Source organism: Sturnus vulgaris, chromosome W (genome assembly GCF_052056855.1).
Source record: "Sturnus vulgaris isolate bStuVul1 chromosome W, bStuVul1.hap1, whole genome shotgun sequence".
NCBI lineage: Eukaryota > Metazoa > Chordata > Aves > Passeriformes > Sturnidae > Sturnus > Sturnus vulgaris.
Window position 1 is genome coordinate 46195664 of NC_142282.1, and position 71624 is coordinate 46267287.

General features: G+C 48.3%; 1 protein-coding gene, 1 long non-coding RNA gene, 1 other non-coding gene and 1 pseudogene across 3 annotated transcripts; 3 read left to right on the forward strand and 1 right to left on the reverse strand.

Moving 5' to 3' along the window:
• Positions 1–31040: 31040 nt before the first annotated feature.
• On the forward strand, positions 31041–31777 carry LOC148220244 (uncharacterized). The gene is made up of 2 exons (XR_015799086.1): positions 31041–31092; positions 31444–31777. It is a non-coding gene; the product is annotated as an uncharacterized LOC148220244 (long non-coding RNA).
• Positions 31229–31312, forward strand: LOC148220245 (small nucleolar RNA SNORD45). Its single transcript, XR_015799179.1, has one exon. It is a non-coding gene; the product is annotated as a small nucleolar RNA SNORD45 (small nucleolar RNA).
• Positions 31778–33785: 2008 nt separating the features above from the next.
• Positions 33786–38861, reverse strand: LOC148220246 (ficolin-1-like). Its single transcript, XM_088155802.1, has 4 exons — positions 38805–38861; positions 37833–37971; positions 34309–34404; positions 33786–33904 (listed from the first exon to the last, which is right to left on the reverse strand). Exons 1-4 carry the CDS (start codon positions 38859–38861, stop codon positions 33786–33788), a joined length of 411 nt encoding a protein of 136 aa, XP_088011928.1.
• A 21210-nt stretch (positions 38862–60071) lies between these two features.
• Positions 60072–61126, forward strand: LOC148220247 (28S ribosomal RNA; annotated as a pseudogene).
• Positions 61127–71624: the final 10498 nt, after the last annotated feature.

Here is a 71624-nt window from a genome sequence, read left to right on the forward strand (position 1 = left end):
AAAAAGGAAAACAAGGAAGGAATTATTCCAATAGTTGAAAACTTTTTGCAAACAGGGTTATTAAAAGAGTGTCCATCTGAGTTTAACACTCCCGTTATACTGGTCCAAAAACCTGATGGGTCATATCGGATACTACAGGATCTAAGGGCTGTTAACAAAATAACTGATGATCTGTATCCTGTGGTAACAAATCCATACACTTTGCTAACATGCCTAACACCAGAGCTAATTTGGTTTACCATTTTAGACTTGAAAGATGCGTTGTTTTGCCTCCCTCTCCATGAAGACAGCCAGAAAATTTTTGTATTTGAATGGGAATACCCTAAAAGTGGGCACAAATCTCAGCTCACATGGACGGTCTTGCCTCAGAGATTTAAAAACTCTCCTACTCGGTTTGGAGAACAACATGCAAAGATCTGGAATCCTGGGAGGCTCCCCCAGAAGAAGGAAAGCTACTGCAGTACATGGAATGATCTCCTCATAGCCACCCAGATGAAAGAGGCATGTGCAGCCTGGACAGTAAGCCTCCTAAACTTTCCAGGACTTGAGGGATACAGGATATCAAAGAAAAAGGCCCAGGTAGTGAAGCAAAAGGTAATTTATCTGGGTTATGAAATTAGTGTGGGACATTGGACTGTAGGGCAAGATCACAAAGAAGCAATCTGCAAAACTCCAAAACCTCAAACAGTGAAGGAACTGCGAACATTCTTAGGAATGACAGGGTGTCTTGGTTTGAAAGACAGGTATGGTCTAAGCAAAGGCAAGAGCCCCTTTCCTGCAATGCAGAGTGCAACCCCCCTCCCTTTTAATTATTTTAGGTCCAAATCAGAGGCCTTCAGGCAGGAGATGTGGGGATGAGAATAACAGTTCTTTACTGATATCTAACAAGGCAGAAAACAACAACAGCTATAAAAATTGACAACACAACAGAACAGTATAACTCAGTTCCAGTCCCTTTTGGCCACAGGCCGTCTCCCTGCGCTCAGTTACAGGTGCTGTGGGCAGGGCAGGTCCCCCGCAGTTGAAGAGGGCTGGGTGATGGTGGCAGCGGCCCAGGGGTGAGAGGAATGGGGAAAGTGACTCCCCCCTCACGGTGTCGGTCGTGGTGCGCGGCAGAGTGTCTGGAGGTAGGAGGGTGAGGTGGGAGAGCAGCAGAGCGATGTCCAATGGCAGGGAGCGTGGATCTCAGCCCTGGGGTGGCAGGGAAGATGCCAGATCCGAGCACGGGACGCCCTCTCCCTCCACGAGCCAAACGAGAGAGTTTCCAGCCTGCTCCCGACCCCCGTCCCACCTTTCCTTTTTCCGGTTCCCCCCCCCCCCCCCTCCCTCCACCCACCTCCCTGCGAGAGAACATTACCTTAAGGTGTTGCCACTTAGCATAACAATGGGAGAAATTCCACAGAAAGAAAAGGGAAGCATTCAACCCCCAACACAGGGTGGTGCCAATTATGGATTTTTAATTATGGTGTACTTGTGAAAACCCTGTATGTGCTCATTGCAAATGTAAACAGAGAACTCCTGGGGACAAAAGAGGCCACTCGGGCCTTTCACCATCTGAAGAATGCTCTAATGTCAGCTCTGGCTCTCAGACTCCCGGATGTGAGTAAACCATTCTTTCTGTTTTCCCCTGAGAAGCAGGGAATTGCCCTGGGGATACTGGCCCAGGACCTGGGTCCATACCAGAGAGCAGTTGCTTGCTTCTCCAAACAACTAGACACAACAGCCAAGGGGTGGCCGAGATACCTCAGAGCCCTTCCGGAAGTGGTGCTGAATATTCAAGAGGCACACAAATTCACCCTGGGCCAGAAAATGACTGTATTGGTGTCTCACACAGTGTCTGCAGTCCTGGAAGTAAAGGGTGGGCACTGGCTCTCCCCACAAAGGTTCCTGAAATACCAAGCCATCATGGTAGAACAAGACAATGTAGAGATAATTGTGACTAACATTATCAACACAGCTTCTTTTCTTAGTGGAAATCAAGAAAAGTGCTTTTTTTACACCATGACTGCCTGGAGACTATCGAAGCCTCCTACTCCAGCTGGCCAGCCCTGAAGGACACCCCTTTGCATGACACAGAAACCTAGTTCACTGATGGGAGCAGCTACGTTGTCAGTGGAAAGAGACATGGTGGGTATGCAGTTACCACCTGCAAAGAGGTAACAGAATCTGGACCCTTGCCAATATATACCTCTGCACAAAAAGTTGAGATAATCGCTCTAACCCGCACCTTCAAGATCATGAAAGGAAAGAAAATAAATATTTATAGAGACTCAAGATATGCATTTGGGGTTGTACACACACTTGGAACCATCTGTAAAGAAAGGGGACTGTTGCATTCACACGGGAAAAACATCAAACATGCACAGGAAATATTGTGGCTACTGGAAGCAGTTCAGCTACCTGATTATGCACATTAAGACACACTAGAAGCTGCGCTCAGAATTGGAGGAAGGAAAAGAGCTGGTGGTCGGAGAGGCAAGAGAGGCAGCTAAAGGTGAGATGACAATTGAGGGAGATTTGGTTTCAGATAGAAAGGTCTCCCTTGAAGGTAAGCCAGTATGTTTGTTATGCATTAAAACAGTGTAACTGATAATGGTTTAACTGCTTTAAAAGTCCTGGGGTTTTGCAATAAAATGTCCCTCCTCTGAACCTGCCTGGGGACTCTGTGTCACGACAGACCCTCACCTACCTTAGCCCAAGGCTCTACTTTGACCAAGTGGGGCCTCGTGGCACACAGGTGCCTCTGGGACATTGCCAGGCCTAGTGGGAACAAGGCTCCATTATTGCACAGCAGGGCCTCAGGGCACCCAGGAGAGCACTGTGACACAATGGGATCTCATGGAAGCAAGTGTCCATTGTGACACAGCAGGGCCTCTTGGCACCCAGGAGACCACTGTGACACAAGGCAGTGTGGGGAAACCAAGTGTCAACTGCAAACACAGTGGGGCCTCATGGAAGCCAGGTGCCACTTGGATATTGCCAGGGCATGTGGAACTCAGTGTCCACGGTGACACAGCACAGCCTCATGGAACTCAGCAGAACATTGGGATAACCTGGAATCACATGGATCCAAGGCTCTACTTTGACAAAGTGGAGCCTCATGAAAAACAGCTGCCACTGGGACACTGCCAGCTCTTGTGGAATCCAGTGTCCATTGTGACACAGCACAGCCACATGGAAACATGGGGACCATGGTGACACAATGGAATCTCATGGAAGCAAGTGTCAATTGTGAACACAGCACGGCCTTATGGAACCAAGGGGCAAGTGGGACCATGCCATGGCTCACGGAAGCAAGGAGCCATGAGACACAGCAGGGCCTCTTGGAACCCAGGAGAACATTGTGGGGCAATGGAATCTGATGGAGCCAAGTGTCAATTGTCAAAACAGCGAGGAGTCATGGAACCCAATGACCATTGTGACTCCATGGAATCTCATGGAATAAACTGTCAGGTGTAACACAGCAGGGTGTCATGGAACACAGGTGCCACTGGGACATGGCCACTGCTTATGGAACCAAGTGTCCATTGTGACACAACTGGACCTAATGGAACACAGGAGACCATTGTGACACAAGGGAATCTCAAGAAACCAAGGCTGCATTGTGACACAGAGGGGCCTCATGGAACCAAGGAGACCACTGCGAGGCAATGGAATGTCCTGGAACAACAGGTAAATTTTCAAGAGAGCGGGGCCTGATGGAACCCAGGTGCCAGTAGGACATTTCCAAGGCTCATGCAAGCAAGTGTCCATTGTGACAATTGAGGGTAAAAGGCTGTGCCGTGAAACTGTGGACACTTGGTTTCATGGGATTCCATGTTGTCACTGTCAGGAAAATCCATAAATGCCAGAGGTTTATGTCCAAAAAGGAGACAGAGCAGTCCTTCAACTTTATTTGGATAAAGCGAGAGAGTGCACCAGGACATACACCCGCGGGGTTTTATCTCTCTCGGTTTCAGAGGGCGCAGCCTCCTTTTATCCTGAACTCCCAGCTGCACATTGCCCTCTTCCTTTCCCCACTGACTGAGGCACTAGGAAGGTACAGCCTTCCTGAACATCCTGCCCCATATCCCCCCTTGAACCTGGCATTTCCCCCCAAAGTTCAGGAGTTCAGCCTTGTGCAGACCCTTGTCTGTTTCAGGAGCCAAACTGGCTGGGCCCGGTAACAAACCTGCTGCCCAAAGTCAGTAGAAATGTTACGACCCATTTCAAACACCTTAACACCCATCCCTTCACCCACCAAATGATTTGTAAAGACATGAGCACACATCTTTCCTCTCACATTGATGTTTCCTGTGCTGGTAACAGTCTTTGAAACTCAGCCTTCAGCCTGAGCTCTCTGCTGTTGTAGTTCCATGCACAGAGATTGTTGTCTCTCACCCCTTCCATGGGCCGGCCGGTGTTCAGCCATCTCCAGGACAGCAGGGCCCCAGCCCATATCACTGTGCCCTGGGGAGACAAAAACCATCACTCCAAATGTCCCCTTCTCCTCCTTCTTCCCAGGCATTTGGGCCTGCCAGTGGGGTTTGCTGCTGGGTGCAACAGGAAAAAAGAAATCCCTGTGACACTGTGGGGCCGCAGGGAACCAAACATCAATTCTGACACTGCAGAACCTCACAGGACCAAGAATCCATGGTGACACTACAAGACCTTAGGGAACCAAGGGAGTCCAAAGTTCTAAAACATTCCTTGCATATCTCTGCCTTAGGGAAGGGGAACCTCCTTGGTGGCAACTTGGGATAGCACACACTAAAGGGAGGTGTCTGTTTGTAATGGGGAAACTCAGGAGTTTTAGATCGCTTCAAAAAAAATAAAAATAAGAAAACACGTTTCCCTGAGTGCAGACAGTTTTCCATGCAAAGCAGGTCCCAGGTGAGTGAGGACAGACAGGATGGGGTTGGGGAATGTGGAGCAAGGTTGTCCACACTGGGTCAGATTTCAAGGCACAGCTTCTCTGAGCAGGCCAGACCTCCTGAGGAGAGACCCTGCATCAATATCAACCACAGAATGCAGCAATCACCTCTGCCATAAACAAAAGAGCTATAAAAGACACTTTAAAACAGGAATTCACAGTTCATAGAAGGTCTTTGAAATATTTCTCCATAACTGCAGTAGGAAACTTTGCTAATGAATGGCACCAGATCAGACGGAAATCGAGGCAGAGCCATGGTTTGTCAGGACTTGATCCCAGTGAGCCCCATGGTGCATTTGGTGCTGAGCCCTTGAACCTCAGGGCCTGAGAGGAGATTGCACAAACTTTTCCAGGAGACCAACTCAGAAGAAAAACCTAAAATGTCTCAAAGAATTAATGGGCCCCACTGAGGTCCATCCCCAACACAGGCTCCTCATAGACTACTTGGAGGAGAGAATGGGAGGCCAGGATTACCCAAAAATCTCTTCGAGAACAAAGGAAAAAGGAAAGTACCTTTAAAAAGTCAAGTACCTTGAAGCATTTATGAGCCCCACTGATTGTTGTTACTGAGAAAGACTCTCAAGAGACTAATTAAAGCAGATAATTGGAGGCCATGATTGCACAAAGTTCTCAGAGAACTCCAAGACAAAAGCAAAGTCCAAAGTCCTGTGAAAAACCTGCAGTCCCTGAGAGCATGAAGGAGCCCCCCAGGGCCATTCCTGACCAAGGCTCCCCAGGGACTCGTCCCGCAGATCCCTGAGGCCACTGCAATGTGGGGAGATGCTGAGGGCAGGACCAGGGGTCACAGTGCCCAGCCTTGCTGGGGCTGTGCCAGGAGGCCCCAGTGGCTCAGGACAAGGTGTCTCCTCACAGCCCTTGATGGCACAGACCCTGCTGTGCCCCAGGGCACTAAGACTTGGCTTCTCTTTGTCCCCACCTGTCATCTCTGCCTCCAATTTCCTGCTCTAACTGGAACCTGGGGACACTTTCTCAGTCATGTCCCTCAGTGGGTCCCATTAAAACTATAAGAACTTTGGAGTTTGATTCTGACTTGGAGTTCTTGAGATGTTTCTTCATCTCCCTCTCGGAGACTGATGTTCAGGGCCTCAGCACAAACCCCGAGAGGGTAATTAAAATCCTTGTGCTGTGTCTGTGCTGCTGAGCTGGGCCAGGCTCCTGGCACGGAGGGTGCTCCTGGCCACCAAGAAGAGCTTCAAAAACACATTTATCTTGATGAGCAGCTCTTCTCCCAGCCCAGCACGGCTGGGGCACTGCCTGCAACCACCCCAGGCACAGCACAGAGGCACAGAGAGCTTCAATCAGTCAGGGCTGGGAAGATGCTCAGAAGTGACTGGGGCAGAATCACTCTCAGCCCTTGACACAGGAAGCCTCTGGCTGCAGGACAATGCAGCTGCAGCTCCTGCAGTGATCTCCTAAAGCTGGAACATCCCAATGCCTGCAGACTGTGTGAGTACAACTCTGAGTATTTCTGGGAGAGAGGAGGTGAAATTCTCATGAAGCTCTGATATGTTGAGGGCTTCTGATAAATCATGGAATATTTCCAAAACAACTATTTTGATAAAAATGAGGAAATTTCCTAAGACTTTGTATTCAGATTCCTACTATTGGAGAATGGCAGGGAGAGGGGATACATATTAAAAATATTATAAACTTTGACAAATGCCTGAGACATCCGAAGTGTTACATTTAATGATCAATAGGTTCACAGGAAATTCCTGATGTGCTCCCAGCCTCTCTGCCCATGGACAGCACCAACATCCCCTTTGCTGGACCCATCAGGCTCAGTCTCACCTGTCCTTTCTCTGAGCTGCAAACTGAACCTGCCCCCAGCCAGTGCCCTGCTAACAGGCAGGGTTCTGTAGGGCCAAGGAGAGTGCACCGAGATTTGGGGTCTGTGAGTGCTGGCAGGGAGACATCAGGCACAGGGAAACACCTCCAGAAGGAAAATCCCCAGGACACAGAAAGTGTATCAGGCAATGAGACAAAACAAAACCCAGAAATGTTGTGGCAGGGAGAGTTTTGAGATTTCCATAGGATCCCCTGCAGTGCAGTCCCTCCCTCTGAACAAGCCCTCGCCCTCCTGTCTCCCAGCCAAGCCTCTGCCCTCAGGGCCGGGGGTCCAAGGTGTGGAGCCCCTCCTGTGCAGGCAGAGCTGCAGCAGAGCCGTGGGGCAGCTCTGCAGCCCCGGGCCCAGTTCCCTCTGCAGAGCACAGGGCTGGGAGCAGCTGCCCGGCACTGGGGTCTCCGGGAGGGGGCACAGCTGGCTCAGGGTGACGCTGTCCCCAGTGCCTGGCTGTGGGCAATGCTGTCAGTGCAGCCAGGGAAGGAGCTGGATCTGCCTTACTCCAATGCCATCATTGGGACACTTTGAAGTGTCTCTGAGATTTCAGTCCAAGCTGGGAGCTTCAATCCAGGATGCAAACCTGTCCTAGGGCATCGTCGTGTTATCTGAAAACCCACAGGGAAAGGCAGTAGTGTTTTGACATTGAAAATTCTGTTGGGGTGGTGAAATGAGCAATGTGAGTCCTTGAATACAAAAATGGTGCTGGGCTGTGGTGGATCTATCTGCTCTCACCAATATCTGGTGATCTTTAAGGAAAACAGAGGAGTGTGAACATCCTCCATTTGAGAAATATGAAAGCCCAGAGAAACTCCAAACACAGTGAAGTGACAGATCATTTTCCCTCATTCTCCATTGATCATCTTGCCTCAGGGAACTCACTGATCTACGAGAGGGTAGCAGAAATGCTGAGGGTTTCTGATATCCAAGAATACCAGGAGAGACATGGGGGGAGCTTAAAAAGAAAACCTCAGAACTCTGAAACACAAAGGTGTGTCTGTGTGTGTTACAAGGGAGGGTGTCTGGAAAATGGCTTTGATTTTGGCTACAGCTGTCTCCTCTAACACTTCACTGTCTTTTTCTCCATGAACAGATCCCCATGTCCAGAGACAGCAAATGTCCAACAGCAGCTCCATCAGCCACATCCTCCTGCTGGCATTGGCAGACACGCGGCAGCTGCAGCTCCTGCATTTCTGCCTCTTCCTGGCCATCTCCCTGGCTGCCCTCCTGGCCAACGGCCTCATCATCAGCGCAGTAGCCTGCGGCCACCACCTGCACACCCCCATGTTCTTCTTCCTGCTCAACGTGGCCCTCAGCGACCTGAGCTCCATCTGCACCACTGTCCCCAAAGCCATGCACAATTCCCTCTGGGACACCAGCAACATCTCCTATGCAGGATGTGCTGCACAGGTATTTCTGATATTCTTCTTCCTTGGATCAGAGCTTGCCCTCCTGACCATCATGTGATATGACCGCTACGTGTCCATCTGCAAACCCCTGCACTACGGGACCCTCCTGGGCAGCAGAGCTTGTGCCCTCATGGCAGCAGCTGCCTGGGCCAGTGCCTTTCTCAATGCTCTCATGCACACAGCCAATACATTTTCCCTGCCCTTGTGCCAGGGCAAAGCCTGGGGCCAGTTCTTCTGTGAAATCCCCTCTATCCTCAAGATCTCCTGTTCCAAATCCTACCTCAGGGAACTTGGGCTTCTTGCAGTTAGTGTCTGTGTAGTACTCGGGTGTTTTGTGTTCATTGTTTTCTCCTATGTGCAGATCTTCAGGGCTGTGCTGAGGATCCCCTCTGAGCAGGGACAGCACAAATCCTTTTCTACCTGCATCCCTCACCTTGTTACCGTATGGACTAGAAATCCTGAATATTAGAATATAAAGTGTATAAACCATAATAGTAGTAGTAATGCTAAGGCTTGGAGACTGCAGTTCCCAGAGTAGGCCCTGGGAAACTAACTTAGGAATGTGCTGTGCTGAGAGCATACAGAACCGTTAGTGATAAGGTTAAAGTATAATCATAAATAAAGTACTGGTGGTGGGCAGTGGCGTAAGAGAGAGATTAAGGGGGAGAACACTATAGTCCTAGGATAAGCAACCATGTAAGATTTATGACGTAAAATACTATCTACAAGGTGAATGTATCTATATTATTTAGAAGAATGTGTACTTCTGCATATAAACCATTTGTAAAAAGGGTATAAAAAACCCTCTAAAAAGGGAACCGGTGGGATCCTGACTTTGGACGCGAGTCCGCAGGTCCCCAGGCCCCGAATAAAGCACCGCATAAACTGACACTCTGTTAGTTTGTGTTTTACTTGGGGTTTCGGGCAGCAACCTGGCTGTGGTCTCCCTGTTCATCAGCACTGCAGTGTTTGCCTACCTGAAGCCCCCCTCCATCTCCTTCCCATCCCTGGATCTGGCACTGTCAGTTCTGTACTCAGTGGTGCCTCCAACCCTGAACTCTCTCATCTACAGCCTGAGGAACCAGGAGCTCAACGATGGCCTCTCACCCCAGAGCACAGAGGTTGTTCTTCTCTGGGTGGAGGGACATCAAGTGACGGGGTCAGGAGTCTGTGTTTGCAGTGCAGGGACATTTCACAGCCCTGAACATCCTGTGTGTGTGTGTGAGGGGACATAAACCCAGTGACACAAACACCTGTAGCTGTTCCTGGAGTTTCCAGAGAGTAACATCCCCTGGGAACCCCTGGATGCAGGGCTGGGATGAGCTCCTGTGCCCAGAGCTCCCTGTGTCCATCCCTCTGGCCATGGGGCACCTCGGGCAGGGGCAGGGCAGGGTGACACCCACAGGGCTGAGGTCCCTGCCAGGCTCTGGCAGTGGCAGCAGAGCCCAAGGAGCCCCTGCCCGTGCTACAATGAACTGTGTGTGTGTGTGCCAGGGAAGAACTCGTGTCCCTGGACACCCCTGGGGCTGTGAGCAGGATGTGAGCCCAGCTCAGGGCTGGGCACCTGACAGAGCCCTGACATTGCTGGGTGTACCCATAAGAGCAGAGTTGGGCAAGGTGACTGTGGTTAAATCCCTCTGGGGGATCAAGTGACAGCCAACTGTCTCTGTGACTGGCCCTCCTTACTCAGGAAACAGGAGAAACTAAGGTGAACATATTGTGGGTCACCTTAAGAAGAGATTAATGTTAGGGGGACTAAAAAGCAAAGGCCAGATGCAGAAGCAAGGAAAATCATGGAGAGACAAGAATTCAGCACATGTAGCGGTTGCTTTGGAAGACAAATGTATTAATACAGCAAATCCAGAGACCCTCTTGTCCCCCACATTTCCCTGCTGATCAGGACATCCCATGGAATGGAAGATCCCTTGGGTCAGTCCAGCCCGGCTGTCCCATCCCTGTGTCCCCAGGAACACTTGCCCATCCCCAGGACATTGGTTGGGGGGTTGCAGAGACACCTCATGTGGGGCCAGCCCTGCTCAGGAGCAGCCAAAGCCTCGGGCTGGGACCAAACCCACTCCAACCAAGAGAGCCAAGCACAGCAGGACAGAGTCTGCTCTGGGCAAAGGGAACTCCATCCCAGCCACACCCAGGCCAAGAGGGCTCAGGGGGCTCTTCCCACCTCTGCTATTCCACCATTCAATGAATCTTTTCCTTGGAGAGCTCTTTGAAGACAGAATTGACAGAGAGGCAGCAGCAGAGCTATCAAATGCACCAGTACAAACACAGCAGCTCCAGTGAGGAATGAACCCTCCCAGGGCAGTGCTGTGGCAGGAGAAGCAGCCAGGAGGAAGATGAGCTCAGTGCATGTGTGTGTGTCCCAAGGCACAGAGCATGAGGGTGGGCAGAGGTCAGGGCAGGGCTGGCAATGGCAGGGCAGAGGCAGGGGCAGCGAGATGGGAGTGTGCAGCCTGCAGGGACACAGCAGCAGCTGTGGGACAGCGCAGGACAAGCTGTGCTGGACATGGCCAAGGGCCCTGGCAGGGCTGGCAGTGCCCAGGAGAAGCCAAGTCTTGGTACCCTGAGGCACAGCAGAGTCTGTGCCACCAAGGGCTGGGAGGAGACACCTTGTCCTGAGCCACTGGGGCCTCCTGGCACAGCCCCAGCAAGGCTGGGCACTGTCACCCCTTGTCCTGCCCTCAGCATCTCCCCACATTGCAGTGGCCTCAGGGATCTGCGGGGACGAGTCCCTGGGGAGCTTTGGTCAGGAATGGCCCTGGGGGGCTCCTTCATGCTCTCAGGGACTGCAGGTTTTTCCGAGGACTTTGGGTTTTGCTTTTGCCTTGGAGTCTCTGAGAGCTTTGTGCAATCATGGCCTCCAATTCTCTCCTCCAAGGAGTCCAGGAGGAGCCTGTGTTGGTGATGGACCTCAGTGGGACTGACACCGAAACTGCATGAAAAACAGAAACTCCCCAACAACATCTTCTCAGTGTTAGAGAATTTAGGCATTACTTTCTTCTGGCCAGGATGTTATTGTGGTCAGCATGTCCAATAGAAATCATTCCACCCACACATGCTTGGCTTGTGCAGTGAAAATCATTCCATCACACCTGGTTCTTTACTAGGCTTTTCACATATTTATACAGACAAAACCTAAAGAAATTAATGTTTCATTTAAAAAATTAATTTATCTTAAATTGCACAGTTCTTAGTATTCAATCTCCTATTGGTTATTGATCCTTTTGCCTTTGATATGAATTAGGCCCTCATTCTTTGATTCTCTTACCAATCTTTTCCCAGACCAGGTTTCTCCAGCCACACTGGGAGTGATGTTCATTGATGTTTGTTTATCTCCTGTGTATCTTCTGACTACTCCCAATTTGTAGATTGAAGAGAATCTTCAATTCCCCTCCTGCTGGGCAAAGGCAAACAAACCCCTGACTGAAGTTACATTAAAAAAATTAAAATGTCTATCATTTGCAGAAATTCCTTTGTGTCCTGGAGCATCACAATGCTCTCCTTGGCTCCACAAGGTTAAGAAGTGTCACATCAACCTCTAGTTCCACAAAGTCCTGCAGTGTCACAGTTGACTTTTTGTTCCATGAGACCCTACAGTATCACAACTGCCCCTTCATTCCATGAAGCCCTGCAGTGTCACAAAGGTCTCTATAATACCATGAAGTCCCACAGTGTCACATGGGTCTCCTTGGTTCCATGATAATACAAAAGCTTTGCATAAACATTGAGCAACACCTGCTTAACACACCTAAGAACATCTGTCTGTATTCAGAAAATGGGATAAAGGTGAGAAAGGCACCAGCAGCTTCCATTTGCAACAGAGACCCAGGGAAGGGACAGGAACAGAGAATTCAGCTGAAAGACTTGGAGAATTCACAGAACGACTGATTCACAAAATCACTGGGTTGGAAGAGTCCTTCAAGATCATCAAGTCCAACCCCTGCCTTAACACCTCAACTAGACCATGGCACTGAGTGCCATATCCAGTCTGTTTTTAAACACATCCAGATGGTGACCCCATCAAACCCCTGGGCAGATCATTCCAGTAATCCATCACTCTTTCTGTAAAAAATACTTTCTTAATACCCAACCTATATTTCCCTTAGCGCAGCTTAAGACTGTGACCTCTCATTCTGTCATTGTTGCCTGAAGAATGAGACCAACTCCGACCTGACTAAAACCACTTTTCAGGGAGTTGTAGTCATAAGGTCACCTCAAGTCCTCCTTTTCTCCAAGATAAACATCCCCAGCTCCCTCAGCCACAACTCACAGGACTCGTGTTCCAGACCACTCACCAGCCTTGTTGCCCTTCTCTGGACACGCTCCAGCCCCTCCATGTCCTTCCTAAATTGAGGGGCCCAGAACTGGACACAGCACTCGAGGTGTGGCCTCACCAGTGCTGAGCACAGGGGAAGAATCACTACCCTGCTCCTGCTGGCCACACCATTCCTAATCCAGGCCAGGAGCCATTGGCCTTCTTGGCCACCTGGGCACACTGCTGGCTCATGTCCAGCCTGCTGTCCATCAGTGCCCCCAGGTCCCTTTCTGCCTGGCTGCTGTCCAGCCACTCTGTCCCCAGCCTGGAGCACTGCAGGGGTTGTTGTGGCCAAAGTTCAGGACCCAGCACTTGGTCTTGTTAAACCTCACCTTGTTGGACTTGGGCCCTGGATCCAGCCTGTCCAGGTCCCTCTGCAGAGCCCTCCTATCCTCCAGCACATCCACACTCACACCCAGCTTGGTGCCATATGCATATTTGCTGATGGTGGTCTCAGCACCCTCATCCAGATCATCAATGCAGATATTGAAATCCACGCTGGCTGGCTCTGATCCCTCAGCCATCCTGTAGATGCCCTGTGATGGCACTCAAGGTGATCTGTTCCATCACCTCACCAGGCACTCAGGTCAGGCTGACAGGCCTGCAGTTCCCCAGATCCTCCTTCCAGCCCTTCTTGGGGATGCACTCACATTGGCACCTCCAGTCCTCTGGCACCTCCCTGCTGAGCCAGCACTGATGAGAAATGATGGAGAGCAGCTTGGGGAGGTCATGCAGCAGCTCCCTCATCCCCCTAGGATGGATCCCATCTGGTCCCAGAGACACCAGTGAGCATCTGAGTGGCTCAGCAGGTTCCCAGCTGCTTCCTCCTGGATTACAGGGGGTCTGTTCTGTTCCCTGTCCCCATCTACCAGCTCAGGAGAACACTTGTCCTGAGGACAACCTGTCCTATTGTTGAAAACTGAGGCAGTGAATGGGTTAAGTATCTCAGCCGTTTCCTCATCTTTGGTAACCATATCCCCCCTAATAAATAATACAGGTTCTCCTTTTCCCTTCTTTTGACATTAATGTATTTCTAAAATAATTTTTGTTATCCATCACAGAAGCAACCAGGTTAAATCCTAATAGAGCTTTCACCTCTCTAGTTTTCTTTCTGCATGACTTATCGACATCCTGAAACACTTCTTGAGTTGCCTGTCCCCCTCTGTCCAACGGTGATTCACCTTCTTTGAACCCTGAGTTCCTGGAAAAGCTCCATGCCCAACCAGGCCAGTCATTTTCCTTTCTATCTGACTTTTTGGCACAGAGGGACAAGCAGTTCCTTCCAGATTTCTTTCTTGAATTTTCTCCATTGTTCCTGGGAAACCTTGCTTTTTAAAGGCTGTTTCCCTTAAAAAAAATCAGTACCTGATTTGGTACTCTCCAAAACTGCATCCTGAATAGGCCAAATCCTGCTCTCTCTAAGTCCAACGTAGAAGTTTTGTAGATGCCCCTCCTTCATTCACAGAATATTTAAAAACTCAATAATTTCATGGTCACTGTAGCCCAAACAGTCTCTGACCACCAAATCTCCCACCAGCCCTTCTCTGTTTGTGAACAGCTGGTGACAGAGCTTTCCTTGGGAGAAAGAAGAGAAGGAAACCTCCCCAAAGTGCAGGCTGGAAGGTTCAGCCTGGAGGTGAGCAAACACAAAAGTCCCTCCCAGGGCAGAATGTTGGTGTCCGAGGTGTCCCAGTGTGAGGCTGGGCCATGCCATGGCTCTGTGTGCCAGGAGCCGGCAGCGCTGGGTGCAGGGAGCCCAGGGAGGGCACAGCAATGCTGGGCTGAGAAATGCTGGGGGGGACAGCGAGATGGGCGTGTGCAGCCGGCCAGGGCACAGGAGCAGCACGCACAGGGGGCACAGCCTGCAGGAGAGATGGCCAAGGGCTCTGCAGGGCTGGCAGGGCCAGAGGCACCCAGGCCTTTGTGCCCTGGGCTCGGACAGGGCCTCTGCAGCCCCACAGAAGGAACTTTCCTGGCAGGGGCTGCACTTTGCTCCTGCCTCGGCCCTCCCTCAGGAGGCTGGCAGGGCTTGCAGCTTGATGACATTTGTCCTTGCTGCCCCTGCCATCCCACTGCCCCAGGAACAGCCCTGAGCCACCCATGAGGGACAGGCCCTGCTGGCCCAGGCCTGGGCTCAGGCCTTGGCCTTTCTGCTTCCTCCACCCAGCCCAGGCCTTGCTCAGCATCGCAGTTCCCTGCTCACAGCCTTGGGCTCCTGCAATCCTGCCCTCAAGGATCTGCTCTCACCAGTCCCTGGGGAGCCTTTGGCACTCCCTGCCCTCAGTGGGGCCAGTGATGCTCCAAGGGACTGGGAGTTTTGCTTCTGACTCCTGGAGCAGCTTCTTCAACTTTCTCTCAGTGCCTGAGGGTCCTGGACTCAGCCCCAAATCCACCATGAGGATCATAAAAATACATAAAGTCCTCAGGAGCTCCTTTTCTTCTTCCAGTTGTCTTCAAGTTATCAGGGGTTGTGCAGCTGCTTGGAGTCAATTTGGAGTTTTGTTAATCAGGAAGGATTTCAATGTGCACCTCATGACTTTTGTGTTTTTAATCACATGAGTATTGTCAGGAAAATTAATCCACAAATACCAGAGGTTTATGTCCAAAAAGGAGACAGAGGAGTCCTTTTTGCTTTATTCGAATAAAGGGAGAGGCCATGGGACATTCCCCTGGGATCTCTCAAATTTTTGGAGGATGCAGCCTCCTTTTTATCCTATTTTCCCGGCCACATTTCCCTCTCTCTTTCCCCATTGGCTGAGGTACTTGAGAGGCACAGACTTCCCGGAACGCCTGATACCTGAAATTCCCCTCTAATGTATAACCCTCCCTTTTAATTTTTAATTCTTATAGAATTCATAGTTTTCCCCCCGTTGCTTCTTTCATCTTTCGATATCCAATTTCATTTATCAGCAGCCCTACAGTTTGTTTGTAAAGGCAAATATCTCTTTCCATTCATCAATCAGTGGAATCCATCCCATTGTTTCTTTTATCTCTCAGTGCTAGCCTTATCTACAGGCTGATCCACAACTCATTTGTAAAGACAAATTCAACATTCCTCTCAGTATTTTTTTTTTTTTCATTTTAGAGGAGAGATGACTGAAGCATTCCCCAAATGGTCTTGATGCTGAATGTCTCCTTAGGAGGTCTGGGCACCCAGAAGTACGAGCCCCTTGAGGGATGACCCTGTTTGGACAACCTGCTCCTCACCCCCAACCTCAGCGTGTCTCACATCACCCACCTGGGACTGACATGCCAAAAAAAAGATTATTAATTTATATATTTTTTTTCATAATAATACTATTCTATATATTTATTGCCTTAATTTTCTATTTATATAAAAAATCCTTATATTTTTGGCAACGTAAAAATTTTTTTTGGTCATTGATTCTAAGTAACACAATTCCCTTCATTAATGAGTGACCACTATTGGCTATGGATTTCTCCAGCTTTATGATTATTATTCCTATTTTTCGTACCATTGTAATATTTTTAATCATTTTCTCAGTATAAAAGGGTCCCATTTGGGATTCATGGAGACATTTCTGGGGTACATTTGAGGCAGTTTTGTGTCTGGAGAGGGAATTTAGACAGAACTTTAGAGTCTGGAGGAAACTTGGGGGACCTGAGTGGGCACTAAGAGGGGCATTGAGAGACTGTGATGGACACTTCGGGGCCTGGGAAAGCTCTTGGGGATCCAGGAGAGCACTTGGGAGGTCAGGGAGGAGAATCTGGGGCCATTCGGGGTCCGGGAGGGCAGTTGGGGCCTTCTAACGGGGTTCTCTGGGGCGCAGGGGATGATGGGACTTGTAGGCACAGGTATAATACGGTTTAATAGGGCCGTGGAGCATCATGGGAGTTGTAGGTGCAGCTACAATGCCTCTCGGTGGGGCGTGGTGCATGATGGGAGATGAAGTCACAGCTGGAATAGCACTCTATGGGAACTGCGAAGCATCATGGGAGCTGTAGTCCCAAAAATGGCTCTGACGAAAAAAGAAAACTCCTCTTTGCCAGACCTCCTGAGGAGAGACCCTGGATCAACATCAAGCACAGAATGCTGCAATTACCTCTGCTCTAAAGAGAACAGTAATAAAATACAGCCTTGAAAATAGGAATGGATATTTCTAAGAAGATCTTTGAAATATTTCTCCATATCTGGAGTTGAAAACCTTCCTAATGAACTGCACCAGACCAGAGGGAAATCAAGGCAGAGCCATGGTTTGTCAGGACTTGCTTGATCCCAGTCAGCCCCGTGGTGCTTTTGGTGCTGCCAAGGAGCTCCAAATAATATTTTGGAAATATTGGCTCTCTCTCTGCAGTCCTGCCTTTGCCAGGAGCCTGGCCCAGCTCAGCAGCACAGACGCAGCACAAGGACTTTAATCACCCTCTCGGGGTTGGGGCTGAGTCCCTGAACGTCAGTCCCTGAGAGGGAGTTGAAGAAACCTCTCAAGAATTCAAAGTCAGATTCAAACTCCAAAGTTTCTCTTACTTTTAGTGAGTCCCACTGAGGTTTCCCAAGGGTTGAATTAGAGCAGAAATTTCTGAAAATGATGTCAGGTAGGCAAAAATAGGGTAAAGGAGGAAAAGAAACCTCTGAATAATTCAAAGTCAGATTCAAAGTCCAAAGTTTCCTCAAGTTCTAATGGGTCTCACTGAGGGACATGACAAAGAAAGTGTCCCCAGGTGCTGGTTTAGTGTTCTTACATTAAATTTTTAAAGTATCAGTTTTTTCTTTTTATGATATATTTTTTGAGTGGTCTTATTGTTTTTAAATCACCTTTTTTTGTCTGAATTTTTTCTTTTTCCAAATGAAACAGAGAGACAGGACTTCTGAGTTGCTTCAGAAAGCTTGATTTAATTTTTTTATTTTCTATACAGGCAGAAAGGATAAGTTTGTCTAACAGATGGTCACAGCATGGCGTAGAAGTCACAGGACTTATGGTTACAAGGTCTTTAAAGTATTTATTAAGCAATAAAACACTGTCATTACAGATGTTTAAATTTCTAATTCAATACTAAGTTATTTTGTCTTACTAACTCATACTAGAGTGTGAACTGCCTTAGCCAATTATATCACGACACACAAACTTACATTGCTGCACTCTAGAACTTCTTGTTCCCTTTGTAACTACCTTTCTTTTTTCTATATCTTAAATTCTAAAGCTAAACCTATCTTTACTTAACTATGCATAGTTCTAAGCTTCAGCTTACAGACCCAGTGTTCTGAGAATTCCTTGCATTTTGAATTTCAACAGGCAGGTTCCAGTTAGAGCAGAACACTCGAGGCACTGATGACAGGTGGGGACAAACAAGGGAAAGGTGTCTCTGATGCTGAGCACACCTGGATGTGTTTCAGGAATGCAAAGGACCAAGGGCTGAGCCCCAGCCCTGGGCAAGGCAGATCCTGTCCCTTCCTCATTGCTCAGGGCTCTTCCCGGGCCACTGGGCTCTGGGCATGTGCAATGCCAAGGGCAGCACCATGGGGCGGCCCCTGCCAGGCTGCAGAGCAGGGACAAGGAGGCAATGAGGCCCCAGCACAGCAAGGCTCACTTGTCCCCTGCTGGCCTCAGGCCCAGGGCCAGCCTGCATGGCCCAAGTGCTGCAGGAGTTGTCTCTGTCAGGGCCTTTCAGCTGCTGCCCATCCCTGTTCCCTCTGCAGCCCAGGCTGTCCTACGGTGTCCATGCCCTGCGCCTCTGTCCCTGCAGGCTGTCGTCATCCCCCGGCTGCCTCACCTCGCTGGCCCCTTCCTTTGCTGACAGGTCTGCGTCCTGCCTGCCTCTGCCTGCCCACACAGAGCCTTGGGCTGCTCCAGACTCCTTCTAGGGGATGTGCTGCACCCAGCCCTGCCCTGAGAGAGGAATTGCTTTATCTTTTTGTCCAGTCTGGGCCTCTTCATGTGCCCTTTACATTAATTCTTTCTCCAGCTGTCATCTGCTATGTCAAAAGGATTCACCAGCTCTGAAATCACCCTTCAATCCCTCCCAGAGCTCTCCTCTGCTGTCCTCAGTCTCCACTGCACTGAGCACAGAGCTCCTTTGTCCCTATATTGTCCTTTGCTGCCCCAAAGCCCCCCCTTGTCAAGGTGTTGTCAAATTAATACCTTGTCCTCATAGTCTTAAGAAACTCACCAGAGGGCTAAGCTAGCCAGTCCTGTCTGTCTTGGCTACTTTTCCCTGTAAGCAATCATTGTATATACAGAATTTGTGAGGTGGAGTCTCAGTTTTGGCCCATGGGCACATGGACAAGGACGCTTCTTTTCCATCGGAAGGGAAGCACAGAGCCCAGTGTTTTGGTGGTAGATGAGAGGCAGTGATGCCAAACCAGCCACATTTGTCTCTCCTGGAAGTTTCTGCTGGGAGCAATCCTTGTCTATACGGAGTTGTGGAACAAAATCATATTTTGGCCATGGGTGCCTGGATAAGAAGGATTGTTTTTTTGTATAGGAGAGAAAGTACAGTTTCCTCTTTTTTCAGGGACAGATGAGAGGTGTCCACCAGAGGCCAAGGCTGGCCAGAGCTGTCTGTCCTGGCAGCTATTGTTTGGGAGAAAGCCTTACATATTGGGAATTTTTAGGGGGATTGGCCCCACACACCTGGAGGAGAAGGATGGTTCTTTTCCACAGGAAGAAAAGGTCAGAGCCTGAGTGCTCCAGGGGCTGATGAGCAGTGGTCCTTGACATTCCAAGGTCAGCCAGACCTGTCAGGCAGCCTCTGAGAGGCCAAGCCAACCAGACCTGTTCCACATTCTCTTTTTCCTATGAGGCCCTGTAGTGTTTCCATGTTCTCCTTTCTTCTGAAGTGTCAAAATGGCCCCATCTTTCCATGAGGCCCTGCAGGGTCACAATGGCCCTTTGGTTCCATGGGCCCCACAGTGTCACAATGGTCTCCATGATTCCATGGGGCCCTGCAGTGTCACCATGGTAGTGTCATATTGGATCCTTGGTTCCATAAGGCTCAGCTGTGTCACACTGGTCTCTTGTTTCCATGGGCCTCCATAGTGTCACAATGGTCCCTTGCTCCCATCAGCCCTTGCAGTGTCAGAATGCTTTCCTTGGTTCCATGGGACTGCACAATGCCACAATTGGTGTCACAATTTCCTTGGTTCCATGAGCCTGCAGAGCACACAATGGTCTCCATTATTCCATAAGGTCCTGCAGTGTCACAATGGCCCCTTGGCCAGTCCCTGTTGTGTCACAATAGGCCCCCCTTTCTTCCATGAGGCCTTGCAGTGTCACAGGAGTCTCCTTGGTACCACAGTATGAGAATATAAATATTACGAGATGGGACAACTGAGAGACTTAGTAAAAGATGGTTTATTGCCTTATGGCATCAGTGTCATAGAAGGGTGAGACATTAATTCTTAGTTACAATGCCTTATGTTAGTGTTTTAGGCAATCAAATACTTCTACAAACTTGCTAGTGTATTTTTACACCAATCATTAATTGCTTTATTTCCCATGGCTTTGCTGCAATGCATAATTTTTCAGCCAATCATATAACACTTCACAAACTTACCCTGATAGATCTTAAACTTCTAACTAACTTTACAACAGGTTCTACTGCTAAACTTTAAAATGTTTTACTCTCTTACTTAACATATTGCTTTGCTTACATAATATTCATTTCTGTTTGCTTAAAACATATTTCTACTTAAACTACAAACTTATATTCTTTGTTCATGTCTGTTTCACTTTAATTCTCTAATTCTCTAAGCCTTCTTCAAGGTCTTAGGTCAAACCTTGTATCCATCTCAATCTCTGAGCCTCTATGCCCAAGGCCCTGAGAGTTCTCCGTGCCTGCATTTCCCACACTGCAGTATCCCAATGGACCCTTGGTTCCATGGGGACTCACAATGGCAGAAGGGTCTCCTTGGTTGCACAAGGTCCTGCAGAGCCCCTTGATTCAACGAGGCCTCAAAGTGTCATCATGGTCTCCAGGATTCCATGAGGGCCCACAATGTCACAATGGATTCCTTTGGTTCCATGGAGTCCAGCACTGTTCCATGAATCCTTAGTTCCATGGGGCCCTGTAGTGTCACAATGGACTCCTTGGTTCAATGGTGCCACAGAGTGACACAATCACCCCTAGGCCCCACAAGACCCCAATAGTATCACAATGGTTCCTTGCTTCCATGAGGCCTTGTAGTGTCACAATAGTCTCCATGATTCCATGGGAACCCACAGTGTCGCAATGACCCCTTGGTTGCATTGAGCCCCACAGTGTCACTATAATTTCCTGGGTTTTATAAGGCCCTAAAATGCCACAACGGCCCTTTGATTTCACAAAGCCTCAAATTGTAGAAATGGTCTCCATGTTTCCATTATGCCCTGCTGTCACAATGCACCTTTGGTTCCATGGTGTCCCATAATGTCACAAAGTTCTTGGTTCCACGGTGTCAGAATGGCCCCTTTGTCCCACAGAGCCTCACACTGTCACTGTGGTCCCCTCGATTCCATGAGGCCCTGCCATGCTACAATGGCCCCAATGGCTACAATGGTCTCCAGTGAGACTCTACAACCACCTGAACAGAGGTTGTAATCAGGTGGGGTTCGGTCTCTTCTCCCAGGAAACCACTGACAGAATGAGAGGACACAGTCTGAAGATGAGCCAGGGGTACTTTAAGATTGACATCAGGAAAAAATTCTTCACTGAAAGAGTGATGGGGCACTGGAATCTTCTGCCCAGGGAGGTGCTGGAGTCACCAAATCTGGAGGCATTTAAAAAATGATTGGACATAGCACTCAATGCCATGGTTAAGTTGGTGAGGTGATGTTAGGTCATAGGTTGGACTAGATGATCTCAAAGATCTTTTCCAACCTCATTCATTCTGTGATTCTGTTTCATAATAGTCTCCCTTGTTCCATGAGGCCCTGCAATGTCATAATAGGCCTTTGGTTCCATGAGTTCCCACAGTGCAACAATGGACCCTTGGTTCCATGAGGTTCCTCAGTGTCACAATGGTCTCCTTGGATCCACAGTGTCACAATGGCCCCTTGGTCAAAATGAGCTTCTGGTTCCATGAGCTTTCATACTCTCAGCAACAGCTCTGCAATGTCACCATGGGCCCTTAGTTCCATGAGGTTCTGTAGTATAACATGGTCACCTTGGTTCTGTGAGGTTCTGGAGTGTCACAATGCACCCATGGTTACAGGAGGTTCCACAGTGTCACCATGGCCTCCTTGGTTCTGCAGTATAACAATGGACCATTGGTTCCACGTGGCCCCACAGTGTCACAATGGACCATTGGTTCCATGAGGTTTCTCAGTGCCACAATGGTCTCCTTGGATCTGCAGTGTCACAAGGGACCAAAGGTTCCATGTGGCCCCACTCTGAAAAATGGATTTCAGTTCCATGAGCTCCCACAGTGTCAAAAGGCCCCTTTGTTCCTTGAGGTTCCAGAGTGTCACAGTTGACTCCTTGGTTCTGTGTGGCCCTGCTGTCACCAATTGTCCAGAATAGCAGAATAAGACTCCTTAACACTAATTTGCTGTTAAAGAGGACATCATTTTTTTCAGGCCTCAGGTCCAATGTGAGATAACTCCTAACCTTACGTGGACACATTATTCTCTAAGTGTGTTGCTTATATTCAGTCATTCCATGTGTATTACAATTTACACATTTCTATAAAACCCACCCCAAGCTCCCTATTCAGTCCTTGTTTTTTCTGTCACTACACCTTTGAGCCAGATGACTTCTTCTATTTGGACAGTCCCTGCTGGGAAACCAGGCCCTGCATGCCTTGTTCCTCTGCTGAAAGTTCACAGGCACACTAAAACTTTAATGAAGCCTTTTGGTATGAAGGCCAAGGCTCTGTGTGGGCAGGCAGAGGCAGGCAGGACGCAGACCTGTCAGCAAAGGAAGGGGCCAGCGAGGTGAGGCAGCCGGGGGATGACGACAGCCTGCAGGGACAGAGGCGCAGGGCATGGACACCGTAGGACAGCCTGGGCTGCAGAGGGAACAGGGATGGGCAGCAGCTGAAAGGCCCTGACAGAGACAACTCCTGCAGCACTTGGGCCATGCAGGCTGGCCCTGGGCCTGAGGCCAGCAGGGGACAAGTGAGCCTTGCTGTGCTGGGGCCTCATTGCCTCCTTGTCCCTGCTCTGCAGCCTGGCAGGGGCCGCCCCATGGTGCTGCCCTTGGCATTGCACATGCCCAGAGCCCAGTGGCCCGGGAAGAGCCCTGAGCAATGAGGGAGGGACAGGATCTGCCTTGCCCGGGGCTGGGGCTCAGCCCTTGGTCCTTTGCATCCCTGAAACACATCCAGGTGTGCTCAGCATCAGAGACACCTTTCCCTTGTTTGTCCCCACCTGTCATCAGCGCCTCCAGTGTTCTGCTCTAACTAGAACCTGGGAACACTTTCTCAGTCCTGTCCCTCAGTGGGACCTATTAAAACTTGAAGAAACTTCAGTGACCCAATTAAAATTTGAGTTCTTGAGAAGTTTTTCAAGCACACTCTGAGGGACTGAGTCTGATGCAGACAGCACCAACGCCCCAAGAGGGTCATTAAGGTCTTTGTGCTGTGTCTGTGCTGATGAGCCGGGCCAGGCTCCTGGCACAGGAGGCGATCCTGGCAACGAAGAAGAGCTTAAAAAATACATTTCTCATCATGAGCAGCTCTTCTCCCAGCCCAGCACGGCTGGGGCACTGCCTGCAGCCACCCCGGGCACAGCACAGAGGCACAGTGAGCTTCAGTCAGTCAGGGCTGGGAAGATGCTCAGAAGTGACTGGGGCAGAATCACTCCCAGCCTTTGACACAGGAAGCCTCTGGCTGCAGGACAATGCAGCTGCAGCTCCTGCAGTGATCTCCTAAAGCTGGAACATCCCAATGCCTGCAGACTCTGTGAGTACATTCTCTGATGATCTCTTGTGCATAGCAGCCAGGGGTGCCCAGGGCTGTCGTGCAGAGCAGGGTCCTGCAGCCCAGGGTGCTGTGCTGGGGCAGGGACTCTGCTGCCTGCCAGGGACAGCTCTCAGCCAGCCCTGGGAGCTGCTCCCAGCACTGGGGGACAAGGTCTGGGTGGAAGGAGACAGCTGGTAAGGCTTGGAAGTGTTCTCCTTGTGTGGTGAGGATGCTGCATTGTTCAGGACTGCTGCTCCCAGCATGACATTTAACTCCAGAATATTTCCACATAGATAATACAGGGAGCACACGATTGAGCGTTTCATAAAAGGGGAAATCCTGCATTTTTAATCTATTGCCCTGTGTGGCCTGAATAGAAAATTGCACATAGATATTCATATCTCAGTTCAGGTTGGGAAAAATTTTAAAACAATTATCTGAGATTTAAATAAGCCAGGCAGTGACAGAAATCAGAACAGGGTCCCTCACAGGCTGCATCAGTGTCACTTTTCCAGCCTCCTCAGAGTTGCTGTGGGAATACCATCAGAGCCTGCAAAGGCAGAGCTGGCCCTGGGCAGTGCCTGTGCTGGGAGGGGTGTGCAGGGCAGAGCTGAGCCCCCAGGGCTGGGCTGGGCTCTGGCAGCACTGGCAGGGCCCAGCCCTGGGCACGGGGAAGCAGCTGCTGGCAGGGACAGCTCCAGGCAGCAGAGCCCTGGGCAGGCAGTGGGGGGAAAGTGTCATCAAGCTGGGTTGGGATATTTAAAATCCTCTCCAAACTGAACTATTCTATGATTATTTTTTTTACAGATCCCCATGCCAAGACACAGGAAATGTCCAACAGCAGCTCCATCAGCCACTTCCTCCTGCTGGCATTGGCAGACATGCGGCAGCTGCAGCTCCTGCACTTCTGCCTCTCCCTGGCCATCTCCCTGGCTGCCCTCCTGGCCAACGGCCTCATCATCAGCGCCATAGCCTGCGGCCACCACCTGCACACCCCCATGTTCTTCTTCCTGCTCAACGTGGCCCTCAGCGACCTGGGCTCCATCTACACCACTGTCCCCAAAGCCATGCACAATTCCCTGTGGAACACCAGGCACATCTCCTATGCAGGATGTGCTGCACAGCTCTTTTTCTTTCTGTTCTTCATGTCAGCAGAGTATTTCCCTCCTGACCATCATGTGCTACGACCGCTACGTGTCCATCTGCAAACCCCTGCACTACGGGACCCTGCTGAGCAGCAGAGCTTGTGCCCACATGGCAGCAGCTGCCTGGGCCAGTGCCTTTCTCAATGCTCTGCTGCACACAGCCAATACATTTTCCCTGCCCCTGTGCCAGGGCAATGCCCTGGGCCAGTTCTTCTGTGAAATCCCCCAGATACTCAAATTGTCCTGCTCCAAATCCTACCTCAGGGAACTTGGGATCATTGCTGTTAGTGTCTGTGTAGTACTCGGGTGTTTTTTCTTCATTGTTTTCTCCTATGTGCAGATCTTCAGGGCTGTGCTGAGGATCCCCTCTGAGCAGGGATGGCACAAAGCCTTTTCCACCTGCCTCCTTCACCTGGCTGTGGTCTCTCTGTTCATCAGCACTGCAGTGCTTGCCTACTTGAAGCCCCCCTCCATGTCCTCCCCTTCCCTGGATCTGGCAGTGTCAGTTCTGTACTCAGTGGTGCCTCCAGCCCTGAACCCCCTCATCTACCGCGTGAGGAAGCAGGAGCTCAAGGATGCCCTGAGAAAATTGATGACTCTGTATTTTCTGAAGCATTAAACTTTTCTGCTGCATAATCTTCATAATGTAACTCTCCAAAATCTCTGGGGTTTTTTTTTCTGTATTTGTCCATTTTTTCTATGGCATTTTTTCTATTGTTGTAATGTTTCTTACAAAATACTGTTGTGTTTCTCTTTGCATTTCTACATGAATATCTACCTTTCTTTTGAAACACAAAGACATGCAAGAGGTCTTTCACCTGTGCATTTAAATAAAACAAGTGCCTGCCCTGTCCTGTGTGTCCAGGATCCTTCCTCAGCCCTTCTCTGTCTCTGCAGGGGCAGTGCCTGTGGGCAGAAGTAGAGGGAAGAGACTCCCGGCACAGCAGCACAGCCAGGGACAATGGCTCTGGCTCTTCCCACATCTGCTCTTCCCAACTCCCCCCTCTTCTTCCCAGCCCTTCTGTGGCTGTGAGGCCGCAGTGCTCTGGCAGCTTGGTCACTGTCCTGCTGCGTGTCCGTGCTGTGCCCACAGGCAGGGACAGGCCATGGGCACTGCTGGGACACAGCTGGGCTCCAGCACAGCAGCTCCATCAGCAAAGGGCATCACCTGAGGGCAGGGCAGGAAGGTTTTGCTCTCCTCCAGAGCTCCTGTCAGGAATGTGCTGCAGGAATGCCCTGGCCAAGCAAAGCCCAGTGCCTGGGGCAGAGGGGCAGTGTGCAGGGGACACACAGCAGTGCCCTGGAACAGCCAGAGCTCCTGGGATGGACCTGAGGGAGCAGCAGGGCAGGGCCTGAGCTGTGTCTTTGTTCTGGGCACAGCCTGGGAAGGTGCCCCAGGGCAATTGTCCCACACCAGCCCCTGCAATCACCACACCCAGCACTGGCCTCTCCCCCAGCTGCAGGAGGTTGTTTGTCCCTGCATGGAGGGACACCGAGTGACCAGGCCAGCAGGCCATGTTTGCTCTCTACTGAGGAGATTTCAGCAGTGCATGGTGTGTGTGTGGGGAGATGAACCTGATTGAGGACAAACACCATCATCAGCACTCAGGGGTGGCACAGTTCTGGTGGCACAAACAGTGCCTTGAGGCCACTACACTCTGGGAAAACACCTGAATTCATTACTGGGCTGTGGTTAGGATTGCATAGAGAGAAACATTCTGGCAGGGATGTTCCAGGAAAAAAAATTCAAGGCAGCTAAGGACTGCATAGAAAGACAATTGGAATGCTAGGTTTTTGGGAAGAAATCAGAGCTGCCTCCCTTCTGACCCACCCTGAGGACCTGGACAGGGTTGTGCTGTGTTCTGGGCACTGACCAGGAATTGAGGGATGTGGAAAAGGCTTTTGGTTTTAAGGATGTTGAGAAGGCTGGGCAGTGTCACTGTGAGACCTCTCTCAAACCCCTTGGAAAGGACAGAGCCATCCCAGAGGGTCCTGGGCACTTGGGAAGGCCAGACATGGAACCAGTCTGCAAACAGGGCAGGGAGGGGCACTGGGACAGTCACAGACTGGTCAGGCTCAGCAGGGAAGGGCAGGTGGCAAATCCTCCTGCAGACGTTCCAGGCCCTGGCAGCACAAGGCAGGGATTGCAGAACCCCTGTGGGAGGGAAAAGAAGGGGATGTTGTGTGCCCAGACTTTAGCCAGGCCTGGGACATGGTCTGCTGTGCTCTCCTCAGAGCCAGATTGGAGAGAGCTGGGCTGCAGGAGAGGAATATGGGGTGGGTGGGAATTTGACTGAACAGTGAGGGTCAAATGTCATCCATGGCAGAGTCCTCTTGGCAGCCACTCCCTGGTGACATCCCTCAGTGACCAGCCCTTGACTACCAGTGTGGAACATCTCTATTATCTCTACAATGGCATGAAATGCACTTTCAATTCCTTTGTGGATGCTGCCAAGTTGTAGGGAGTTTGTGAGTGAACTCATCCAGTTAATGGTGACTGCAAAATGTAATTTGGCAAAATGACTGAGTTGAGTAAATTTCTCTTGCCATCAGGTGTCAACCAAGCCATAAAAAAAAGGTAGAATTTATGTATCAGAAAAAAAGGCAGTTCAATACGGAAAATCAAATCCAAACAAAAAAAAACAAAGCAAGACCCACTCGTAACAACAAAAAACCCCACAAACCAAGCAACCGCAAAAAGCAAAGGCCATACACAGAAGAAAAGCAAATCCACAGGAAATCTCCTAGCAGCAGAAAATACTTAACCATGTTGTGGCAGGAGAGGATTCTGTATGTGTAGGTGCTGTTTTGAATAAAAATGTTCTTAAAAAATAAATCAATTCCCTATTCCCCTTGCCCCTCGCTTCTCTCATTTAATTTCTGATCATGATGTGACATGGAATGGAACATCCCTTGGGTCATCCAGCCCAGCTGTCCCATCCCTGTTCCCTCAGGAACACTTGCCCACCCCAAGCCCATGGGTTGGAGGAGGTTGCAGACACACCTCATGTGGGGTGAGCACTGTGACAAGGACAGGAGAAAAAAACAATATTTATTCTTGTCAAGGACAGGAGAACAGAACAGCACAGCCTTGGAGAAACAGATAAAGGATGTAGCTGAGGCAAACAGAAGTCACACAAAATGCAAGGAGGATGCCAGCTCAGCTCTGCAAGGCTGATAAAGCAGAAGTTATACAAAACAATAATATTGCCCTTACTCAAAAGTGGGGGTTGAGAAGAAGCTCCCTGAAAAGGGCACTGGATGTTGAAGACAGACCCCAAAGAACCATATAAGGACTTGTGATAAGGAGTGCAACTATGTCCAATAAATTCAAAGGAAGTGGGGATAGCTAAAGAGTATGTAACCAGTGTGTCTGATATATACTCTGTTCATTCGATGCTCAGTGCACTCGAATGGAGGAAAGTTTGCCACAGTGATCACCATGATGTAATAAAGAATATCTGTTTTCAGATATTCAAAACTATGTTCATAAGTTTCTATCCTGTGGGTTTCAGTATCAGTGGAGTCTTTGTCTCCATTATGGCCCTTGCACAGTTTCCCAATGGCCCCTTGGTTCCATGGGGCCCTGCTGTATAACAATGGACCCTTGGTCCTATTTGGATCTGTACTGTTAAAATGGCCTCCTTGGTTCTGCACTGCCACAATGCTCTCCTTGGTTCCACGAGGCCTTGGTGTGTCACAACAGCCCCTTGGTTCCATGAACTGCCATAGTGTCACCACGGTCTCTTGGATCTGCAGTATCACAATGGAAAATTGGTTAAAGCAGCCCTGCAGTGTCACAATGAATATTTGGTTCCATGGGCCCCACAGTGTCACCATTGCCCCTTGGTTCCATGAGGCCTCGCTGTAGAACAATGGCCCCTCAGTTCCATGAGGTTTTGGACTGTCACAATGCTCTCCTTGGGTCTGCAGTGTGAAAATGGCTGCTTGGTTCCATGAGGCTCTGCAGTGCCACAGTGTCCCAGAGTTTCCATGAGATTCTGTCCTATCAACTATGTGCTTTAATCCAGTGAGTGTCACACTGGTCTCTTGAGTTCTATGAGGTTCTGTGGTATCACCATGGTCTCCCTGGATCCACATTATCACTATGGACCACTGGTTCCATGTGGCCCTGCTGTGTCTCAGTGGCTCCTTGGTTCCATGAAGCCCCACTGTATAACAATGGAATCTTGGTCCCATGAGGTTCTGGAGTGTCACAATGGTCTCCCTGGTTCAACGAGGCCTTGGAGTGTCACAATGGCTGCTTGGTTCCATGAGCTTCCAGAGTGTCACAATGGTCTCCTTGTTTCTGCAGTGTCATAGTGGATTCTTGGTTCCATTAGGTTCCTAATGGTGTCCTTGGTTCCATGTGGCCCTGCTGTGTCACCACAGCCCCTTGGTTCCATGAGTTTCTGTGCTGTCAACAATGGTTCCTTTGTTCCAATGAGGCACCACTGTGTCACACTGGACCCTGGGTTCCATGAAGTTCTTCAGTGTCACAATGGCCCCTTGGATCCATAAGGTCCCATAGTGTCACCATGGTCTCCTTGGGTCTGGATTGTCACAATGGACCATTGGTTCCATGTGACATTGCTGTGTCACAACGGTCTGCTGGGTTCCATGATTCCCCACATTTTAATCAGTCCCTGCCCTCAGTGGGGCCAGTGATGCTCCAAGGGACTTGGAGTTTTGCTTCTGACTCCTTGAGCAGCTTCTACAACCTTCTCTCAGTGCCTGAGGGTCCTGGACTCAGCCCCAAATCCACCGTGGGGATCATTAAAATACAGAAAGTCCTCAGGAGCACCTTGTCTTCCTTTCACTGTCTTCAAGTCTCCAGGGCAGCTCATTGGAGTCAGTTTGTAGTTCTTTTAAGGAGGAAGATTTCAAAGTGCACCTGATGATTTTCATTTTCTTTAATCATGTGAGTATTGTTTTAATTTTCAGTTCATTGCAGAGGTGATAGAAGCATTCCCCAAGTGATCTTGATGCTGAATGTCTCCTTAGGAGGTCTGGGCATGCAGAAGAATGAGCCCCTTGCAGGCTGACCCTGTTTGGACAACCTGCTCCTCACCCCCAGCCTCACCATGTCTGACATCACTCACCTGGGACTGACATCCTAAAACATAAAAAAGCCGTATAAATTTATAATTTTAATTGCAAATTAATTAAATAATAAAAATATAATTATGCTTTTCTTTTTATAATAGTATTGTGATAAATGTGATTCGTGCTAATTAAATTGTAACTATATTAACAAAATTGTATTTAGATCAATAGAAGACAATTGTTACAGAGTGAGGGGGGAAATGGGTGAGACAGGACACAGGACATCTTCCAGATGTTGGGAGTCAAAGAAGGAGGTTGGAAGAAAGTCAAACAAGAATAGAAGAAGGACGTAGGTCTGACAAGCAGCATCTAGAAATAGAAAGTTTTGACCTTGAAATGGGCCAAAATGGGATGATTCCAAGCATGGGACTCAATTAAAGTCTTGCTATGGAAAACATCTGCTCAGTCACATAGTGCGCCTGCGCTACCTGCAGGTCACACCTCGGTCATTGATGAAGATGATGAGCCTTCATCAGAAATAAGACCCTCAAAAGGATGAGAGACCCCCTAACCCATTAGTAGAGCATGCGCCATACACACAGTGACACACATTTTAGGAATAGAAACTAGGAGGAGTTTTCTGGAAACTCCTGTAGCCTACAGTATATAAGTGGGATTGTTAGCCTGGATGCTTTGGTACGTGAGGAATGGCGAGCCACTCCCCGTACCCCCGGTTGGAGGGGGCCCCTCCCCCCTCCCTGGTCGGTTTTGCTTATGGTTTATACAAACGTCAATTATACTAAATTACTTACTGCCAAATTTTGTATATTCTTAAATATATGCACTTTGATTGTATTAATCTCCAATACTTTAATTGTCATCTCCAATACTTTGATTGTATTCATTTTGTTACTATTTAAAAATTTACTATTAAATTTAATCTTGTTGCTTGATAAATTGGAAAAATAGAACATCATTCATAACACCAGGTAAGCAGTGGTGGTCGAATAAACATCCTTGTCCCAATTCACAAACTCTCCGGAGATAGTCAGTCTCACAGATAATCGTCTGGTCCTTGTAGATAACCACCAGTGAAATCTGGAAGTCTGGTCCTTGAGATTGGCAGCAGTGATCAAACAAAGGCAGGAAGGGCTATCGGGAAGACTGATATTGCAAGCTGGTAGTCGATGCAACTTACTTGGAAAACATAGCATAATATAACAAGGTGATTTTAAACAGAACTATTTGATCATATAATTTATTTTATCTAGTGTCCATGCTTCACTTCAGAGCTTAGTATTCTGGTTTATACAAACCCCAATACTTTTGTGATTAACGCGGATCTTTTATCAGTGATCCCAGGATGGAGGCAGAGGGGATGGAGCCGGCTGGGGTGGAGAAGGATGCCACGAGAGTGGAGGGGGATGGGGATGGAGGCGGGGGAGATGAGGGTGAATCCAGGGCAAGGCGGGCACGGCCCGGAAGCGGATCCTGGCGGTGGCTCCTCCTCCCGGCGCAGCGCGGGCGGATGATCCTGGGGAGCGGCCGCGTGGTGCGGGACGGGACCGGGGGAACGGGGGGAGAGCGGGGAACGGGGGGATAGCGGGGAACGGGGGGGATCCTCTGTGTGGGTGCCGGTGCCGGGGCTGCGGAAGGAAGGGGAGGAGGAGGAGGAGGAGGCGCTGGCCGGCCCGGGATGAGCGCTGGCATGTATTATCTGAGGCGAGCTGATGTCTCTCACCGCTTTAGCTCTAGAATTACTCTGAGGCCCGGCCATCCCTCCCTCCCTCCCTCCGGCAGCGCAGCTTTTGCCCGCGGTGCCATCGAGTCCCCGGGCCGGGCTCTGAGCCCGGAGCTCTGCTCAGGCCGACCCTAAAGCCGGAATGTTTTGTGCTTCCCGCAGGTGTGTGGTTAAACCCGGGACATTCCAGGCCCGGTGTCTGATGCAGCGTTTTGGAGAGTGCCCAGAGCTGCAGGTGCCAGTGGGACAGGTGAGGTTTGGGGTGACCCAGGCGCTCCCAAGGCTTTGGATGTGCAGCCCCTGGGAAGGCTCCCTCTGCCTGTGCTGGGCTCCTGTCAGCTCCCCAGGCATGGATTTGTGGGCAGGGAAAGGAAAAGAGCCAGGGCCTCGTGTTCATCTGGGTCCTTTTGTATCTAAAGTCCAGATTTGACTTCTGGTGCTGTATTTTCTACTGCAATTTAAACATTCTGTTTTAAATAAAACTATTTTTGGTTTCGTTTTCGTGTCCCTGGAGACACAATGGTCATCGTGTGGGGAGGAGGGAGAGCTCAGGAAGGAGAAAGGATGGGGGAAAGGTGCTTGTAATTTTACTTCTCAATATCCTCTGATTTTCTGGGCAATAACTTCAGGTCATTCTCCTACATGGAGTGTGTTTGGCCAGTGATCAGGGAGAGACTTCTCCCCGTTCTTATCCCAAGGCAGGAGCCTTTCAGCGTGGGCTCTGTGCCACTGGGTGGCCTCGTGGTTTTCTGTCTCTTGTGATCGCTGTGTGCATCTCCAGGGAGACAAACGAGGCCATGCTGAGCCTCTAGATGCAAAATGTTCCCATTTGCCACGGAAATGTTCGTGTTGGCCAGGCTGGGAACATCTCAGCATGTCCAGGGCCAGTGAGGGATGGGGTCCAGCACTCCAAGTGACACTGGGACCAGAACCACAAGGACCATTTGGAGCCACACTGGACTTGGTGGATGACCTTGACCTCAGCCTGACACTGCTTCACCCCAGGACAGGAGAGCCACCATCAGCTTTTATTACCCACCCATAAAAGTTTCACCTTTGAACCTCCCCAAATCCCATCTGGGACCCCCACAGGGGACCCCCCCAAACTCTGGGACCCCCCTCCAGCCCCCTCAGCCACGCTGTGGCCACAGCTTCATCTCGGTGAAGGGGATGGAGACGTTGAAGCCTTTCCAGGGGAACCAGTGGATGCCCTGTGGGGGAGCTGGGGGGTCAGAACCCTTGGAGAGTTCCAGAGACCCCCATAAATCCCCATAGAGACCCCACAGACGCCCCCCAGATTCCTATGGGCACTCATGGACCCTTAGGGATCCCATAGACACCCCAGAGACCATAGAGATCCCCACAGGCCCTACAGGACCACACAGGCTCTATAGATCCCACAGACCCTTTTTCCACAGACCCCTATGGACCCTTAGAGAATCCCATGGACCCTCCCAAAGATTCCCTCATACACCCCCAGACCCCCCCATAGTCCTATAGCCCACCCTAGACCTCCCCTAGCCCCCTTAAAATACCCAAAGCCCCTTGCAAAGCGCCCCCAGATCCCCTCCAGACTCCCCCAAAATCCCCTTCAGACTCCCCCAAATCTCCTCCAGACCCCCCCAAATCTCCTCCATATCTCCCCATACCCCCTTAAGTACCCTCTAGACCCCCCGAAATCCCCCCCAGACCCCCCCAATCCCTCACCCCGTGCCCCCCCGGCCCAGGTGGGTACCTGGTGGTCCCGGGGGGTCCCGTAGAGCCCGTTCAGGTTGGCATAGTGGCAGTTTCGCTACCACCAGGCTGCCCCGGAGGCCGCGGGGCGGGGGAGCGGCCCGAGGGGTCCCGAGGGTCCCGGGAGTCCCGGTCCTGTGTGGAGAAGGGGCTGTCTGAGTGGTCGGAGAGGGCATCTCCTGTGGGGGGACATGTCAGGGACCCCCAAACTCAGCAGGAGCCACCAAAACCCACCAGAAACCCCAATACCCCCAGGGACCCCAAAACCCACCAGAGATTCTCAAAACCCACCAGGGACCCCAAAACCCACCAAGGGCCCCACAGCCCCCTGCCAACCAATGAACCCCAAACCCCCAGGGGATCCCAAATCCCATCAGGACCCCACAGAATTCCCCTAAACCACCAGGGACCCCAAAACCCACCAGGGACTCCCAAAACAACCCAGGGACCCCAAAACTTACCAGAGACCCCCAGGGATCCCCAAACCCACCAGGAACCACCAAAAGTCAGCAGAAACCCCCAAATACCCCAAGGACCCCAAAACTTATCAGGCACCCCCAAACCCACCAGAAACCCCAAAACCACCAGGCACCCCCAGGGACCCCAAAACCCACCAGCGACCCCATAGTTCTCTGCCATCCAGTGAACCCCCAAACCCCCCTTGGATCCCAAATCCCATCAGGACTCCCAAAAATTCCACCCCAAACCCCCCCGCCCCCCCCGGCACCGGCGGTGCCGCTGAACGCTCCCACGCGGAGCCGGTACCGCTCCTAGGCGCTGCCCACGGCGAAGTCGCGATAGATCGCGAAGGCCGAGTCGCGACCGGCCCGCAGGTCCACGCGCAGCTCCGTGGGGGTCGCGGCCGTCTGCTCGTGCAACGCCTCGTTCCCTGCACCCCAAAAATCCTCCGGTACCCCCAGGACTCCTGCGGGGTCCCCTCGCGTTCCCCCGTCCACCCCGCAATGCTCCCCCTGAAATATTGGGGACCCCCAAACTCCTGGGGACCCCAAAAGTGCCCCCTGAACTCCTGGACACCCCCTCAAATCCTTCCCGGACCCCAAAACCAGATCTGAATATTTGGGGGGACGCCCCCTGAATCCTACGAGTTCCCCACTCGGACCCCTGGGGATCCCCCAAATTTTGGGGTCCCATCGAGTACCCCCTGCTGCCGCCCCAGGGCTCTCCTCAAAGTTCCCCCAAACCCTGGGAGTGCCTCCCAGTCCCCTCAGATTTTTTTATAGGTCCCCCCCCAAAATCCCCAGGCCCCCCAAAATCCTCAGGGCCCCCCCTGACCGAGCCAGAATTCGCCGCTGACGTTGCCGAAGCCGCGGGGGTACGAGTCCCACCCCCTCCAAAAATCGGTGCCTCCGTCCTGGCGGCGTGGAAAACCTGGGGAGGGGGGAGGTCAGGGGTACCCCAAAACCCCTCTGATCCCCCAAACCCCAATTTCCATCCCATAAACCCTAGAGAACCCCTCCAGTCCCTCCCAGTGCCCCCCAGTCCCCTCCCAGTGCCTTTCCAGCACCCCTCAACCTCGCCAATGCCCTCCAACACCCCCTGCAGGACCCCCCCAATTACCCCAAACCCCCTCATTTCCCCTCCATAAACCCTGTAGAACCCCCCACCCCCTCCCAGTATCCCAAAGTGCCCTCTCAGTGCCCCCCAGCACCCCTCAACCTCCCCAACACCCCCTGCAGGACCCCCAATTGCCCCCAAACCCCCTCATTTCCCCCCAAAAAACCGCCATAAATCCTCCTCTAAAGCCCTGTAGGACCCCCCCAGCATTGCTCCCAGTGTTCCCAGTCGCACCAGCCAGCCGCCGCCGTCCGTGTCCATGTCACAGAAGACGCGGAGGGGCCGGGCCGGGTCCCCCCCGAGGAAGATGAGGGTGTCCCAGGAGGGTCCCGGCCCGTTCCGCTGCTCCTCGGCGCAGTCCCGGGGATGGGGGTGCGGGAGTGGGGCTGGGGGTGGGCATTGGGGTCACCTCAGACACCCCAAAAAGTTTCTGGGAATTCAGGGGTGACCCCTCCCCAAAATGACACAGGCACCCCCCAATGCCTCCATCCGAAATTTGGGGGTCTGGGTGACACCCCCAGGATCTGAGACCCCCTCAGATGATCCAGGGGTGGAGCTGTCCCCCCAAAAGACACAGATCTCCCAAAAAAGCACCCAGGGGTACAGCTGTCCCCCCTCAAAGGACACAGTCCCACCAAAAAAGGGCCCCAAATAACCCCCAAATGACTCTCAAAATCCCAAATAACCCCAGAAACCCCAAATAACCCCCAAAACCCCAAAATAACCGCCAAATCACTCCCTAAACCTCAAATAACCCCCAAATAACCCCAATTAACCCCCAAAACCCCAAATAATACTAAATAAACCCAAATACCCCCCACTTCCCCCAATAACCCTACTCCCATTTTTGGGGGTCCAGGTGCCCCTCCCTCCCCCATAGCTCCCCCCACTCACGAGTGTCAAAGGTGGCCTCCAGGGGGGCACTTTTGGGGTGTCCCCCTCGGCCCCACGGCCGCACCCCATAGCGTCCCGCCGGCTCCAGCCCCCACAGCTGCTGCGGTGTCGCCTCGGGGGGCAGCCACAGGGTCTGGCGGGAACGGGGGGTTTTGGGATACCCCAATGGGGACAGCGGGGTTCCCAGGGGGGTATTGGGGTATCAAAGGGATTATTGGGGTCCCCCAAAGCTGTATTGGGGTGCCATTACCAAAGGAGGGTAATGGGATACCCCGAGGTGTTTTTGGGGTCCTAAGCAGATATTGGGGGACACCCGGGGTTTTTAGGTTCCTTTTGGGGGGTCGTTACCTGCTGGGACCCCCCGGGGGGGCCGTACTCCAGCTCGTAGCCATCTGGGGGGGGGCGCGGGGGGGGTCCCAGTGCATCCGGGCACTGCGGGGCCACACCGAGCCCACCCACAGGGTCCCTGGGCCACCTGGGGAAGGACACACTGCTGACATCTACAACAGCCCCAAATCCCCTTCTGATACCCCAAAAACCACTGTGGTCACCCCAAACTCCCCAGCCCCACACCCCAAACCCTCCCATGGGCCCCCCCAGCCCTGCCCTCACACCGTGCCCGATGGACATGGCCCAACTCCCCCAAATTTTCCCTCAAAGACCCCCCCAGTCACCCTCAGCCCCCAGTTTCCCCCAATGCCTGCCAGACCTGTTTCCTCCAGGACCTCCCAGTCCCCTGAGTTCTTCCCAGTTTCCCCAGTCCTCTCCAGTCCCCAGCTCCACCCCAATTCCCCCCTGACTCAGTTTCGCCTCATTCTCCAATTTCCCCCCCATTCCCAGTTCGCCTCGATCTCCACCAGTCCCTTCAGTCCCCAGTTCCCTCCAGTTACCCCCAGGCCTCAGAGCCCTCAGTTGCCATCAGTTCACCCCAGTCTCTTGTTTCTCCCCAGTTCTCCAAACCTCCCAGTTATCCCCAGTTCCTCCAGTTCCCCCAGTCCCCAGTTCCCTCCAGTTCCTCACAGGCCCAGTTCCCCCAGTTTCCCAAATCCCCCAGTTGTCCCAAGTTGTCCCCAATTCCTCCAGTTCCCCCAGTTCTCCTGCCAGTTGCTCCCAGTGCTACATTGCCCCTAATCTCCAGTTCCCCCCAGTCCTCTGGCTACCCCCTGTTGGGAAGGATGAATTAGGGAAACTTTATAAATACGAGTGCTTAGCAAAAGACTTTGAGAATATAGAAAATATGAGCGAAATAGAAATGGTAGCAATTTTCGACTGTGTGGCCGAAAGCAACTGAATGCCTGAAGGCCCCTTTGTTTAGATAATGTTAGATGCTGCAAATACCAAAGAGCAAACAGACATCCTCCCTAGGCATGGCAGGAAGGGTCCCAGATAAAATTTAAAGATAAGAAAAGCAGCAAAACATGGTAATATAGTGATTCCTATAGGTTGCATGCAAATGTTAGAGAATTTGTATCTTGTATTAGATTGGTTAGTGGAAATTAGAATATTCAACATAGAAGATTTAATGTATTGTAAACGGGAAAATCCCTCTCTTATGCTCTTACTCTCTTATGCTCTTACCCTCTTATGCTCTTACTCTCTTCGTTCTTACTTTCTTAAGTTCCTTTTTCTTACTCTCATTTTATCCCTCTCTCCGCCCTGCTCTGAGCTGCGGCTGCAGTTCCTAGCAGGGCCTTATATATACCCACGCCCTACGAAATAAACTGCAAACTTTAAGACCAGAATAAAAGGAGCGCCTGAGTTTGTCCTGACCGTCCCAAAGCAGAGATTCCTACAACCCCCAGCTCCCAGTTTTGCCCAGTTCTCCCAAGTATCCTCAGCCCCAGTTGCTCCCAGTCCCCCTCTAATCCCACTGTTGTCCCTGGTCCCTGAGCTGTCCCAATCCCCCCAAAACTGTTCCCGGCCACCCCAATAACGAATCCCTCATATTCCTCCAGTTTCCCCAAGTCCCTCCCAGTTCACCCCCAGTACCCCCCAAATTCTCCCCAGTGCCCAGTTTCTCCCAGTCTTTCCCAGTCCTCAGCTCCACCCCAGCCCCAGTTTGCCCCAGTTCCACGCAGTTTTGCCCAAGCCACACGTGACCCCAGACCCCATTTCCAACCGGTCCCCCTTAGCTTATCCCAGTTCCTCCCAGTCCCCAGGTGATCAGAGTCCGTCCAGGAGTTACACTCCCCCAAATCTCCACTCCCCTCCAATCCCTGGTCTCACTTTCCCCTGAATCCCCAAGTCCTCAGTGCCCTCCGAGCTGCCCCTGGGCCCCACTCCCAGCCCTGTCCCCACTCCAGCTCCATTCCCAGCGGGGTCCTGGGGGAATCCCCTCAGTCCCTCACTAGTGGTGGCCTCACTGGAGACGTGGTCGGTCCTTTTGCCTCCCCTCAGCCCATAGAGGTGGAAGCGGTACCGGTGGGACAGGGGCAGCCCCGGCACCGTCACCAAGCGGGACTCACCATCGATGGGCAGGGCCTGGGGCTGGCCCTGGGCATCCCGGTACTGCAGTGTGAAGGAGCCAAAGGAGCCCTTGGGGACGCTCCACTCTGGCAGCCCCATAGATTCTGGGGTGATGCTGGAGACCCTCAGTTCTCCCATCACTGCCCGTGCCATGGGGGTCTCAGATGGAGTGGTCTCAGTTGGGGGGGCTTTGGGGTCCTCAGGTTGTGGCTCTTCTGTCGTGGCTGTGGCTGCAATGGAGACACGATGATGATGTGTATGAGAATCCGTGTGTCTATCCAAATATCCATCCATCCACCCATCCATCCGATCATGTTTCTTTCTATGCACCTTTTCCATCAACTAATTCTTTAACCTCTTCTTCCATTGGATCATCCAATCACCAACTGCTGACCTGATACATCAAACCTCCACCAAATTGCCCCAACACTCATAGTTCACCATCCATCTTAATGTATCCATTATCTATCATCAATCTGACATCCATCCATTATCCATCCTTTTAACTTCAAGTCCTTAATTCCATTCCTCCATCTATTCTCCTCCCTCCTCCATTTACCCCCTCCTTCAACCAGGGCACGAACCAGCCATGAGCTCAGCCACTCATCCATCCATTCATGCATCCATCCATCCATCCATTATCCATACATCATTCATCCATCATCCATGCATTCATCTGTTCATCCATCCATATTTCCGTCCATCCATACATACATCCATGCATCCATCCCTCTATCCATACCTCCAGCAATCAACCAACCATCCAGTTCAGGAGCCCTTCATCCATCGTCCAGCCATCAGTTTCTCCATCCTCCATCCACTCATTCCTGTACCTCTCTGTACCCTTCACTCACCCACATGTTCTTCCATTGCTTGACCCCTCCATCTCTCCTCCATCCATCATCCTTCATCCCTTTATTCACCCTCCCTCACCCCTCTGACTTTTCCCCTCACCTGTGACCATGTCAATGGAGACGTGTCGGTGCTTTTGCCTCCCCTCAGCCCATAGAGGTGGAAGCGGTACCGGCGGGACGGGGACAGCCCCGGCACCGTCACCGAGTGGGACTCACCATCGATGGGCAGGGCCTGGGGCTGGCCCTGGGCATCCCGGTACTGCAGTGTGAAGGAGTCAAAGGAGCCCTTGGGGATGCTCCACTGCAGTTGCACAGAGTTGGGGCTGACACTAGAGACCTTCAGCTCTCCCAGCACTGCCTGTGTCAAGGGGGCCTCAGATGGAGAGGCCTCAGTTTGGGGATGTGCAGTTTGGAGAACGTCAGCTCTGGGGGCCTCAGTTGAGGTGTCCATTGAGGGTGAGGGCAGATCCTCGGGGTCGGCTGCAGCAACAACAGAGAGGGGACACTGACGGGTGTGGGCATTAGTATGTCCATCCATATGTCCATCCATCATCCACCCAACTATCCATTATCCATCATGCACCATCTCCTCCCAGTCCCTTCTCACCATTCCCTCCTCACCCATCACTGAGCACCCAATGACCCCAGCCCATCCAATCAACCACTGACTCTTCCATGGACTTACTGACCAGCATCTGCCATCATCTACCATCTTCATCATCGTCATAATCAACATTATCCATCAGCCTGATTTCTCCAATATCCACCATCATCCATCCATCCATCCATCCATCCATCCATCCATCCATCCATCCATCCAAACAAACATCAATCCCTTCATCACTCCACCCTCCCATGGTCCTAGACATTTGTCCATCTCCAAGCTGTCTCCAGTTTCTCTTCCCAGTTCCACCCATTGCTCCTTCCCTTCCCCATCACCATCCACAATCAGGCAGTCACAAATCCCAGGAAACATCTGCTCACTGATTGATACTTCCGGCCTGCCTATTGATGAACAATCCATCATCCATATATCCATATATCCATATATCCACCCATGTACCCAGCTCTCCTTTCACCATCCACTTCTGCAGGCATCCAGTGATGTTTGCATCCATCCTTCTACTCATGGCTTCATCCAACCCTCCAGATATCCTTCCATAATCCACCATTTTCTCCATCTTTCCATCAATCTCTCCATTCCTTCTTCCATCTCTCCAACCCTTCCACCCTCTGACCTTCCTCCTCACCTGTGACAACATCAGTGGAGACACGGTCAATCCTTTTCCTGCCCCCTTTGCCTCCCCTCAGCCCATAGAGGTGGAAGCGGTACCGGCAGGATGGGGACAGCCCCGGCACCGTCACCGAGTGGGACTCGCCATCGATGGGCAGGGTCTGGGGCTGGCCCTGGGCATCCCGGTACTGCAGCATGAAGGAGTCAAAGGAGCCCTTGGGGACGCTCCACTGCAGTTGCAAAGAGTTGGGTGTGACACTGGAGACCTTCAACTTCCCCAGCACCACCTGTCCCTGGTCAGTCTCAGTTTGGGGCTGCTCAGTTTGGGGCTGCTCAGTTTGGGGCTGCTCAGGTTTGTGTTCTTCAGGCTGGGGCTCTTCTCAGGGTAGGGGCAGCTGCTCTGGCACTGTTGCATCTGTGATGGAGAGGAGATGGTGATGGGTGTGAGAATCCACATGTTCATTGAACCATCCATCCATCCATCCATCCATCCATCCATCCATCCATCCATCCCACCATGCGTCCATGAATCCATGCATCCATGTATCCATTCTTCCATCCATCCATCCATCCATCCATCCATCCATCCATCCATCCTCCATCATCCATCATCCATCCATCCATTATCCATCATCCATCCATCATCCATCCATCCATCCATCCATCCATCCACGCTTTCATCTCCATGATCATTCATTCCAGTATCCATCATCCACCATCCCTCAGTCTAACCATGTGGCTTTCAATGTGGCTTTTCCTACAACTGGTTGATCAGCTTCTCCCTTTATTGGATCACTGAACAATCAAGCGATTGGATCTGTCAAAGCACCTGCCCCAACACTCATCATCATCATCATCATCATCATCATTCATCCATCCTCCATCCATTATTCTTCCATCCTTTACCCATCCTTTTTCCTTCAGGCAGTCCTTAAATTCATTCTCCAACCCCCTTAATTGCCCTCACCTCCCAACCTTCACCCCAACACCCCTACCCTTACCCAGGACACAAACCAGCCACAGGTTCAACCACACGTGCTCCCATCGGGCCACCTGTGTGTTCATCACCAATCCATCCAAGGCACCCAGGAGCCCCCCATCCACTGATCCATCACCCCTCCATCCTCATCATCCAACACCCATTTGCCATCACTCCTACCCTGAGCTGCTTCCAATTCCTCAACTCTGGGATGTAGGATGGGGGGGAGCATAGCAGGGATGATGGATGAGATGGATGATGGATGAGATGGATGATGGATGATGGATGACATGGCTGATGGATGATGGATGATGAATGATGGATGATGGATGACGAATGATGGATGTTAGATGGATGATGAAGGGATGATGGATGCTGATGATGGAGGATGACAGAATGACTGTGTCATTAGAAGTGTCAATGATTGATGTGATGGTGACAGTGTCAGTGTTTATTCAACCCAGGTGCTAATGGGATGGTGGAAAGGTGCTATTGGTGCAACCATGAAATGTGGGGAAGTATGGATGGAGCTGGAATGGAGAGAGGATCAAAGTGTGATGGAGAGAGGATGTGTGGATGGAGGGAGGGAGGGAGGGAGGGAGGGAGGGAAGGAAGGAAGGAAGGAAGGAAGGAAGGAAGGAAGGAAGGAAGGAAGGAAGGAAGGAAGGAAGGAAGGAAGGAAGGAAGGAAGGAAGGAAGGAAGGAAGGAAGGAAGGAAGGAAGGAAGGAAGGAAGGGTTATGAATATTATTCTATTTATCCAATTTATCAAACAACAAGATTAAATTTAGCAGCAAATTTTTGATAATAATTTTTATAAATTTATACAATCAAAGTATATGAGATTAATAGAATCAAAGTATAGAATACATATATTTCAGGATATGTAAAATTTAAGAGTAAGTAATTTAGTATGATTGAGGTTGGCATAAAGCATAAGCAAAACCCACCAGGGGTACAGGGAGGGACTTGCCCTACCTCTCGTACCAAAGCATCAAGGCTAACAATCCCACTTATGTACTGTAGGCTACAGAAGTTTCTAGAAAACGCCTCCTACTTTTTATTTGTAAAATCTACGTCACTATGTTCTATGGCACATGCTCTGCTAATGGTTAGGGGGTCTCTCATCCTTTTGAGGGTCTTATTTCCGATGAAGGCTCATCGTCTTCATCAGTGTCTGCTGTGTAACCTTGCAGGTAGCACAGGCACCCTAAGTTTGGGTTATATAACTAAGCATAAGTTCCCACAATAAAATTAGGTTCCATGCCTGGAATCATCCCATTTTGGCCCATATCAAGGTTGAAACTTTTATTTCTAGATGCTGCTTATCAGACCTATGTCCTTCTACTATTCCCTTCCAACATCCTTGTTCGACTCCCAACATCTGGAAGATGTCCTTTGTCCTGTCTCACCCATCTCCCCCCTCACTCTGTAACAATTGTCTTCTATTGATCTAAATACAATTTTGATAATATAGGTACAATTTAATTAGCATGAATCACATTTATCACAATTCCCCCATTTCTCTTTTTGATCATATTGATTCATGCTCTAAAAAGTTGTTGCTTGGTATTCTCTATGTTCCTTCATACTAGCCTCCAATTTTTCTAATATTTCTCATGCTGCATTCAGCTTTTCACACTCCTCAAATTTTATTAACATTTCTTGTGCCTGGGTATTTTCTTTGCATTCGTCACCATTTTCTCGATCTCTCCCTCGAGTGCAAGTGGATTGTGCTTTCAGTACCATCAAGAAATTCAGTTTCCCTTTTGCTGTTGATTCCAGATCCATGGGCATGGCTGTAAGTTGCCTTCCTTGAATTACTGAGTAGATTACACTAATTAGACAGGGTATTATGCAAGGCAGAAACAATAGTCCTAAACCAGAACATAATAGCATGAATCCCAATTTTTTCCACCACACACCCCCAAAAAGTTTATCCCACCAGTCAGCTTTCAGGATACAATTCCATTTTTGAACTGGTACATGTGCCACTCTTTTAATTTCATCAGCAAGTTTTGTGATGGCCTCCCCGTGATCATCTATTTCCACACAGCACTCAGATTCATTAAACCTCCCACAATCTCCTTCTTCTGCCAACAGATAATCTAGGGCAATTCTCTTTTGATATACAAATGCTCACATCTGTGAATGCTGTTTGGCCAACAACTTCAAAGAGTCTGCCCTATGGTTTGAGACGATTTCCACTACTGCCTGGAGCCTTATCAACTGATTTAACAGGTAAATTGGAGTTCTATATCCCCAAGACCCATCCTGAGCCCAAGTAGCAGGTTCATAATGTGCTATAATTCTTTCTGCAGGCCATTCTTCATCTTTCCATTTTTGGTTTCCTCCTGCCATTGGAAAGTCGAGCTTTAGTTCTCCTTTCTTTCTAAGGTTTCATAAAGTGGTGTTCCTAGTATATTGCCCTTAGACCTTGGTATGACAAAGAAGGAGGGTCGTAGAACTCTTAAGGTACAAGTTCCTTCCCACTTTCGGGGTAGTTCACTGTATGCTCGTTGCCCACAAATCCAATATATTCCATCAGGGGCTTTCCATCTTTTTTCTGTGTTTTCTGGTTGTTCCCAATAAGATTTTAAGTCTTTTATAGATTGGTAGGGATTAGCTCCAGGAGTGCTATGCAAGCACAAATCAGTTTGGTTATTCCACTCACAATCTATCTCTTTCGCTATTCCCCAATATCCAGTAGGACTCTTGGGTTGCCAGGTCTTTGTGTTATTGTCTGAATTTACCACTAAAGTAGATAGGCAAGGAGTATATCCCACCACTTCAGTGTATTTTCTCCCTTCCTGAGTTATACAAATTGTTCCAATGACTTGATGACTCAGAACCCAACCCTCAGGCTGTTTTAATGTCTTAGAAATTTGAGTATGATTCCATTTTAAAAATTGTTCTGGAGCTAAACCCTCACCTCTCCATGGCCATCTTTCAGCCATTCTAAGTCCTCCACAAACAAAACATTTAGATAATCCCAATTTTGTGGCAATTTCTTGCATCAGATGCACGAATAGATTTTTATTTGAAGTTGGCAAATCCCAGTTGCTATAGTGCTGTTTTAATTGCTTATACAGCTCATCCAGCTCCTCTAACTCTTTCCCACTGATCTTTTTCTTATCCTTCATTGCTTCTTTTTGTTTTCCAATTAATTTTCTCTTTGTGCCTTTTCCTTTCTCATCCTTTTCAAAACACAAGAAATTTTCATATCTAGGACAAAGTTGATCATTGTTAGGATAAGGAGCTCACCCACTGAATCCCAAATTCCTTCTCACCCAATACATTTTTGGACTTTTCACACAAATTTCTAAGAAACTGCTACAATCGTAACAGGCAGCACTAACATGTGGCTGTGCCACAAAAACTGATTCCATCTTATCCTTGACCCACATGGAATGATTGCTTTTGTCACAGGGATCAGGAATGGTTTGTTTCTTTACTGCTGGCTCTTGTGCTGCTTGTTGTCTTGTAATTTGTTCCTGCATGGCTTGGTCTTTTTTGCTCCATGCAGTCTTATGGCTTTGGCCAGTTGCCAGGGGTATTATTATAAGCACAATGAAAAGAATCCTCAGGAATTTTAACTTTCTACCTGTCTCAAGGCCCCTTCGGTTGCCACCAAGGGCCAAGATGTCAATCTTCTTGGTAGCAAAGCTTTTATCCTGGGATTTGTCTCTTTTTGGCATCCTTGGCCTCATAAATCTCATATAAGCCATTTTAGCTTTTTCTTTTCCAAAGATGGCATCAATTATTTGTAGTTCTGCAGCACTGCTCTATCTCTTTCCCTAGACTGATCAGCTATTTTTCCTAATCCACTAAAGCTTCTGAGATATGCCAACTACAACAAAATTTATTTTCACACTGCTTCAATTAAACAGTTCATTTTACTGGTCTTTTTCTGCTATGAAATCGGGGTTGGTAGTTAAATATTTGTCGCCACCAATAGATACACTCGCCATGCCAATCAGCTGCTGAAACAAATCTATGACGTGGCACATAGATTTCTTCTCCACAACAATTGTCATTTATAATACACTGGTCTATAATATTATGGACTGTTTGTTCTTTAGCCTGTACTAAAGCTAATATGGCGAGGAGTAGTTGGTCTTGGTTCTCTATTAGTTGAATTGCTGCAAAAAAGGTCCCAATTTCTTGTCTCAATGGTTAAGCATAAAAGTCACTAAAAATCTTTCTCTTGTTAGCTGTCCATGTACACAATCTAAACAACTGAAACAAAGCAATTGTCTCTCTTTTTCTTTTGCCCTATTTACCTTCCAGCACGAATTAAAACAACAGGTACAAACAATACAAATCCAAGGGCGGCATTCTAAGCCATGATTATTACATTCCCAGTGTGTTAATTGTTGTTGGGCCTCCTCAATAATAGGTGTTACCAGTCTCTTTTTCTGGAGTTTCAGCTCCTCAAATAAATCAGTTAATGTTGACAATCAGAAGCTCCTGAGAAACTTTTCAATCCGCCCGGGCTTTTCCCACTGATCAAGGAGGCGTCTGATTCTTTCCCATGGGCGCTGTTCAGCCTTTGAACTCAATGAGGTTGCAGTTGGCAGCCAATCCAGGATGTCTATATTTTAACAATATACTTTCTCAAAATAACTTTAATTGATATTTTAAGCAATAACAACATACAATAATATCTTTCCCCCATATATATCTATATCACACCTCCCTTTTGGTCCCAAAATACAATGATTTTATGCCAGTTTTTTATCAATACAGCTTTTTGGTGTCAAGTTCTCCTTTCCACCTAATCATGAAGTTATTACAATTAATCAATTTTTGAATTCCCTTTTTAATTTGATTTTTAGGTCTCCTGGTGCTGAAATAATTTTCCAATCTTTATTTTGTATCTGTTTTTTTACTCGTGAAGCATGAGTCCAGCCTTTTTCTGGCCTTTGGACTGCTGCTTCTGTGGTTAAAAGAACCAAAAATGGTCTCTCCCATCGAGGTTCTAAGCTTCCTCCTCTCCAGCAGTTTATCAACACATACTGTCCTGGTCAGATAGAATGTATTGGAAAATCGAGAGGAGTTGTTTGAGCTAAAATGCCTTTCTCTCTTAATTCCCTCAGATTGTTTGTGATGGTTGTAAGATACCCCTGAATGGTTTTGTCCCCGACTAGCGAGGGATCCACTGTCATGCCTTGGGGGTAAGGCAATCCATATAACATCTCATATGGTGAGATCCCAGTTTCAGAGTGGGGCTTGGTTCTTATATTTAACAGGGCTAAGGGAAGGCATCTGGTCCATGGTAATTTAGTTTCTATCACTAATTTAGTTAGTTGTTGTTTAATAGTTTGGTTCATCCTTTCAACTCGTCTTGAGCTTTTGGGATGCCATGGGGTATGATATTCCCAGGTAATTCCTAGTGCTTGGCTTAAATTTTTAATTATTGTTGAGGTAAAACGAGTGCCCTGATCTGAATCAATAACTTGTACCAATCCAAATCTTGGAATACTATGCTCCAACAAAATTTTGGCTACTGTTTGAGCTGTGGCCCGAGCCGCAGGAAATGCTTCTACCCACTGAGTCAACTGATCTACTATAACCAGCAGATATTTCCACCTGCCTATTTTAGGTAATTCAGTGAACTCAACTTGGATCTTTTCAAATGGCCAATAGGCTGTCTGAGGGCCTCCAGAGGGAGGACTCCTCAACATCTTTTTCTTCATTTTCTGACATATGAGACATCCTTGAGTAATTTGTTTCCCAATTTCAAATATTCTTATACACCCATAAAATTTTAAAAAGTAGTCACAAAGTGCCCTTGTGCCCCAGTGAGTTCTTCAATGTAAGTTGTCCAGGATCTGTTGGGCTATGGGTTTTGGGACTACTTTGCTACCATCAGGTAGAATCCATTCTCCTGCCTTCAGGGTTTGCCCTAGCTTCTTTTTAGCTTCTACCTCTGTTAAAGAAAAGTATGGTGTTTCAGTTTGTGTTTCTCTCTCTTTAAAAGTCATAATTACACTGTTGTTTTCCCTTAAGGCAGCCCTCTTTTGCTTCATCGTCAGCCAAATTGTTTCCTCTTATTTTAATGTCTTTCCCCCTCTGGTGTCCTTTTACATGTACAACTGCTATCTTTTTTGGACCTTTTAAAGCCTCAAGTATTTCACTTACTAATCCTTAGTGTATTAATACTTTTCCTTGGGTGTTTCTTTCCAGATCTTTCCAAAGGTATGCACAATCCCAAAAGCATACTTCGAATCCGTGTATATGGTTCCCTCTTGATCCTTTAATAACAAAAATGCACGGAGTAATGTATAAAGTCCTCAGGTTTGTGCTGACCAGGACAAGCTAAGGGGACCAGATTCTTTTACTTCTAATTTTTCTCCACTAATTATGGCATACCCAGATTTTCTTTTCCCATTTACCACTCGTGATGATCCATCAATAATTTTTCTCCTGTTCGCTGTTCCTGTTCTCTTAAATTTGGATGTATTTTTGTTCTATCTCTATGACTTCCATGCAATCATGTATTAAATTTTCCCCTGGGTCCCCATACAGAAACTGGACTGGGCTTTGTACGTTTGCCACTCTCAACTCTAATTCTGGAGAGGTTATCAAGATACTCCCATATTTTAATATTCGACTATCTGTTAACCATTTTTCAGCCTTTTGAGCAAGAATTCCCCTAATGTTATGGGGGGTGTATACTTCCAGTGGTGCCACAAAAGTTATTTTTCGAGCTTCTTCTACTAACAATGCCATTGCTACAAGAGCTTGTAAACATGTTGGCCAGCCCTTGGAACTGGATTGAGCAACTTAGAATAATATCCCAGCAGCTTTCAGCTTCTTGCCCAATGCTGAGTCACTACTCCATAAGCTGTTTGAAAGGTTGTATTAACAAATAATTGAAATGACCTGTCTAAATCAGGAAGTCTTAAGACAGGAGCTTGCAGCAGGGCCTCTTTAACTTGCTCAAAATTTTCCTGATCCTTTTCAGTCCATTTTAAGTGATTGGTAGTTAATTTTTCATATAGGAATTATACTTTCCCACTAAATCGCTCTATCCACTGTCTACAATAACCCAGAAGACCCCAAAACTGTCTTATTTCTCTTTTAGACTTCAGGGGTCCCATATTCAATATTCCTGAAACCCTTTCAGGGTCTAGTTTTTTCCTTCCCTTACTAATCCAGTGACCTAAATAACGTACTTCTGACTCCACAAATTATAACTTTGACCTGGATATCTTTAACCCATTTTCTCCCAGAAAATTTAAAAGCTTTATAGTACCCTTCCTAGTTTCTTCTTCACTTTCTCCTGCTAATAACAAATCATCTACCTACTGTAACAACTTAATCCCTCTAGGTAACTCAAAGGACTTCAAGAGATCTTCTAATGCTCCCCAAAAATTTGGTGACTCAGTGAAACCTTGGGGTATTACCGTCCACCTAAGCTGTTCTCTTCTGCCTGTGTCTGGGTCCTCCCACTCAAAGGCAAAATAGTCCCTGCTACTCTCATCCAGAGGGCAAGTCCAAAAAGCATCTTTTAAATCCACTGCACTATACCAAGTATAATGAGGGGCCAATTGGCTTAGTAAAGTATATGGATTGGCCACTACTGGAAAACGAGTAATGGTCCTTTGATTGACTGCCCTGAGATCCTGAACTAGTCGGTAACTGCCGTCGGGCTTCTTTACCGGTACAATGGGGCTATTATGTGGTGACATCCAAGGTTCTGATATCCCCTGGTGCCTCAAATTCTCAATTATTGGTTTCAATCCCCTCCGACTCTCAGTGATATCGGATATTCTTTTACTCAAATGGGGATTTCTGGATTCTGTATTTCAATGCTTATGGGCTAAATGTTTAACTTTCCCACTTCTCCGGAATACCACACTGTGTCACTAATCTCCTGATTATCTTCAGTTAAAGAATAAATTTTAAGTTGTCCTTCACAGGGCTTTATTTCAATTCCCAGGGCTATTATTCAATCCCTTCCTAATAAATTCTTATCTGCCTCAGGTATTAGTAATAAACCATTCAACCCAAATCTTGTATCAGATTCTATTTGTACATCTTTAATTATGGGAACCTGAATGCTTTGACCCCTCCTACTGGGACACGCTAACAGCTAACACTACAGCCTGGAGGCAGTTTTCTCACTGTGCACCTAGAAGCCCCTGTATCTACTAAAAATGTGATTTCTTCATTTTGAGGACCTACTTTTAATTTTACCAAGGGCTCTTCTGGTGTTTCAGTCCTCATTAAATAAATGAGCCCCTGAACCCCCTAATCTTCTTGAAACATCTTTTCATCCTGCTACCTCTTTTTGCAGACTTTCAGTACTTGTCTTTTTTGGTGACAATAGAAACAGATGGGACCTGTAATCCTGGAAACAGGACAAGAATTATGTGAACGTCCTTTTTTGTGACAAGAAAAGCACATAGGTCTAGTGTCCTCAGAAGTAGGTCCTGATCTTTTTTTAGTCTTTCCTGCTAGGTTCTTTGTGTTTGTGGCTGCTTGTGTTTTATTGACTGCTGCTAATAGAATCCTGGCTTTTGTTTTTTGTTTTTCCTCATCTCGTCTAACATACACTTTTTGTGCTTCCTTTAACAACTCCTGAAGCCCCCTATCCTGCCAATCTTCCAATTTTTCCAGCTTCTTCCTGATGTCCCCCCAGGACTCAGCTATGAATTGTGTTTTCAAAAGGACCTGCCCTGCTGGTGTATCAGGGTCTATGTCTGAGTATAATTGCAAATCCTTTCTTAGTCTCTCTAACCATTCTGCTGGGGACTCGTCCTTCCCTTGGTATTCACTCTGAGCTTTACCTATGTTTTGTCCCCTGGGCACTGCTCCCCGAATTCCTTGGATAATCATCCAAATCCCTCATATTCTGCCTATGTTCCACCTCCTGATTATTCCAATTTGGATCTGCCATAGGCCATTTCTAATCTCCCTGGTCTGGGCCCTGATGATCTCTATTCCAGGCCCGTATTCCTGACTGTCGAATCATTTTTCTCTTCCACTGTAAACAAGATTCCTAAAATAGACTGCAATTCCAACCAAGTGTAAATATTCGGCCCTAAAAACTGATCTAGTCTCTCTGCTACTCCAGTAGGATCTTCCAGCATTCTTCCCATCTCTTTTTTAAATTCCCTAACATCCTCAGTGTTCAGGGGAACACTCATGTAACTAATAGGTCCCTGTCCTGGGGCCAGATTTGCCATTGGAACCTCTCTAAGAGGGTAAAATCTATCTTCCCTTCCTGCTCCCTTGTCCTCTTTGTCACTTTCTTCCTCCCGTCCCCTTCTGCCTCTAGTTCTGTGTGCTACCGGCTCGTCCTGAATAGGGGGTTGTTGGGGGTTGGATTTTTCCCTATTCTTCCTGTAGAATTTTCCCCATTGTTATGCTAAGTATTTGTGGCTACTCCCTAGCTAGTAACAGTTTCTCTCGAAGGGGGTGGGGAGAGGGGGAACACCAGAAAAGGAGAGGTGGGGCAGCTGCCTGCTCTCCCTGGCTCTCTTGCTCACTCGTGGAATCGGAGGAAGACAGCTGGTGCTGCTACCGAGCACCCTTCCCGCAATCCCAACGCTGGGAGCCACGTTCCTGCTGTCAGACATCGCTCTGCTGCCTTCCCACTTCACCCCTCTACCTCCGGACACTCTGCTGAGCACCACGACGGACACCGTGAGGGGGGAGTCGCTCCTCCATCCCTCTCACCCCTGGGCCGCTGCCGCCATCACCCAGTCCTCTTCGACTGTGCGGGACCTGCCCTGCCCACAGCACCGGTAACTGAGCACAGGGAGAGTGGGCCTGTGGCCAAAAAGGACTGGAACTGAATTATACTGTTCTGTTTTGCTGTCAATTTTTATAGCTGTTGTTTCTTTTGTTTGCCTTGTTAGATATATTAGTAAAGAACTGTTATTCCTACCCCCATATCTTTTGCCTGAGAGACCCTGATTCCAAAACTATAATAATTGGAAGGGAGGGGGTTGCACTCTCCATCTCAGGGAAGGGGCTCTTGCCTTTTCTTAGCAAATACCTGTCTTTCAAACCAAGAGAGTTGGGCTTGACCACCAGGCTTGGCCAGGAATGGCAGGGTGGGGCAACCCCACAGCTCCAGGCACAGGGCAAACTGCTCTACCCAGCTCCGGCAGGACATAGCTGAATTTTGGCACGGCCTGGGTAGACCAGTCTTCCCCGGCCATCCTGGAAGTTCACCAGGGGCTTGGTTGTTTGAATTTCTGTGAGTTACATCATCCAAGTGCTGGCACCACCCCAGGGAAGCCTCAAACGTAACTGGCACAGGGCATTGCCCTGGCAATGAAAATGTCTTGGCTATGAGCAGCAGAGCAGAGAGAAAGCAACTGGCCCAGGCAACTGTCGCCATGGGGGCACAAACTCTGGTGCCCAGGACAGTCCCAGAGTGGCCATAAGGGTTTTCAGATGGACACAGAGCAGTTGTAGAACATGTTGGGGAGAAAAGAATATTCTGTTCCAAGGAAGACGCAGAGAAAAAAGTCCTGTGCAGCCCATTTCCCATAGGAGGTGACACTGGTGTCCCAGAGGGAATTGGCCATGGCTTTAGGGACAGCAGTGCAGATGGAGTCCTGGTGGAGCAGAGAGAGGGTGAGCAGGAAGAAGTTCCTTGGGTGTATATTTGGTAATTACAGACTCTCACAGGGATGATGAGGCCATTGCCCAGAAGGGCAGCCTGGGCGATGCCCAGGAAGAGCCCCAAGGGCAGGAGCTGCAGCTCTGGTAGGTCTGCAAAGGCCAGGAGGAGGAACTGGGTGCTGGAGCTGCTGTTGGACAAATATTGGAGCAAATATTCAAACAAGAGCTTTGAAGGTCAAGGTGGACCAGGGTTCCATGTGAACAGCAGTTGAACATGGGTCAGTCGGTCCTAAGCGATAGGCGAGCGCCATTCCGAAAGGGCGGGCGATGGCCTCCGTTGCCCTCAGCCGATCGAAATGGAGTTGGGTTCAGATCCCTGAATCTGGAGTGGTGGAGACGGGCGCCGTGAGGTGCCCAGTGCGGTGACACAACCGATCCTGGAGAAGACGGTGGGAGCCCCGGGGAGAGTTCTCTTTTCTTTGTGAAGGGCCAGGCGCCCTGGAATGGCTTTGCCCCGAGAGAGGGGCCTGCACCTTGGAAAGCGCACCGGTTCCTGTGGCATCCGGTGAGCTCTCGCTGGCCCGTGAAAATCCGGGGGAGAGGGTGTACACATATGCGCAGCAGGTCTCCAAGGTGAACAGCCTCTGGCATGTTGGAACAATGCAGGTAAGGGAAGTCGGAAAGCCAGATCCTCAGGCTTAGGATTGGCTCTAAGGGCTGGGTTCGTCGGGCTGTGGCGCGAAGGGGGCTGGGTGTGCACTGCAGCTGGACAAGGCGCCACACACAAGTAAGTGCGCTCCGTGTGGCCCGCCCGGGTACTGGGGCATGCGTGTGCGTGGCGGTGACTATGGATGCTCACTGGGCCCTTCCCGTGGATGGCCCCAGCTGCAGCGAGTGCTGCTCGCCCCCTCTATCCTGCCCTTCACCGTGCCGTCATCCACACGTGCAGCCGCCCCGTCGGTTCCTGCTGTTTGCAGCCGGCACGTGCAGCCATGGCTGGTGTCGGCCGAGCGGTTCCCACTGGGGTGGGTCCCCAGGGGGAGTTCCCAGGCTGGCACCCCACCTCAGCCGGTGCCTAGCAGCCAGCTTAGAACTGGTGCGGACCAGGGGAATCCGACTATTTAATTAAAACAAAGCATCGTGAAGGCCCGAGGCGGGTGTTCAAGCGATGTGATTTCTGCCCAGTGCTCTGAATGTCAAAGTGAAGAAATTCAATGAAGCGCGGGTAAACAGTGGGAGTAGCTATGACTCTCTGAGGGCAGCTTTAGAGACTCAGGTTACAAACTGGGCTTAGCTGCGGAAGTCACACCTCCTCATGGTCCCACTGGACACCCGTAAAGGGTGACCAAGTTGACTTCTGCCCCAGTGTGAGCGAGGGTGTCGTATTGGTCTCTCCCTATCACTTGGATTCGCCACGCAGTGGTAGTCTCACAACTTTGCTGAAACCACAAATTAATTGGCACAGCTTCAGAGCTGCTGCCCAGAGCCTTGTCCACGGGCTTCAGTTGGACACAGTTGGCAGTGTGGGAGAGGGCCACCTGCTGACTTCGACCACCCTCACTTGATTTTGACAGTTACCAGTTATACCAGAGTTGACAATGGTTCAATCATTGGCTTTGCGATATGTATCAATAGCCACTCAGACAGACCCTTTAGATCAATGGGTCCAAAAGGCCAATATTCCATCAGTTCCCCCTGCTGTACACGATGATGAAGGGTTCAACCTGGCGAGTTTGGAGTTTATAAACTCCACCTATTCTGAGAAAGGCAAACTTCATCTGGAAAACAGTCAGGAGGGACTGGCTGATTTATCTGAGCCATATGAGAACTTGCCCATTGGGTTTGCTCAGGAATGTAGCTCTGAGTGCAAGGAAAGAGCAACTGAAGAGCCAAGTACATCCATTGCTCTTCAGAGAACCAACGAGGATGAGCCATTGCTGAAAACACCTGTACTGTCCGTTCAGGATAAGAACTTGGCTTGTCCTCATTGCGACATCCATTTCACCAGGATGTCAGGGCTGGTCGAACACCTGCTGAAAAGTCACAGACAGAAAAAGATCGTGTTCCAATGTCCAAAATGCAGCAAACAAAATCTCAGTTGCCACAGTATCCTATGTCATATCCCACGATGCAAAGGAAGGGTGTGTGTGGTTCCAACAGTGACTGGACGTTTGAGGTATGCCAAAAAAGTTTAAACACCAAGATTGGCCTGGGACAACACAAGAAGCTGATGCATCCTCCTGAGAGAAATAAGGAGCGAATTGCGGTTTCCCATCAGAAAGCAACAACACTGAGAGGGGCCCACAAGAAGGTGTGGTCAGAGAATGAAGAGGCACTACTGAGACAGCTGGTAATAGAATACGCTGGGTGCAAGAACAGAAACCAAATAATCGCAGAGCAGTTACCAACAAAGACAACTAAACAGATCAGCGATAAAAGACGGCTTTTGATGAAGGCCCCTTCAAAGCACTCCCAAGAGGTCAATCATAGGACGGAAGTGCAAGAGGTGAATTATAGGAAGAAAGTACAAGAAAAACCCCCTCATGAGACTGAACTGCTGAGGGAGAAAGAACTGAAGCTCCATTGCCACGACGTCATTAGAGAGAAGTTGGCAGCGTATGAGTTACCCAACTGTCAAAGAGCCTTCAAGAAAGTTTTAAAAGGGAAAGATCCGCAAAGAGTGGTGAATAAATATTATAAGAAGGTCTTTGATGGTCCAGAGGGAAATTGCCAGAATGGAAAATCTTGCAGGAAGTTAAAGTCGAGAAAGGCCCGGGGCCAGAAAGCATTCAAACCAGCAACTAAATGGATGCATAAAAGAGCCATCAAAAGAGGAAAATATCTAAGATTTCAAAAAATGTTCCACTTACACAGGGGAAGACTTGCAAAGGTCATCTTGGACGATGTTGAAGCTTTGCAGTGCCAAATACCATCTCGCATAGTCCACTCAGTGTTTAAATCCAGATGAGAAACAACGGTGGGGTTCAGGAGTCTTGACTCTTTCCCGGCTCATGGGAGAGCTGATTACACTGCTTTTCAAGCCCTGATCACTCAGAAGGAAATTGAGAAAAATATCAAGGAGATGAGTAAGAACCCTGTTCCTGGGCCAGACAAGATTACTTTGGGTCATCTAATTTAAAAAGACCCGAAGTTTTCTATGTTGATGGAGATCTTCAACCTCTGGCTTGTAACTGGAACAATCCCTGATACTCTGAGGAGTTGCTGGACAGTCTTGATTCCGAAATCCAGCAACATCACCAAGCTGGGAGATACCAACAACTGGAGATGTATCACCATTTCTTCTACAGTGCTTAGGTTGTTCTCCAGGATCATCATGGCAAGACTGGCCAGAGCATGTCCCATTAACCCCAGACAAAAGGGCTTCATAAGAGCGTCGGGATGTTCAGACAACCTCAAGCTATTACAGCTTGTGATTAAACATGCGAAACGGGAGCACTGTGAACTTGGAGTTGTGTTTGTGGACATTGTAAAGGCTTTCAATACCGTCTCCCACCAGCATATCATTACAGGTCTCGAGCAGAGGGGGGTTGATCCCCATATAATCCACCTCATCAAAAATATGTATAAGAACACAACAACATACATTGCTATGAAAAATGAACAAACTGAGAATATTAACATCCTCTCAGGTGTTAAGCAAGGAGACCCCATGTCACCTCTGTTGTTCAATCTGGCAATTGACACCCTGTTGTGTAAGTTAGAGAAAGAAGGCAAAGGGTTCCAGCGAGGAAGATTGAAAGTTACAGCAATGGCCTTCGCTGACGACCTAGTACTACTCAGTGATTTCTGGGACGGAATGTGTGAGAACATCAAGATTTTAGAGACCTTCTGTGATCTCATGGGACTCCAGACTCAAGGGAAGAAATGTTATGAATTTTACAGCAAGCCAACAAAAGACTCATATACCATCAATGATTGTCCAACTTGGCTCATAAAAGGTTCCCCATAGAACATGATTAACCCAAGAAGCTTGGAAAAATATCTTGGTGTACAGGTCGATCCCTGGACTGGCTTTGCAGACTCTGGATTATCAAAGAAATTGGAAGGATGGCTCCATCCAATTGGTGAAGCACCACTCAAGCCTCTGCAAAAAATTGATATACTTTGGTCTTATACCATCCCAAGACTGATGTATCTGGCTGACCACACCAAGACAAAAGCTGGGCCCCTTGAATCCTTTGACTTGAATATGTCTTGGTTTGAAAGACACGTATGGTCTAAGGAAAGGCAAGAGCCCCCTTCCCGAGATGCGGAATGCAACCCCCTCCCTTTTAATTATTTTAGGTCCAAATCAGAAGCCTTCAGGAAGGAGGTGTGGGGATAAGGGTAACAGTTCTTTACTGATATCCAACAAGGCAGAAAAAAAACAACAACAGCTATAAAAATTGGCAACAGAACAGAACAGTATAGCTCAGCTCCAGTCCTTTTTGGCCGCAGGCCGTCTCCCTGCGCTCAGTTACCGGTGCTGTGGGGGCAGGGCAGGTCCCGCGCAGTTGAAGAGGGCTGGGTGATGGCGGCGGCCCAGGGGTGAGAGGGGATGGGAAAGTGACTCCCCCTCACGGTGTCGGTCGTGGTGCTCAGCAGAGTGTCCGGAGGTAGTAGGGTGAGGTGGGAGAGCAGCAGAGCGATGTCCAACGGCAGGGAGTGTGGATCTCAGTGCTGGGATGGCAGGGGAGATGCCAGACCGGAGTCCCGGGCTGTCCTCCCACTCCACCAGCCAAGCGAGAGAGCGTCCCCCGCTCCAGACCCCCATCCCACCTTTCCTTTTCCGGTTCCCCCCCCCTCCCCCTCCACCCACCCCCCTACGAGAGAACATTATCTGTCGTTTTAAGGTGTAGCCACAATTACTTAGCATAACAATGGGAGAAAATTCCCACAGAAAGGAAAGGGAACAATTCAACCCCCAACAGAGTATTAGGAACGCAGTCAAGGAATGGCTTCATCTCCCACCGTGCACATGTGATGCCATCTTGTATTCGAGTTGCAGAGATGGTCGACTAGGCATCATCAAGTTGGCAGTGTTAATCCCAAGTATACAAGCAAGACGACTACATAGACTGGCCCAAACATCAGACAAGGCCCTAAGGAAGTTCTTGACAGGAGAAAAACTGGAAGTGTTATACGAGAAACTATAGTTAAGAGCTGGAGGTGTGAAAGAATCCATGCCGTCAATTTGGGAGTGTAGTCCAATGGTGACTATTTTTACGGGAAATGAAGATTTATCAGAATGGGAGGTCCCCGCTCTAAAAATCTGCTATTCAAAACCATCTAACTGGTGGAAAACTGAATTTAAGAATTGGAAAAAGCTTGCGACACAAGGCCATGAAATTGAAATCTTTGAGAATGACACCATCAGTAATAAATGGCTAACAAGTTATAGAGGCATAGCTCACCGGAAGCTGATTACAGGTCTGCAATTAAGAGTGAATGTCTACCCCACACGAGAATTCTTGGTCAGAGGTAGAAAAGAAGGCTACCTAAGACCTTGCAGACACTGCAAAGCAGAATATGAGTCAGCTGCTCACATCATTGGAACATGCCCGATCACCCAGGACTCCAGGATCAAGCGGCACAATTCCATCTGTGAAACCCTCAGTGATGAAGCCAAAAAAGGAGGGTGGACTGTATTCCAGGAACCACACTTATGGGACAATAGTAATGAGTTATTTAAGCCAGATTTAATCTTTGTTAAGGATAGCAAGGCATTGGTGGTAGATGTGACCGTACGCTATGAGCATGAAAAACGCTCTTTAAAGAAAGCGGCTGCAGAAAAGGTGACTAAATATCAATGCCTTTTAACGCAAATTCAAGATCTTACTAACGTAGCAGATGTCGAATTTTAGGCTTTCCCATTGGGGCGCAGGGAAAGTGGTATCCCAAGAACTCTTAAGTGTTACAGGCTCTCAGTCACTCTAAAACAAGGCTAGATAAGACTGCTCGAGCCCTGACACTCAGAGCGCTCTTTTCCTCTGTAGACATTGTTCATATCTTTACGAGCAAAGCTCATTCAATTGTTCCTTTTTTACCAAGTTAATAAAGTTGTCGGCCCCTTCCCTCCTGTTGGTTGCGCTGGACAGTGGAATCGGTTTGGGTGGGAGGGGTTCATCCTTCATAACTGTGTTTCGCCCAGCTTTTGGGCCCCAAATTCTGATTTGGACTATAGGTGGACGGGCCACCTTTACTTAACCCGGAAGAGGAACATATAATTTTATATGTTTATTATATAGCTCTAGAGTGTCAGGTTGCTAACTGGGCATAGCTGCGGAAGTCACACCTCCATGTGTGCTGGACGCCCGGAAAGGGTGACTGAGCTGACTTCTGCCCCAGTATGAGCAAGGGTGTCATACCGTCTCACATCAACATATTATTACGGGTCTTGAGCAAAGAGGGGTTGATCCCCATATAATCCACCTTCTTAAAGATATGTATAAGAATACAACAACATACATCAGTATGAAAAATAATAAAACAGAGCCTATTAACATCCTCTCAGAAGTTAAGCAAGGAGACCCTATGTCACCTATACTATTTAATCTTGCAATTGACCCTATTGTGTAAATTGGAAAAAGAGGGTAAAGAATGAAAATCACAGCGATGGCCTTTGCTGATGACTTAGTACTACTAAGTAATTTTTGGGATGGAATGTGTGAGAACATCAAGATTTTGGAGACCTTTTGTGACTTAACGGGACTCCAGACTCAGGGGAAGAAATGTTATGGCTTTTACATCAAGCCAACAAAAGATTCATATGCCATCAATGATTGTCCTACTTGGATCATAAATGGTTCCCCGCTAAACATGATTGATCCAGGAAGTTCAGAGAAATATCTCAGTGTAAGGGTTAATCCCTGGACTGGCTTTGCTGACTCTGGATTATCAAAGAAATTGGAAGGATGGCTCCATCCAATTGGTGAGGCACCACTCAAGCCTCTGCAAAAGACTGATATACTCAGGTCTTATACCATCCCAAGACTGATATATCTGGCTGATCACACCAAAGCACAAGCTGGGCCCCTTGAATCCCTTGACTCAAGTATAAGAAACTCAGTCAAGGAATGGCTTCATCTCCCACCGTGCACATGTGATGCCATTTTGTACGCAAGTTGTAGAGATGTTGGATTAGGCCTCATCAAGTTGGCGGCATTGATTCCAAGCATACAAGTGAGACGATTACATAGATTGGCCCAAACATCAGATAAGGTTTTAATAACCTTTTTGAAGCGAGAACCTCTGGAATTGCTGTATGAGAAGTTAAGAGCTGGTGGTGTGAAAGATTCCATACCATCAATTTGGGAGCATAGTCCAATGGTTAGTATTATCATGGGAAATAAAGAATTATCAGAATGGGAGCTCCCCACTCCTAAAATCTGATATCCAAAACCATCCAACTGGCAGAAAACTGAATTCAAGAAATGGAAACACCTGGCTACCCAGGGCCATGGAATTGAGAATTTTGAAAATGACACTATCAGCAATAGATGGATAACAAGATACAGAGACATACCTCACTGAAAGTTGATAACCGGTCTGCAATTAAGAGCAGATGTCTACCCCACAAGAGAGTTCCTGGCCAGGGGTAGGAGGGATGGTTACATAAGGTCTTGTAGACATTGTGATGCTGATCACAAATCAACAGCTCATATAATCGGGACCTGTCCAATCACTCAGGATGCCAGGATTAAAAGACACAATTCCATTTGTGAAACCCTCTGTAATGAACCTAGAAAGGAAGACGGACTGTGTTCCAGGAGCCACACATACGGGATGAGATTAATGAATTATATAAGCCAGACTTAATCTTTGTAAAAGGTAGCAAGGCAATTGTGGTGGACATGACTGTGAGGTACGAGCATAACAACTCCTCTTTGAAAAAAGTTGCTACAGAAAAGGTGAATAAATATCAACACCTTTTACCACAAATTAGAGATCTAACCAATGTGGCAGATATAGAGTTTATAGGCTTTCCCATTGGGGCACGGGGGAAGTGGTATGCAAAAAACTCTGAATTGCTACTGGCTCTCGGTCTCTCTAAAATGATGCTAGAGGAGACTGCCCAGGCCCTAACATCCAGAGTGCTCTTTTCTTCTGTTGATATTGTACACATTTTCACCAGTAAAGCTCATTCTGTTGTACCGGTTAAATAAATTAATGGGCCTCTTCCCACCTGTTGGTTGAGTTGGACAGTGGAATCGGTTATGGGTGGGAGGGGTTCATCCTTCATAACAGCGTCTTTCTATCACCCAGATTTGGGCTTCAAATTCTAATCTGGACCATAGGTAGACGGGCCACCTCTACTTAACCTGGAAAAGAAACATATAATTTTTATATGTTTATTAAATAGCCAAATGCCTCGTCATCTAATTTGTGACATGCATGAACGGATGAACGAGATTCCCACTGTCCCTGCCTACTATCCAGCGAAACTACAGCCAAGGGAACAGGCTTGGCAGAATCAGCGGGGAAAGAAGACCCTGTTGAGCTTGACTCTAGTCTGGTGCTGTGAGGAGACATGAGAGGTGTAGAATAAGTGGGAGGCCGGGGGCCCTTCCCAGCAGTCAGTGAAATACCACTACTCTGATCGCTTTTTCACTTACCTGGTGAGGCGAGGGGGCAAGCCCCGAGGGGACCTCTCGCTTCTGGCGCCAAGCGGCCGGCATGCGCCGGCCGCAACCTGCTCCAGGAACAATGGCAGGTGGGGAGTTTGACTGAGGCGGTACACCTGTCAAAGCAGGTATCCTAAGGCGAGCTCAGGGAGGATGGAAATATCCCGCGGAGCAGAAGGGCAAAAGCTCACTTGATCTTGATTTTTAGCACGAATACAGACCGTGAAAGCTGGGCCTCACGATCCTTCTGGCTTTTTGGGTTTTAAGCAGGTGTCAGAAAAGTTACCACAGGGATAACTGGCTTGTGGCGGACAAGCGTTCACAGTGACATCGGTTTTTGATCCTTTGATGTCGGCTCTTCCTGTCACTGTGAAGCAGAATTCGCCAAGCGTTGGATTGTTCACTCACTAATAGAGAATATGAGCTGGGTTTAGACTGTCGTGAGACAAGTTAGTTTTACCCTACTGATGATGTGTTGTTGCAAAAGTAATCCTGCTCAGTACAAGAGGCACCGCAGGTTCAGACCCCTGGTGCGTGCACTTGGCTGAGGAGCCACTGGCACAAGGCTACCATCTGCGGGCTTATGACTGAACGCCTCTAAGTCAGAATCCGGCCTAGACGTAGCAATACCGCAGCGCCGCCTTTGCCTTGGTGGGCTTGTGATAACCGCCCGCCCGCCCGTCTGTCTGTGGGTGGGCCCGGTGCAGAGTGCCACTCGTGGTCAGGAGCGGAGGGGCGGATGGATGCAGCGCTGCCTCTCCCCCATCTCATACCGCGTGATCGTGGGGACCCAGTGCTAAATCATTCATAGATGACCTGATTCTGGGCCAGGGTTTCGTACATAGCAGAGCAGCTCACTTGCTGTGATCTACTGAGAATCAGCCCTCGACACAAGCTTTTGTCACTCAGCCAGCCAGCCTGCCACTCCAGTGCTCGGGTGCGGTGCTTCCTCCTCCTTCCTCCTCCAAGGCCTCTCTTGGAGGGCCAGGGCCGACAAGGGGCTCTGGTTGCACGGCCTGCCTTTGTGCTCTCCTCTGCTCAGGTCCCAGGCCCGATACGCAGAGTCTGGGGCCCGGGCACCGAGCAAGGGCCTTGTGCCCCCCACACACGCTCTCGGGGAGGGCGTGTGTGAGAGAGAGACCCTGCCAGATCCCTGTCAGACCGTTACTGGCTAGACCAGTTGCCCTCCGCCTGCATTCGTCTCTGGCGGCCGATAGCCTGGCAGACCTATTACCCTCCCCCGGTCACAGTCTCTGGCAGCCAACTGTGGGGTAGACCTGTTACCGTCGGCGGCCTTGCCGCCTGGCCCCCAAGCGATGGCGCCGCGTCCCTTCCATTGGACCCGCGGCCCCCTTGCCCTCTGCAGAGCTGCGAGCTCGCCTTCGGCCGGCGGCCTGCAAGACTGGCAGGCCCGTGTGCACACGCAGCCGTGTTATAAATGAGACACAAAAGTCTCGATACTCAGCAGAATTTTGGATTGCTTTATTTGATATAGAAAGAGCTGGGGAACGCGAGGGGTCACCGCCCACTCCACACTCCACCGAACCTTGGTTTGCAGCCTCTTCTTATACTGTGGTTTCTTGTAATTAATAATTTTGCGGGTTTTTTGCTGTCATAATTTTGCCTGGTAAGCAGTGGTGGTCGAATAAACATCCTTACACAAATTCACCAAGCCTCCAGGCGATAATCAGTCACAGATAGCCATCTGGTCCTTGTAGATAACCACCAGAGAAGTTCTGGAAGTCTGGTCCTTGAGATAAGCAGTATTGATTAGACAAAGGTAGAAAGGGCTTTTTGGGAAGTCTGATTTTGTAAGCTGGTAGCCGATACAACTTATTTGAAAAACATAACATAATATAACATAATGTAATGTAACATAATACAACATAATATAACATAACAAGGTGATTTTAAACAGAATTATTTAATTATATAATTTCCTTTATCTAGTGTCCATGCTTCACTTCAGAGCTTAGTATTCTGGTTTATGCAAACCCCAATGCTTTTGTGATTAACACGAATCTTTTATCAATTGTCACAATTTCCCCACTTCTCTTTTTTTTATCCCATTGATTCGTGTTCTGCTTTCAAGTTTTCAAATTTTGTCAGTACCTCTTGTACTGCTATTAATTTTGTTGCCTTCTGAGGGTCTATTGTTATTGTAGCAACTTGCATTTTTTGAACCACCGACTGGATTAGTCGAATGAAGCATGGAACAAGACAAGGGATGAACAGTAGTCCTAATAATGCACATGTTAACATAAATTTTAATTTCTTCCACCAAGTTTCCCCCAACAGGTTATTCCACCAATTATTATTAAGCATAGAGTTCCAGGTTTGTACAGCTACATGGGCTATTTGTTTTATTTCTTCTGCAATTTTAGTAATTACTTTACCATTATCATCAATTTTTAAGCAGCATTCAGAATTATTATACTTTCCACACACTCCCCCTTCTTCAGCTAACAGATAGTCTAGAGCCAGTCGGTTTTGATATACTGCTGCTCTAGTTTGGTTAAGTTGTTTAGCTATCAATTCCATTGCTAGGGCTGTTCGGTTTGAAGTAATTTCTACTACGGCTTGTAGCCTGATAATTCTATTTAGCATATAAATTGGAGTGTGATAGCCCTAGTTCCCATCTTGAGCCCAGGTAGCTGGTCTATAATATTTAATTATTTGTTCTAGGGGCCATTCATTATCCTTCCAGATTTGTGTTCCCCCTATGTCTGTGTTCCTTTTATTTTGATACAAAGTTTCATATAAGGGAACTCTTAATACTCTATTACCCTTTTCCTTTGGTAATGTAAAAAACCCAGGCTGGATAATCCTTAGAGTGCATGTCCCTCTCCATCTTTTTGGTAGGGTATTATAAGCTTTTTTCCCACAGATCCAAAATATTCCATCTGGGGCTTTCCAGCTTAGTTTAACAGATTCATGTTGTTGCCAATAGGTCCTTACAGTTTTTACTTCTTCATATGGGTTGGCTTTATTTTTATTATACCAGCATAGTCCTGTAAAATTGTTTTTTATACAATTACCTTAACTTTCCCCAATATCCTTTTGGAGCTTTGGGCCACCAAGACTGATTGCTTGCATTTGTAATCAGGATAGTCTTACAGGGGGTGTGCCCCACATATTGGGTAAAGTTAGTTCCCTGGCGTGTTATACATACCTCTCCTATTACCTCATGACTTAGAACCCACCCTTCAGGTCTATTGACTCTCCTCGATATTTCCGTTTGATTCCACTGTAACAACTGCTCTGGGCCCAATCCCTCCCCCCTCCATGGCCATTGTTCAGTCATTTGCATTCCTCCACAGATTCAACAGTGAGTTAAGTTCAGTTCAGTAGTGATTTATTTTATTAATTTTACAAATAATTTTTTTCCCAAGGTGGGTAAGTCCCGTTGGCTGAGTTGTTGTTTTATTTTTTTTATACAAGTTAAAATTTCCCCCATGGTTTGTTTTAGTTCTTTTGAACACCTTAGTTATATTTTTTATCAATTCTTCCTGAATGGAAGCTGATGTTTATGGGACAGGAGCCCTCTGGGGCTGTAGGGGACCTGCAGCTTGAGAGGTGCACGAGCACATCTCATTGGCTGGGGCATTTGGGTACTTTACAAAATGTCCAAAATTTCCCACCAGAAGAGAAGAGAAATTTCCTGGATGTGTACTGATGGCAGAGGAAGAAATACTGATCTTCCCCTGTACCTGTGTTACCATTATACTATTATTTCATGTCCCTCTTCATTTGGGTGTTTCCACCTCTCCTGTTTAAATGGCCATGTCTAAGGACATCTCTTCCCTAGACCAGCTGGCCTTGCCAGTTCCTATGGCCTTGCCATTGCTCCCAGATTTCCTCCTCCAGTTGTTCTCCAGTCATTCCACATTAGTCAACATCTTAATTGTGTCTACATCTATCACAGAATCACCCTTTCTAATGTCTGTGTCTAAAACTGTTCCTGTATGAAAATACCTTGTTCATGGTGGATACATCAGATACCGCTTTGACATTGCACAGAGCTGAGGGAAGAATTTTGAAGTTTATTGAATTTTATCATTGGTACTTTTTTTTAATGTTGGCCAAGAAGAGAAACCTTCTGTGCCTCTGAGTCTCACCAGTTGCTGACCCCCAAAGGACACAAACCTGAACAGTTGTGGTTCCCACTGCAGTGGTGGCACTTGCACCTCCCTCCATATCCACAGCAGAGCTCCCTTGTCCCAGAAAGTCCCTGGCAATGCAGGGATGAAGGAAACAGGACAGGCTATGGGGATCAGGGGCAGGGCACGGCAGGAATTTGGGGTGGTTGTGAGCCCAGGACAGGAGCCAGCCCTTGGCCTTGGTGAACCTCATCCAATTGTCCTGGGCCCATGGCTCCAGCCTGCCCAGATCCCTCTGCAGAGCTTCCTGCCCTGCAGCACAGCCACACTCCCACCCAGCTTGGGCTCACCTGGACACTGACTGAGGGTGCCCTCCATGCCCTCATCCACATCAGCAATAAAGAGATTTCACTGCCCTGGCCCCAATCCTGAGCCCTGGGGACACCCCTGGATGTGGCTCCATTGCCCAGCACTCCTTGGGCTGGACTTCTGTTTTTTATGGAGCTGTGCCTGCCTTTGGTTTTTGCTGGCAAGAAATGAACATCCCTCTGTGTCTCAGGCAGCTCCTTCTCCAAGGAAAGCAGGTGGGAGTTGGTGCCAAGGAACTGAAAGCTGCAGGCACAGCCTGGAGGGGAGGGAGCTCAGATTTGCACAAGGCTGCTCTGAGTGCCAGGGGTTGGATGGGGGAAATGGTGGGGTGGGGGTAGGGACAGAGCCTGACTGATTGTCAGCCATAAAGGGTCTTGATTTTCATCTCTGTTCAGACTGCATTTTAAGGTTTCAGGAATTAATATCAACGGGAGATTGCTGATATCAGTGTATAAAAAGAGAAGCTGTGCTTTGAGGTCTGATTCAGTGTGGACAACCTTGCTCCACATTCCCCAACCCCATCCTGCCTGTCCTCACTCACCTGGGACCTGCTTTGCTTGGAGAATTGGCTGCAGTAAGGCAAACAGGGTTTTTTCCTTTTTATTAAGTTTTGAAGCAATCTAAAACTCCTAATGTTCCCCACTGAATAGAGACACCTTCCATTAGTGTGTGTCAGTCCAAGGCCCCACCAAGGAGGCTAAGCTCAGGGGATCGGTGCTTCGGGGGCGGTGCCTGCAGTCGGTGCCATCTTTCCTTTCTGCCTCTAACTCCCATCATGTCCCGCGGCCCCATAGAGCCCCACTGGAGCCAGGACTGCAATGCCCATCATGCCCCGCGCGCCACAGAACCCCCGGTATCTGATCCTCATCTGCCCCATACGTGCCCCGGGACCCTCCAGGATCCATAATTGCCCCCTCAGAACCCATTCGAGACCCCCCAAAACGTCCCCAGATCCCCTGAATGCTCCCAACCCCATAGATTCCCCTTACAGCTATGTGACAATTGATAAAAGATTCGTGTTAATCACAAAAGCATTGGGGTTTGTATAAACAAAATTACTAAGCTCTAAAGTGAAGCATGGACACTAGATAAAGGAAATCATATAATTAAATAATTCTGTTTTAAATCACCTTGTTATGTTATATTATGTTGCATTTTGTTACATTGTAATATGTTATGTCATGTTTTTCAAATAAGTTGTATCAGCTACCAGCTTGCAAAATCGGACTTCCCAGAAAGCTTTTCCTGCCTTTGTCTAATCAATACTGCCTATCCCAAAAAACAGACTCCCAGAACTTCTCTGGCGTTTATCTACAAGGACCAGATGCTATCTGTGACTGATTATCAACCAAAGGCTTTGTGAATTTGTGAACAACGAGAAACCACAGTATAAGAAGAGGCTGCAAACCGAGGTTCGGTGGAGCGTGGAGTGGGTGGTGACCCCTCACGTTCCCCAGCGTGCTGCTTGCTCTTTCTATATCAAATAAAGCAATGTTAATTTTGCTGAATATCGAGACTTTTGTCTCTCATTTATAACAATTTGGTGCCGAAACCCGGGACGTCCTTGGAGCCCTGGGAGACCCTGCGATTTCGGGGAGGCACCCCACTGCTGTGGCTCCAGTTCGTCAGTGGTTCTCGGGACCCATCGATGTACTGCACCATATAGACTGAGCAAGGAAAATCTCCCCGGAAGACCGTGGCAAAATCACCTGTAGTTCTCGTGCACGAAGACACAGACAGGAGGATCGGACTGTGAGTATCTGTCTGGTTTGGTGGGGATGACTGTGTGCTTGCCTGAATGAGATGTGGCCTTTGCTGTGAAGCAAGAGTGGAGTCCTTCTATCCGCGTTTCCAGCATCCCGCGAGGGACCTGCCTGGTGACCGGACGAAGGAAGTGAGCAAAAAGGGAGAGACTGATTTTCTTGTCCTAGCCCAGGTAGAGGCTAGGTCCTTCCCATCCTAGTCCAGGTAGAGGCTAGGTCCTTCCCATCCTAGTCCAGACAAAGGCAGGACCCCCGGAGGGGGGAAGGGGGAGGAAAAGAAAAGCAGATTGCAACACACCAGTCACTGAGGGAGAAGGGAAAAGCTGCTTTTCCCATCCCAGCCCAGGTAGAGGCGGGTTCCACTCCATCCTGACCCAAGGAGAGGCCGGGGTTCGGGCGGAACACATTGGGGATTACAAACACCTCAAGACAGTCCCTTGAGGTAAAAATGGGACAAAGAGGAAGTAAGATTCTGAGTCCCAGGGACCCACGAAGAGGTTCAAGTTCATTTGGTCCACAAGGAGACTGGGAAAATAAAGACAAAACAAGTAGGTTGCCAGAAATACCACCAGGCAGCCCTTTGGGAGTAATATTAAAATGTTGAGACTACAGAGGAAAAAGTAAAGAAAAATTGATTCAATATTGCATGGTGGAATGGACCAGAAAAATGATCTGTAAAGATAACCTATACTGCCTCATGTTCGGATCATTTGAGGGTTGGATTTGTCGGGCATTAAACACATATGTGGCTCGTAAAGAACCATTTAACAGAGAGGAATGTTAGTATGCTGCCCTGTGGGCAAAACAGTCCAAGCCATCCTTGATATATACTTTAAAAGAAAAAGAGGATGAAGATAAAAAAAAGGTTACCTGGGAACCCCTCGATAATCTCCCACCTCCGTATAATACAGAATATACAGGAGATCCCCCCCACAGCCACTTCTCCTCCTGGTACTCCCATAGCTCTAAGAATTCGATCCAGTCAAAGAAATACCAGGAGAGATAGTATCACCAGAGAGGAGGGAGATAAAGACACCAAGGCTTGACTTTACCCCCTGAGGGAAGTCCCATTAGCAGGACAACAGGCTGGCTTAACCTGATTTGTAAATGTTCCCTTGAACATAGGGGAAGTGAGGAACTTTTTAAAAAAATGGGAAAACTATTAGAAGATCCTATAGGGGTATCAGAGAGACTAGATCAATTCCTCGTACCAAGTATGTATACTTGGATGGAATTACAATCTATACTAAGTATCCTATTCACCACAGAAGAACGGGAAATGATCAGACAAGCTGGAATGACGGTATGGGACCGGGAGCATCAGATTGGACCTAGGGGAGACCAGAAAGGGCCATTAAATAATCCTAACTGGGATAACCAAAATGATGTCCATCGCCAGAATATGATGGACTTAAGATGGATACTCGTTAAAGGTATCTGAGAATCAGTTCCTAAAGGACAAAATATTAATAAAACCTTTAGTGAACAACAAAAAAAGGACGAATCCCCGACTGACTGGTTGGAGCGGCTGAGGAAAGATCTCCAAATCTACTCCGGGATAGACCCTGAAACACAAGAGGGTCAGGCACTCCTCAAAACCCAATTTGTTGCTCGGTCATGGGAAAAGATTAGTAAAAAATTAGAAAAGTCAGCTGATTGGCAAGATCGGGGGTTACAAGAATTGCTAAGAGAAGCACAAAAAGTTTATGTAAGGAGGAATGAAGAGAAGCAGAAAGCAAAAGCGAAAATCTTTATAGCTGCAGTTAGTGAAACACAGAAAGAAACCCAGCAGAAAGGGGGAGGGAAACCACGAAAACCCCCACCAAAACAAGGAAATGAAGCAGGAAATAATTCATCAAGGCGAACCTGCTTTTATTGTAACAAGAAAGGTCATATAAAGAAAAATTGTAAAGAACGGATACGGGATGAAAAAATGTTCCAGGAAGATGAATAGGGGTGTCAGGGGCTGTATGTATTAGAGACCATACCATCCAAAGAGCCCTTGATAAAATTAAGGATTGGTGCCCAGGGAGAGGAGGTGGAATTTTTAGTAGATACAGGAGCCGAAAAATCCACAATTAAACACCTACCAAAAGGGTGTAAACCTAGTAGAGAAATGGCACTCGTGGTTGGAGCAAAAGGTGAACCATTTCAGGTCCCTATTATTAAAAATGTGCAAATTGAGACCCAAACCAAAATTGAATTAAAAGATCTGCTGTTACTGCCAGAGGCAGAAAATAATTTATTGGGGAGGGATTTAATAATAGCATTGGATTTGAAAATTGAAGTATCCCAAGGGCAGCTTAAAATTTTTGCTTTAACCCAAAAGGACGAGGAGTAAATATGTCCTGAGGTGTGGTACACCCCTGGAGAAATAGGGAAGTTAAAAATGAAACCTATCAAGGTGAAAATCAGTGATCCCGGTTTGCCTATCCGAGTTCGTCAATATCCAATATCACTGGAAGGGAGACGGGGCCTTAAGCCTCTCATAGAAAACCTTTTGCAACAGGGGGCTTTAGAACCATGTATGTCCCCACATAATACTCCTATTCTGCCTGTCAAAAAGACAGATGGGAATTACAGATTGGTACAGGATTTGAGGGCTATAAATCAGCGAACTGTTACCAAACTTCCTGTAGTAGCAAACTCTTACACTCTCTTCAACCAGTTGTCCCCTGACTACACTTGGTATAGTGTAATAGATCTAAAAGATGCCTTCTGGGCATGCCCATTAAAGGAAAATAGTAGAGATTACTTTGCCTTTTAATAGGAACATCCTGATAAGGGCAGGAAACAACAACTGCTTTGGACAGTATTGCCTCAGGGCTTTACAGAATCTCCCAGTCTTTTTGGACAAGCCCTAGAAGAATTAATGCAGTCTTTTGAGTCACCAGAAGGGGTGAAATTGTTATAATATGTAAATGATCTATTAATAGCAGAAAAAGATGAGCAATCTACTAGAAATGGGACTATAAAATGTTTAATTTTTTTGGGAAAACAGAGATTGAAAGTATCCAAAGCCAACTTACAGTTCACAGAACCAGAAGTAAAATATTTAGGACATTGGCTAAGTAAAGGGAAAAAGAAATTGGATCCTAATAAAGTCTCTGGAATATTAAGCCTGGGACCTCCAAAAACCAAATAAGAAGTGAGGAAAATTTTGGGATTGCTGGAATATTGTCGTCAATGGATAGAGAGATTTAGTGAGAAAGTAAAATTTCTATATGAAAAACTTACCACTAATTGCCTAAAATGGACAGAAGAGGATGATAAAAGCTTTGAAAAGGTCAAACATGCTTTAATTCAAGCCCCTGTACTCAGTCTCCCAGACTTGGAGAGACCATTTCAGTTATTTGTAAATACCTCTGATCAAACAGAATATGGGGTACTCACCCAGGAATGGGCAGGCAGTCGAAAGCCAGTGGGATATTATTCTAAACTGCTCGACCCTGTCAGTCGGGGTTGGCCCACATGCCTCCAGGCCCTAGTGGCCACAGCACTTTTAATTGAAGATGCCCAAAAAATTACCTTCGGGGCACCCCTAGTGGTCCACACCTCTCATAACGTAAGGGGAATTCTGAATCAAAAAGCTGAGAAATGGTTAACCAATGCCCGAATATTAAAATATGAAGCTATTCTAATCACTTCCCCAGATTTGGAGCTGAAAGCAACAACTGCTCAAAGTCCTGCACAATTCCTATATGGGGAACCGGAAAAAAAATTAGAATATGATTGTGTGGATGTTATAGAATTACAAACAAAAATTAGACCTAACTTGGGAGAAGTTGAATTTAAGGATGGAGTAAAATTGTTTATAGATGGATCTTCTCGAGTGGTGGAAGGAAAACGAAAATCGGGATATGCCATAGTAGGAGGAGAAGAATTGAAATTAGTAGAATCTGGACCCTTAAACGCAGCATGGTCCACTCAGGCTTGTGAACTATTTGCTCTTTATAGAGCATTATCTTATTTAGAAGGTAAAAAAGAAACCATATATACGGATTCTAAGTATGCCTATGGCATAGTCAACACATTTGGTAAAATTTGGAAAGAAAGGGGATTAATTAACACTCAAGGCCTGGGGTTGATACACCAAGAATTAATTGTTAGAATAGTAGAGGCTCCCAGGGGCCCCACTGAAATTGCTGTGGTCCATATAAGAGGGCACCAAAAAGGAACAAGCTACCATACAAGAGGGAATAATCTGGCTGACAAAGAAATAAAAAAAGCAGCATTAGAGTAAACACCAGTTTCTGTATTAAGTACTACAGTTAGAGATCTCAGCCCCAACCAGGAATTACAGAAGCTATTTAGTCCTCAGGAAAAAGAAGCGATAAAAAAATTAAAGGCAAAACAGCAGGAGAATAAATGGGTCTTAGCAAATGGCAGGGAAATTTTACCTAAGACCCAGGCCAGACAAATTATTGAACAATTACACCAACAAACACATTGGGGAACCAGAGCGCTAGCAGACCAATTTTAAAAATTTTTTAGATGCATTGGCCTTTTTGATATTGCAAAGCAGAGTGCACAGGGTTGTTTAACTTGTCAGAAAATTAATAAAAAAGGTGTGCAACAAGGTCCATCAGGAGAACAGAAAATTGCTTACAGACCCTTTGAAAGAATACAAATAGATTTTACAGAATTACCAAAAATAGGAAGGTGGAAATACTTACTAGTGATAGTAGACCAATTAACCCACTGGGTAGAGGCATACCCTGCAGCTAGAGCCACATCACAAGTGGTAGCCAAAATATTGTTTGAACACATAATCCCAAGGTATGGCCTGGTTCGAGCAATAGACTCAGACCAGGGGATGCACTTTACATCAAAGATGCTGAAGTTACTGACCTCGGCGCTGGGCATCAGCTGGGAGTATCAAACACCTTAGCACCCTCAGAGTTCTGGGAGGGTTGAAAGGATGAATAAAACATTAAAACAACAGCTGTCAAAATTAATGATTGAGACTAAAATGCCATGGACAAAGTGCCTCCCACTAGCCCTGTCTAATATACAAACAATGCTAAATTCGAAAACAGGGATTTCACCATATGAAATGCTGTATGGTATGCCTTACCCTAAAGGAGTACACCTTGATCCAGCCTTAGTTCAGGACCCTTCTCTTCAGAATTACATAATAACAATCAGCAAAAACTTGGAAGAAT

Bases quoted from the DNA above. Each gene is read 5' to 3' on its own strand.
- LOC148220246 (XM_088155802.1), bottom strand. From the start codon at position 38,861: ATGAAGGATGATGGATGGAGGAGAGATGGAGGGGTCAAGCAATGGAAG. The intron at 37,972-38,804 runs GTGAGTGAAGGG...GCCCAGGGCCAG, and splicing joins AGCAATGGAAGAACATGTGG to CCCCAGGCCCTGCCCATCGA. The intron at 34,405-37,832 runs GTGAGGGACTGA...CCCCCTCCCCAG, and splicing joins CTCCAGTGAGGCCACCACTA to GTTTTCCACGCCGCCAGGAC.